The sequence below is a fragment of the Camelus ferus genome, chromosome 9 (assembly GCF_009834535.1).
Source record: "Camelus ferus isolate YT-003-E chromosome 9, BCGSAC_Cfer_1.0, whole genome shotgun sequence".
NCBI classification, from domain to species: Eukaryota; Metazoa; Chordata; class Mammalia; order Artiodactyla; family Camelidae; genus Camelus; species Camelus ferus.
Window position 1 is genome coordinate 27,960,701 of NC_045704.1, and position 72,089 is coordinate 28,032,789.

General features: G+C 41.9%; 1 long non-coding RNA gene and 1 other non-coding gene across 2 annotated transcripts; both read left to right on the plus strand.

The window, feature by feature from the left end:
* Nucleotides 1-21,667: 21,667 nt before the first annotated feature.
* LOC116666070 lies at nucleotides 21,668-29,144 on the plus strand. Its single transcript, XR_004322945.1, has 3 exons — nucleotides 21,668-21,750; nucleotides 25,234-25,236; nucleotides 29,134-29,144. It is a non-coding gene; the product is annotated as an uncharacterized LOC116666070 (long non-coding RNA).
* An 11,132-nt stretch (nucleotides 29,145-40,276) lies between these two features.
* Nucleotides 40,277-40,383, plus strand: LOC116666171. The gene has a single exon (XR_004323015.1). It is a non-coding gene; the product is annotated as a U6 spliceosomal RNA (small nuclear RNA).
* Nucleotides 40,384-72,089: the final 31,706 nt, after the last annotated feature.

The window sequence follows — 72,089 nt, forward strand, 5'->3', positions numbered from 1 at the left end:
GGAAGGAAGGAAGGAAGGAAGGAAGGAAGGAAGGAAGGAAGGAAGGAAGGAAGGAAGGAAAGGGCCACCATTTTAAAATAAAGAGATTTCAGGGATAGACTGGGATTTCAAAATGCAGAATAGATAAACAAGATTATACTGTATAGCACAGGGAAATATATACAAGATCTTATGGTAGCTCACAGAGAAAAAAATGTGACAATGAATATATATATGTTCATGTATAACTGAAAAATTGTGCTCTACACTGGATTTGACACAACATTATAAAATGATTATAAATCAATAAAAAATGTTAAGTAAGTAAATAAATAAATAAATACATACATACATGTTCCATCAAGCAATTAAAAAATAAAATAAAGAGATTTCACATAAATTCCAAATTTCCAACTTCTCTTTAAAAATCAGACTATTTGATCGCACTAAACTCTGAAAACCCTTTCTACTACATCTTCCTGATGGTCCAGCAGGAAGCAATCTGTTCTCTCATTTGGGGAGGCAACAAAATCCAAGACCCAATAGTCCCAAAGGGAAATAAATAAAATCAAAAAGCTTTTTTTCCTCTCTCATTATTTGTCTCTCAATAAGAAAAGTCAGTTCCCTCCCAGAAACAGCCACCACAGGATTACAAACAGAGGCTCAGCTTTAGACCCTGAGGGTCTCCGCATTTAGACAGTCACAGCCAGCAAGTCTGCTGACTGGAATCGCCCTGGCAGCTAATCTGCATGAGGCCTTTGGCCCTGCTCTCTCAGGAAACCTGCTGAGACAAATGATGGTGTCAAAAGCAAGCTCGTTAAATTTTCACATGGCTCGGCTGGGCACTCATACAGCTCAGAGACTCTGGGTTTCTGCCTGGGAGGCTCAGTCTTCCTGCCCCAGGGGCAGCAGAAGAGCCCATCAGACACAGAGGAAAAGGGTGTTGGCTTATCCACCCATCACCAAAGGGCATCTCCTGCCATACTGTTGTCTTAGGCTGGAAGCAAACCCTGAGACAGGGAACTGAGGACAAGGATTGTCTGGAGGTGATCCCAGGGATGTGGAAGTGGGACAGGGAAGAGAAGGCAGTCAGTAGAGAGCATGTCATCAAACTGCGGGCCAATGGAATTCAACGTCTCAGGAAAATTCTGAGAGGCCATGTGGAATGTGCCTCAGTTCCTAGAGGGAGCTGGAGTATTTATTCTCCAAAGCCCATCCATCATGAGCTGAGGGCTGCTTCCAGGGCCACTCGTCCCCAGCACCTCCGACCTGTCCCAAGGATGGAAGCCGTCAGGCACAGTGCCGGAGGTGCCTATAAAAACACATGCTTAGAGACCCTGGAGCAGGGTGCTGACAGAGCTACCACAGCTGCTCGACCCCCTGCCCTTGTCTCAGCTTAACAGGGCGCTCAATCCTGCAATCAAGGCCGTGGTTGTGGGGAGACAAATGTGACAAAGAAATATTACATCGTGGAAATTAAGCATATGCAGAACAATTCATTTGCCTGGTTCAATCATTATCTTTCTTCTGATCAAAATAAAACCAGCTCCTTCTCTGTGTTTTAACAATCACCAGAGAAAAGCCTGAGTCAGTGAGTTTCCTTCCTGCTGCTTCCTCAGGCCCCAGGGAGGTTCAGGCTGGATTGAATCCCCTCAAGGAAATGCATTAAAATCAGAAAAATTGGACCTTTGATTCTAAGCCCGCTGTTCTCATCCTTGCCAGGGTCCACCAGGGACCTGACATGTTGAAATACTGCAATTTCCAAGACGCATGGCTTCTCCCCACCCTACTCAGCCTTTCCAGTTTATCCATCCACACTATTCTTCCTTTGTTGCAGGAAGGCTGAGCCACATGGTAGGGTTAGTTTTGATCATTTATCACTGGAACATTCTTCATTCATGTGCTAATTTTTACATCTCACTGTCACTTCAAAGAAGTTCACCAGATGTTCTGGAAGAGTATTTGATATTTTCTTTATAGAGATGCTCAGTTCTTTCAGTCACTAGAGGGTTTCCCTCTACATCAAAATTCCAGCCCTCACACAGTTCTCCACCTCTTCACAGTCACTGCCATCTCATCGGAGAATCAGTCACTCAGTTCTCATCACAGCAAAAGAACAGTCCTGGGGCTGGTATTAAAAGGAGTCTTGATTACTGGGTCTAGCTCCCCAAACCAGGTTCCAAATCCCTATCATTTGAGTCAATTTAGCAACCGTGTCAACATCCTGCTTGTGCCCAGTGCGAGTGAAATGCCCAAGACAGAAAATCAGGAAGACTCCATCTCTGCCTGCAAGAAACTCACAGCACGGTGAGAAGATGTAAAAGTAAAGGAATGATTGCAGTGCTGTGCAACGTGGGTGAGAATTACTACTCTTTCTGTAACAAAGCAATAGGATTTGGTTACCAGTTAATGTGGAGGGTGAGGGAAACTCCCAGACCTCTGGCTTTGATGAAGAGGATGGTGGAAAAACAACAGAAATTGGGGGAAAAGGGCAAAGAGACAGTTGGGGTGGGACGGTGTGGGATGGGAGGCAGAGGAGAGATCAGCTCCTAGGCCCATTCACTTTTTTCTTTTAATTGATACCGTCCACGTGCGAGGTCCTGTGCTGGGAATACAACAGGAAAGCACACAATGTATTTGTCGTTATGAAGCTGCCAGTAAGTAAACAGGATACTAATACATAAACAAAATATTTTCACAGACAGTATGAAGTACTTTGGTTTGGTTGTCTTTGTGGCCACATGAGAGAGTAATGAGAGTTGGGAAAGCTATGAACGGTCTATGGCAAGACTTCTTAATCCTGGCTTTATATTAGAAAATCACGTGGGAAAGTTTTTAACAACATGCTAACATTTAATGATTTATTAGAAACAATACCAAAAACACAAAGGATAAAGGAAAAACTTGATAAATTGCCCTTCTTAAAAATTTTAAAATTTTGCACTACAAATGATTCCATCAAGAAAGCGAAAAGACAAATCTCAGAAAATATTTGCAAGTCGTATATCTGATAAGAGACTTTGTATCTTTCCAAAATATATGAAGAACTCTTACAATTCTTATAAATTTTAAAAAGGGAAAACGTATTTGAATAGACATTTCTCCAAAAAGATATACAAATGGCCAGTAAGCACGTGAAAAGATGTTCAACATTATTTGTCATTAAAGAAATCATACCAAATAAGACACTACTTCACAAAATCCATTAGAATTCCTATATTCAAAAAGATAGACAAAAACAAGTGTTGGAAAGGAAGCACAGAAAATGAAACCCTCATACACTGCTGGTAGGAATGTGAAATGGTGCAGATGCTTTGGAAAGCACGTTGCCAGTTCCTCAACAGGTGAAACACAGAACAAATGACCCAGAAATTTCATTGCTAGGTATCTACCCAAGAGAAATGGAATCATATAACCACACAAAAACTTGTGCATGAAGTTTCATATAAGCATTATTCATAATAGCCACGCAGTGGAAAAAACTCAAATGTCTATCAACTGATGAACAGAAAAATAAAATGTGGTATATCTGTATGCGGAATATTATGTAGCAATATAAGGGAATAAAGTACCGATACATGCTACAACATGGATGAACCTAGAACACATACTAAGTGAAAGAAGTCAGTCCCATAGAACTTCATGTATATAATTCCATTATAGGAAATGTCAAGAACAGGCAAATCTATAAAGACATAAAGTAGATCAATGTCTGCCTAGGGCTAGAATGGTGGATTCTGGGGAGCTAATATTTAAGAGGTTTATTACTGAGATGGTGAAAATGTTCTAATATTAGATTATGATGATCCTTATACAACTTTGTAAACATACTAAAAAGCTTGGAATCGTATACTTTAATTAGGTGCATTTTCTGGCATGTAAATTCTATCTCAATAAAGCTGTTAAATAATTAAAAGTAGCATGTATATAATTTGAAAGCCATGTAGGCATGTATGTGTGTATCAGTGCCTAGGCCAGTGGTTGCCAAACTTGGCTAAGTCACCTGGGAGTGTCTAAGTCGCATTCCGTGTTGATTAAATCACAACATCTGTTGGGGGTAGGGGTCCCCAGGTACTTCTAAAGTGTAGCCAAGTTTGGGAACCACTGGCCCAGGCCCATGCCCACAGACTCTGATTTAACTGGTTAGAGAGAAGCTTGGGGGTGATCATTTTAAGGCTCCCAGGTGATTCTGGCGGGCAGTGCCTGAGAACTACTGGTGAAGAGAGTTGAAGCTGACACCCTCACATCGGTCCCTCACTTCCCCTCAGAGCAGCAGTGTAGAGAACTAAAGTCAGCCTACGGGATGGGCCTGGTTCTTTTAAAGGTCATCCCAATTCCCTGGGCAGTGATTGGATTGGGAGTGGACATGTGATATACTGGGAGAGTATTGCCAAAGACTGGAGAAAGTTTTTTTTTTTTTCCTTGCTCTTAAGAAAGAACAAGAAGCCGGGTTCTCTCTCATATTAAATGTGATTGAGCATGTAGCACAGCTGACACTGATGGGAGAAATAAATCTTGAGATGAAGCTGACACTGTGGATGCAGAGAACTGGAGAAAGTCTGGGGTCCTGAAGCCACGGTCAAACTGCTGGGTCAACTAATCCTGGCACTTTCACTGCCTCTAGGCTGCCTGGTATGTGAGTCAATAGATTTCCCTTCTTATTTAAGCCGCTTTGAGTTGAGTTTTCTATTAGTGCCCTAAACTGACATAGGCCGTTATGGATGGTACCGCTCAGGGAGTGAAGTATCAGAGCCAACTGAGACCAAAGGATGCAAAAGATTCAGCCTGTGAGAATCTGATAGAAGGGATTTGAGCACAGGGAACAGCACGTACCAATGCCCAGAAACAAGAACAGGTTGGTGTGTTCAAAGAACTGGGAATAGAAGCCAGGGTAAGCAGTTCCGCAAGAGCTGGTCTGTCAAGTAACAGCAGGTGATTTTGAGCAGGGAAATATTTGACACATTGAAGGGCAAAAGTAGCTCAACCGACTTGATTGTAGCACACTCCACTTGGCAGAAAAGAAAGCAAGAGAAATCCCAAGAGTTGTCTTTCCTTCGGGTGCAAATGATCCCACTGGAAGGAAGAACAATGTCTCGCACATCACAAGGCAGCTTTCCAGCCACGGTGCCATTTGACCCTCAGTGTACTCTCAGGGAACTAAGAACAGGCAGGGAGAGGGGTGTGTGTGTGTGTGTGTGTGTGTGTGTGTGTGTATAGGTATAACTGGTGACTGCTAAACCAAAGATGGTAAGGAAGAATTCAGAATTCTCCTAGACCACAAAACGTTAAAATTGGAAGTCTTCATTCTCTACAAGCATTCCTAAGCTGCAAAGTTAAAGCTCGTGTCTGCATTCCTAAGTGTTTTTCCTTCATCTAAAAAGCAACAAGAGAGAGGGTATGGTCATATAAAAAAAAAACTTCTTTTCATCTTAAAAAGGTCATTTCTCAAAATAGCCCTGAATATTTCATAGCTTTAAAGTTGGAGAACAGCCTCACAGGAAAGCTTAGCACCATCTGCTCGTCTTAGCTCTCAGCTCCGGCTTCTCAGGAGGCAGGCTTTGCTAAATCAACAGCAAAGCGGCCAGGCTACTGAGCAGTTTAGAGGCTCTTAATCTTTGAGGAGGTTGCATGTGCTCATGCAGAGCTTCCTGGACGGTCCCGAGCAATGGAGCACGGCGGGCAGTAACTGTCTCCCGCTCCCTCCCAGGGGCTTAAAGGACTTCTTAGCACGGAGGGGCACAGAAACATCTGGGGAGCTGCACTGAAGGCAGGGGCTGCATCGGGAACAGAGCAGAGAGACTGAAAGAAGAGGGACTCATGCTTGGAGGGAATGATTCCAAATACTAACAAGAGACCCAGTAACCTCAGTCTATCCATCTCCTGCATGGAAAACCTCCAGCAAGAACGAGCTATGTCTGTGAGTAATAATTAGGAGGATTACTACGAGGCTCATATTAGTCAAAGCTTAGCACCATTTTCAACAGTTTTAACCCGAGTCAATAGCCTTCATCTCATTGTATAAGATAATGCTTTTGTCCTGGTGACTGGCATCTCACTAAATGCCTTAAGCAAAGCAAGCTGGGCCCCGGGTCATTACCACCACCAGCATATGCAAGTTCCCTTGAATGCTTCCTTGTAACCCCTGCTGAAAATAAAATAGTATTTTAATAACCTATCTAGCTCGCTGTTGTCTCCTGTCTTTGGAATGTTCACTGAAGGTCCCAGCAAGAAATAGAAATTGCCTCTAATGCTCCCTGTTTGGTCGGGCAGGGCTGGGGCTGGCCGTGCTCAGAGTCAATCAGAAAGCCAGTTTCTTTGACTGACGTTATCTCCTCCTGGGCAGAAACCAATTTCAGCGAGAACTTTGTAATTTGAAACTCAAGGATGTAAGATGCGTTCAGGGAATCATTTTCCCTCTACAAATTACAGGTTTGTCATTTAAGAGGTTTGATACCACTGAAAGGGCCTGCTTCTTCCTTTTTTTTTTTTTTTTTTTTTTTTTCATTCTGAAAACTGCCATATTGGTGCTCTCAGAACAGAGACTTAGAAATGAGAATAATGGCCTGTACTTCAGACAAACAAATCCATTGTTCTCCACAAAGAGGCAGAAGAATTATGCCAGACAACAAATATTTATTTATTCAGCAAGCTCTCGAGCATTTAGACAGAGTGGCAGACTAAACATCTGGCCCACAGAAGGTGTTTAATAAATCTGTGGAGGAAGGAGGGAAGGACAGAAGGAAGGAGGGAGAGAAGGAGGGAAGGAAGGAGGGAGGGGAGGAGGGAGGGAAGGAGGGAGGGGAGGAGGGAGGGAAGGAGGGAAGGAAGAATGAACAGGCAGCTCTATGGCAGAAATTCCAAGACTTTGAAGACTATCTTTCCCAAACACCCACACACAGTATTTAAGTCAAAATTTTCTCGTGAGGCACTGGGGGCAAAGGCAACAATCTGGGAGAAGGACACACATAGCAGGTGCCTAGAATGAGAAGAATTGGCTCAGAGGTCAGAGTTTGGAGTCAGAGCCACGTGGGATCCCGCTCCTGCTCTTACCAGTTGTGTGATAACAGGCAAAACACTCCATCTCTCTGAGCCTCAGTTTCATTTTAAAAATAGGGATTATTCCTATTTTGAAAACCATTGTCATGTAGTTCACCCACGACCATTCCTAGTCCCCTGCCCCCTTGTCTTTCTCGACATTAAAGAGTGGAAGACGGGTTACTCCACTCCCTAGCCTCTTGCCCTTCAGAGGCTGAGACCTGGGAGACAGTCCGTGGGTTCATGGCAAAGCCGCTGCCTTCCTGTAAAGGGAAGGTGCTGGTTCGTTCTCTCTAGAAGTGAACCTTCTGAGGGCAGAGAGTGTATCCTCTCGTTTCCCGTGAGACCCCAACTTGCCAAGCCCAGTGTTGGGAGTGGGAGTGTGGCTGATCTTCTTGCAAGACTCATCTCGAAATCTAGCATGGCCTGAGCTGCGCTGGGCTGTGCATTTGTTTCCATCACCTTTAAATGCAAAGGTCAAAAAGTAATTCTATGCAGTGGGCTTTGGGGAGGTTGTCAGGGAGCATTATGAGATAATGATTGTTGATAAAGTGGGAGATGATGAGAATGAAGGGAATTTGATGAGCAAGCTTGCAAAGAGAGGAAATCAAACAATTTGTCCAGCACTCCACCACAGCATAACAAGATATGAAAAAAAAAAAAAAAACCTGGTTGGATCTATTTATTGCGTTTTTGTTTTTCATTTCAAATTCAGCCACTCTCTCTAGGACCTGTGGGCATGTGCTCATGATTAAAAATACATTACAGTATTCTTAGCTGCCATAAAATGGCATAAGAGCAGTGGCGTAATTCCACATGACTTCCTCTGAAATACAGCTGCTTCCTCAGCTCTGAGCTTAGTGAGCTCCTGCAGGATCAATGAAACCACAAGTGTGGCCCATTTCTCCTGTGGATCCTCTGCCAGGATCCAGGTTATACCCCACCCCCAGCTGCTGTCCTCTCCCAGCACTGGTGTTTGTTCCCCCAGAACCTTCACAGACCGCTCTTCAACCTCCAGTGGAAGTGACTCATATCTTGGGCTGAACTGCCAGCTGAGATGTAGAGCCTGAGGAATGAGAGTGAGCACGTCCCTGTTTACAAAGTGTTTTTGACACATATTGTCTCACTTGATTCATAAACTGCAATACAAATGTGAAATTGTTTCTTTTAATTAGCACTGAGTGTTAATTCTGGTCCCCAAGGATTAGCAAATGCTTAAATATTAAGCAACATAGAACACGCTCCTGCAGTAGCTTTTACAGCTGAACATTTGTATTATATTCCCAAAAACTCACCATTAATAGGGGGTAACATGCGAGGAAAGCACAGCACAAAACCCCTTTTGTTAGCGTTCCTGATAAATCCTCATCACTTTCCTAATAAGTGAAGTCCACGCTTTAAACCGAAAGCAGGCTGGTCAACCTTCTGACACCTCTGGCTCCTACCAGGCCTTTGCTTTGCAGTGGCACCACGGCACTGAGATCCACATCGCTGTTCTGCACAATTCAGTTGCATTTCATAAGTCACGTTTCATAATAGCACATTTATCAAATTATCCTTTAGAAGATTGAAGTGATAGAGAAGAAATCAGCTGAGGAGCTTGGAGATATTTTTAAGCCCAAATGTCAGCACTGCCCAAATACAAGCCAGGTTACCAAGCACTTTTCAAGAACACTTCAAGGCCTTGCTTTCATAAACTCTGACAGTCTGCTGATTAAGATTAAAGCGAGCCATTTGTTTGTAGGAATTGCCTAAGGGCCTAGAAGTGACCTCTCCAGCACGCAATCCTGCCAACCCTCCACCTGGGAGTCAGGGTTGGCACAGGACTCCTGCCGGGCTCTGGGAGCCGTGGCACTCTGTCTGCAGCAGGCATGTGTAGAGGCGGCACTGTGGCCCTGTGGCATCCAGCGTTTCCATGCCCACCAGCCCAGCTTCCACCGGCCAGACTGTATTCTTATGCCTGAGGGTTTCCTCTTGCCCCCAGAGCCCATCCTGCGCATGCAAGTGGCAGGCCAGAAATGCCTGAGGAATTAAGCTCCCCAGGAGCAAATCCCAGCCAACGACTGATGGATACATAGCCCGGCTGCCTCGTCCATCTGGCAGGGCAACACTGAGGTGCAAGTTCCACCCTGTCACCCAGAGTCACCAACAAGATTACACTCTCGCTGCCCGCAGTGTAAACTCAATTACTCACCCTTGTTGGCGGTCTTCCCTTCCCTGATTCACTTCCAGCTCCCCTATCAGTGCTTCCTGTGTTCACTTCCCAAATAAACCGCTTGCAGTCAAGTCCTTGCCTTGGGGTGTACTTCTGGGGGAACTCAGACTATGACACCTCCATCCTTACTGAGGCTTGGGAAGCACTGCACATCTCCCAGGCCAGAGAGGGAACACCCCAATGCCATCTGCTTCCCAGAGGCTTTGCTCTGGCTTCGGGGATTATGGATGTGTTTAATCTGATCTTAGACATGAAATCAAAAGTTAAATGATGCCTTCACACCGCACAGTGGTAGTCACCCCATCTAGTTTCCAGGTGTGTGCTGCACAGGGTGGGGTGGTATGAATGTGAGGGGAGGGTGGTGGGTTTTCCAGCTGTCTGTCTATTTCTACCAGCAGCTTCCCTCTGGTTGTTCATCTTTTCATCCTCTGTAGGCTTAGAGGGAAAAGTCAGGAGGCGAGAGAGGATCTTGCAATCACAGAGCTGTGAGCCGTGACAGAATCGTAAAGCTCCTGTGAGCCCAAGCATGAGCATAAAGGAAACTTGCATCTTTGATGGTGGCAGGAACACCAGCGCATTTAGCAGAGCCCCCCCACCCCAGTAAATTCAGTTCCTTAATTCTCTCATTGTGAGAAGATAAATAGCATTCTTATTATGCGAATTTGAATCATTTTGTATTTGAGAATGCTACATCAGTATCAGTCTAACAAACATTGACTCTCCATTATATAGTCAGCCCTGTTTGAGACTGGTGACACCAGGAGAAATACGACATAGTCCCCGACCTTGCTGTAGCATACAGGAGACAGACCATAAATAGATAATATGGCAGGAAATGACTCGCACTACAGTGATAAAGCAATGCACCCAGGAACTATGGGGGGACTGATCCTGCCAGGGAGATCAGTAAGGGGCTTCCAGAAGGAAGAGACAGCAAAATGAGTCTTGGGGGTAGACAGAGTTAGCAGGCAAAGGGGCATGACAAGAAGAAACAGGATGAAACAGCACAGAATCAAGTAAAAGAAGTGTAGGGTTAAAGAACGTCATTTTATACCAAACAATGGAAAGAATGCTTTGTTTAATTAACAATTAAATGCTCAATAGCCTATCCTTGACACTCCAGCCTTGAGCTTCAGGTGAGCCTCCTCCAGGACTGAGAGATGTGAAATGCAGTGTGGGGGAGTGAGGGATGCAACAGGTGAGGTGAGGGTACAGGGGAGTGAGGAATGGGATGAAAATGAAGGAGGGAGGGAGGGGAGGGGGGGAGGGGGGATTTGAGGAGGGGAGTGGTGGGGGGAAGTCGCCACAGAGCACACTATTCACTTTTTCTTAATGAGATGCCTTGGTCTGGGGACCTTCACAATAGGTCCCTGAGTCATAATGACCCTACTGAAAAGAATAGTCCAACTGTCCAGTGCCCTCAGTGAGGGTCGTGAGGGGTCTCTCTCTGTGTCTCTGTTGCCCTCTGTCTCCCCTCCTCATGTAATGTGACAGCAGTCAGACATTTGTCATGTGGACTTGTATTCCTGGATTAGCAACAAAGTGGACTCTCTAGAGCTCATGACTAAATCCCCGCAACTGCCTCACAGTTACCACAGGATTCTAAACCAGTGAGGTAACCTCCCTGATCTGCTTTTCTTGGATTTTGTCATGGGGATGATGATTTAGTGTTGATGGCAAATGAAGTAAAACAGTACTTGGAGACATTTCTGAAGAAAGAAATAAGACAATGAAAACTGAATAAAATTAGTTAGCTCCAAATCAGCATAATTTCCAACCAACAATAATAAGGAGATTTGCTAAAGAAAATAATCACAAGGCGATTGCACCGAACAGTTCTCAGTGCTTCTCCGGGAACTGCTTGACCCTTCGTCTCACCAAAGCTTCAGATCGTCTCCTAAGGCAGTAACCTTATTCTCATTTTGGAGAGACTCAGCCTCCGGAATCACTGCAAGGTGAGAATGACTGTCCCAAAGTCTGGAAGCTCCAGATGCCTATGAAAAATATCTGTTTGCTCTTCATGGCTGGTTTTACAGAAGACAGAGATGTTAGTAAATATCCCATTTTTTTAGATGACAGTAATTTTGGTGTCCTTTAGCAACACATGAAAATGAATGGGTGATGTGAAAGTTGAAAACATAAATATCAATATTTAAATAAGGAGTGTTAATCAACAAGTTGAGTAATGAACAGGGAGGGATTTTTTTTTTAAGTAAACGTGATTGTCCCTAACCTCAAAACTCTTCTAGTATTTGTGGAGGTAGACTATCACAGGAAAAAACACAAAATCGTTCATGTATCTGGAAGTCTGATGGGGTTAGTGGTAAGGGAGTGGGGAGAAGAATGGTGAGTGCTGGTGCGTCCACCGGGATAAGCTAGGCCTTTATAAATAGAGCCCTTCATAGTTTACAAATGACTTCCATTTTCCATGATCACATTTAACCCCCTACGAGGAACAAGCAAGGAGCAGTCTGTTCTTAGCCCTACTTTACAGATAGGACACAAAGCTGAGAGAGGCCCAAGGCTGGTCAGCATAAGTGACAATTCTGGAACTTGAAACCACAGTTTTCTAGGCCCAGTATCCAAGTGCTTTCCCCAGAAAGTGAACTGAGGGTAACACAGTGACCTGCATGTATGTGACACATTGCCTGCTAAATGAGTGGAGAAACGCACACGACAACGACGAGGTGAATCTCAACCCCACCCGGCCTATATATATGGTTGCTCTGGGTCTCTACCCTCTGCTCACTTCCTCATCCCTTAAAACTCACCTCTCCAGGGAAGGGTATAGTACAGTGGTTAGAGTGTGTGCTTAGCATGCACAAGGTCCTGGGTTCAATCCCCAGTACCTCCATTTAAACAAACAAACCAACCTGATTACTTCCCCTCCAAAAAATAAAATATATTAGATAGAAAATTTTTAAAGAACCTCTCTTCTTACTATCCAATCTTCCATGAGAACTGCTGATCACTGCAGAGAAAATTTTTCTTTCCCAGCAGGAAAAAGGGCTTTTCAGGGCCTGAGTCTGAAACCCACTTTGTGAAAATTCAGAATTGAAATGCTTGTTTGCTTGTTTCATTTGCATCTTTTGAAAAGATCTGTGAGCACGCATTTGGCCTAGATTTATGTTGAAAAGGCCTTTAGACTTTAATATTTACAACATAAAATGATTCAGTTTTCCTCTGATGGAAGTTGCATCATTTCAGCTATCTGAACCCAGTTCAGCACTTCCATTTTGTTCCTGTCTACCCACCAGCATACACATGCGTGCACATGAATGCACATGCAAACATGAATACACGTGAGTGCTTGCACACACACACACACACACACACACGCACACACACATGGATGCACTCACACGTCAGAATTTTCATGCACACAGTGACCCAGTCAATCAGAGTAGAAGGAATGAGCATCAGGCTATTCCTCCCGCTGTGTTTGACACTTCACTACTTCATTCTCCCTCTTCATCCATCCCTTCCTTCCTATCCTTCTGACATTGTCCTTTTAGAGACATCACTCTGATGCATCCTGGTACCACAAAATTCTGGGATATAGGAAAGCTTAAGGTCACCCAAAGCCTGAATTCTCTCCCACAGTAGACAGGCCGAAAAGTTCAGACTTGCTTGAAGGCCTCCAGTAACAGGGCACTTGCTCCCCCCTCTAAAGTAGTCTATTCTCTTTCTCACATATCCTGACTTCAGGCTGGTCACTTAGCTAAAGTTCTAGTCCTGGCCCTGTTCCTATCCCCAGGTGACCCAGGACACATCAGTTCCTGTCCTAGGACTCATGTTTCTCATAACGGAATTAGAACAAATGATCTTCCCAATCAAGAAATTTTGATAAATCAGAAACTACTAAAATTTTCTTTCTTATTTTGAGCCAAATATCTCCTTCTCAAGAGTGCCTATCCCTGGTCCAAGGTCTGCCCTCTGGGGCTACACCTTCATCCATATGCTAGAGAGCGGATAGCTTCACCTTGTCCTCCAGGCAAGACTGTCCCTCTTTCCGCGGGCTTTGTCCTGGTAACGACTCGTGCCCACCCCACATCCATGTGGCCCACCTTTCACTCCAGCTATTGCTGCTGCAACCAGCATCGGTGGGTGTAGCCCAACAACACTTTTTTTCTTTTGAGTTATAGTCAGTTTACTGTGTTGTGTCAATTTCAACAACTCTTCATCTCAGCTGCACTGTCCTCCTCCCGCTTTCTGCCCTGGAAGTACTTTACCTTCTGACTCCCCACTCTGGGTTCTGAGGAATCTATGCAGGCCATTTTGGACCAGAGTGACCAACCATCCCAGTTTTTCTAAGATTCGGGTGTCCCCAGGATGCAGGATTCTCAAATTGGAAATCAGGACTGACCCAGGCAAATTGAGACACGTTGGTCACCTTAGTCTGAACTTAGCAGGACATTAACACCCAAAGGCAGCCGTCAGCAATGGAGAAGTCAAGGAGCTGACAGATGGTGCTCTTCTCCTGGACAGATCTTTGGAGGTGACTTCTACCTGCACAGCCCCTCAGAAGGTCCTGGAAGGATTAAGCCTCAATTGCCCACAGTGGAATCAACTCGCAAATCTCTCTATGTGAGAAGGCTCTCTCTCTATCCTGTCTTGCTCTCCTCAGTCCCCACACTCATATTTCTTGGGAATCATGTCCCTTAATAAATGACTAACACACAAAAGCCCTCCCTCATCTCAAGCTCTGCTTTGGGAGAAGACCCCAGGCTCTGGGAATTTGGGTTAATAAAAATGTTACAGGGTTGCCCTCTTTACATACTGGATTTCTGGTTCTGAGGTCCAAATAACATTCTATGAGGGTAAAGACCACCAAAAAGTTTCTCAATTTCTCTACAGCGCCTTAGTATTTTTGTTTGCACTCAAACCCAGCCAGGCAAATCACTTCTGCAGTCGTTGGTTCATTTCCTCAAAATATGGAATTTGGAGGGGCTACATCTGAGAATCACACAAGGGATCTTGTCTCTGATCAAAATCAAATCAAAACACCTCTGGTGGAGGCATAGCAGGCATTTTATTTCCTGACAATATTTCTCCCATCGGAATTCAATTTTAGTAAATGAAATTCGTGTAGATATAGGTGCAAAAACTGAGAATAACTTGACTCATAGTCCCTCAATAAAAAAAAAAAAATTAGGAAAAACATATTATCAATAGAAAAGTGAGAAGAAACCTACTAAACTCTAACACATATTCTGAGTCAAATCGAGCTTTTCTGATGGCAGGATAAGAAGGCAAGGTAATTGAGTATTTTTCAGTTATCAGTCGCCACTACTTCTGCAGAACCTGGCATGTATCATCTTACTTCATTCCTTAGAACATCCCCAGGGGTTACATGTACCCTTGTCACTCGTGTCTTATGGTTGGAGAAATAGAGGCTTGGAAAATTTAAGGCACTCAACCAAGGTCACAAAACTAGCAATTTTCAGAGCTGAGGTCCAGACAGGCTCACATCACCCCTTTATGTTGTCCACTTTTGACCTGTGTGTCGTTGCTCCAGCCCCTCCCTCTACCAGGAATTCCCTTTCTCACCAACACCTCCAGCTCTGCCTTCAGACATTCTGCTGGTTCTTCCTGGCCTAGATCCTCTCACCTCCTACAGCTTCCCAAGCCACTGCTCCCTCCACTGAGTTTCCACAGTTATTTCCTATTTCCATCATGTAAATGCCTATATCAAATATGTAATGAGCACTTACTCTATAGCAGGCCCTGCACTAAGCATTTTACATACATTGTCTCTACATCAACTCTTATCTCAAGTCACAATTATTTCCCCTATTTCATAGCTGAGAAGACAAAGTACAGAGAGGTTAAATAAGATGGGGCCACTCTCTCACTCCCTCCTGATCCCAGGCTAGAGAAAGGAGTTTCCGAAATGACTGAGAAAGTCAGTGCAGTTGGCCAGGGGCGCTGGTGCCCAGTTAACTTTCAGATCAGCCTTGTCATCCAAAGCTCCTCCCCGGGCACTTAACACTGCAGATTTTCCCTCCTCGATCTTCCTCCCACAGCGCAGAGCCTCAGTCTTCAGCCCCAGATGTATACTGAGTGTCCACCATGTTCCAGGCACTGTTTCAGATGCCCAGAAGCTTACCTACTATTTGGAGGTAGACATGATAGATGGGTATAACGGTACATAGAGAGATAACAAGACATATTACTAGCTGATAGTTTCTTTTTGCTTAAGAAAAGTTACTCGGAACTTATTAAGAGGAATCAATTTCCACAAATGATTAGGACCCTGGCATTTTATAATTTCATAAAACTATTAAGGTACAATAAATCATTTTCTGTCCAGTAGAGACAATAACCTCAAAGTTCTGTGTTTTATTGCTCTGCAGAACATAACCAGTTTTAATCTAACTTTGCAATCTCATCTTAGTATTTCTATTTTCTCTGATGAACTGACTGTAAAATCCCACTTTCATATATTCCTCTTTTGAATTTGCCTTGTTATTAAAGAGTTTAATAAAATGATGGCATATGCATGTATCTAGCTAAGTGAGAATTATGTTTTTAATATTTTTAGGATTATGCTTTGACAGTCATGTTCAGAGGGTTAAAACAGTAAAAGTGATGATGAGTGGATGAGTGGCTCCTCCAGAACCGGGCCTCTCAGAGGAGGTGTGTCCGTGAGCTACAGGACTAAAAGGAGCAAAAATGAGGGCAGGGCATTTTAGGTGCAGGAAACAGCTGAGAAAAGGACCAAAGCAGGAAAAGGAGTTGGCTCACTGGGTGAGGGTGGAGGTAGGAGGTGTAGGGGGAGGGACTCCTGATTTCTAGCATTTGCCAAAGTCTGTAGTGTAAATACTCCTACCATTTTGAGCAGAAAAAGTACATGAGGCTAAACAGGCGGTTGGGAAAGAACACACATGAGCCATTTCAGCCAGTTCCAGCATACTACTTGGCTATTCCAGAAGAATAAATAAGGCTAGAAGAGCAGGGGAGACAAAGTAGGTTCAGGAGATGAAGTCAAAGAGACAGGCAGGAGGCAGATCTTGGAAGGAGCTCTTGGAAGTTTTGCTTGTATTCCAATTATGATGGAAAGCTATTTGGAGGATTTTTTTTAATTAAAGTATAGTCAGTTTACAATGTTGTGTCAGTTTCTGATGTACAGCATAATCATTCAGTCATACATGTACAGACATATATTCCTCTTCACCATTTGCAGGATTTTTAAATTCAAGAGTGATACTGCCTGTTGATGCTTCTCTTGAGAGTAAGGGGGAGGAGAATAAGGAGGAACATAAATCTCTCTCCTAGTTTTATGCATTAGCAATGAACATGCCCATGTGTCTCAACTTCTTCTCCTTAGGCGTAGCAATATATATAGTTTTCTCCATTTTCTCTCAGTAGCAAACACTCAATTTTTTGGAAAGAAGGTAAGTAAGTTCATTCTTTTAAGGCTATACATTGGATCCTTGACTTATGGAATAAAAGCTATTCTAGTAGGAAAGACCAAGAAGAATACCCTGAAATTGTCCCCATCCCCCAACTCTTGACTGAGGTAAACAACATATCCTTAAAGAATAAAGTTTTAGAACTACATAAACCATGCTTGAGAATACTTTGACCCATTTACTGAGTAACATGGAAATCCACTAGTTTTGAGTGCTCCAAAGCAAGAAAGTTATGTGTAGAAGGTTTAGATTGTGGCATAATCAGCCCTGCTTGGACCACATTATCAGGCAGAATCCATGGTACTAAAGGTATCTGTGGTGGGAAAAGATGTTAGGCTCTGTAGAAGGGTTGCAGTGTACACCCTGGTAGTTCCAGAGCAACACAATGCCATCCAGAGTAGAGAAATATGGAGCACTTGAAAAGAGCTCCCAGCATGCTACTGATCCCTGGTAGAGTATCTGACCGTGGGACATTAAGTGACCTTACAGCCGGAGCTCCCCATCATCCTTTAGACTGTCAGGCTCACCAAGTCACAAGTCAACGGCGGGCTCAGCATCGATTCATCATAAGATCCTGGTTGCTTAAGGGCTTGGAAGGAGATTGAAAGAGCAGGGGTAAAGATATGTGTATAGACATATAAGAGTGACCACAGAGTGTGAGGATCTCAGTATTGCAAGCTAACACTGGCCAGAAAGCATGCCCTGCAGAAGAGACACCAAAAAACCAAGTGGACAGGGTGATTCAGCCAGCAGATGTCAGCCAGCCTCTGGTCTTGCCCACCCTGGGGCTTGTGCAATGAGTTTGTGAGTGCTATAACAGTGGAAAAGCCAGGGTGGCAGAAATAGAGGCTACCCATGACCCAACAGCAGGAGTTCCTCTCCCCAAGGTTGGTATAGCTACAACCACTGATAGGTGTCTAACTGGCAGCTAGAGAAACTAACACTAACCAGTCACTTGCAGGCCAGTTGATTACACTGAACCTCTTCTACCTGAGAAGGGGCAGCAATTCATCTTGACTAGAAATGACATATATTATGGATATTGGTTTGCCTTTCCTGTCCACCAGGCCTGAGACAGCACTGCAACCCAAGGGCTTCTAGAGCATCTGATCTTCTGACATGGGATTCTACGTAGCATCACCTCAGCCCAAAAGATCCACTGTATATATAGCAAAGATGGGGTAGCAGCGGGCACATGACCATGGCATCCACTGGTCCTGCCACTCGCCACATCACGCAGAAGCTGCTGGGTGAGAGAGCAAAGGAATGGTCTCTTAAAGGTAAAGCTGAGGAACCAGCTTGGAGATGACACTCTGCAAAGACAGCGTCATTCTTTAAAGTGTGATATATACTTTAAACTTATGGCCATTCTATGGTGCTATGCCTCCAAGAAGCAGGATATGAGTCAGGAAAATGGAAGTAGGAGTGGCATTGTTCAACATCACTTGAGTGTTTGTTCTTCCATCCATGCAACTTTAGGCTCTGGAGTTTAGAAGTTTTATTGCCTGTAGGGGAAATATTTCCATCAAGGAGACCTAGTCAGAGTCCCACTACACTTAAAGCTATTGCGACCACTTGGTTACTTTGGGCTCCCCCTGCCGGGAGACCATCCACCGTGGAAGCAGTTACTATGATAGCAGTGGTGACTGACCCTGCTCACCATGAGGCAGGACGCCTGCTACATAATCCTGGCAGGGAGGAATGTCTTTGGAGATCCACTGGTGCATCTCTTGTTATTCTCATACCCAGTTTTAACCAGAAGTGTGCAAGTACAGGAATATGGTCTGCTAAAAGCACAAGAACCATATCTCAGACCTCTAAGGGATGAGGTTCTTAGCTACCCTCCCTCCCAGTCTTCATCACTGCAACAAGCAGATATGCTAGTGTTGCCAAGAGATAGGGGAATTTTGAAAGCATGGAAAAGGTAGATGATGAGGATTAGTCCTGGTCTCAGCAACCCCAAAAGGGGACACTATAATTTGTCCATTTGTTCGGTCTTGTGACTCTCCCCAGAAATGATGGCCAAGCAGGATCCTTGAGAAGCTATGCCCCAAAGAAGAAAACTTAAAAAGACACACATTCTGGTGACCCTGATCTCCAAGGTTTAAGATAAAAATCTCAAAAACTTTTATCAAGTTAAAAATACAGTTTACCTTAAAAGGAGTAAAAATCTGACTACCATTGAACTGCTCATTAGCAATACAGAATGCTGGAAACCATGACACCATGCCCTCAAAATTTTTAGGGGAAATTCTTTTAAGCCTTGAATTCTATGTCCAGTATCAAGTGTAAGGTTAAAATTAAACATATTAAAACTCATAAAATTCATCACCATCTCTGGAAAAAAATTACTTGAGGGTTTGCTATAATAAAGTTAATCAAGAAATATGAACACTGGGGATACAAGAAACAGTGGTGTTCTGGCTAGTTACTTTTGTGTCTTAACAAGGCACCCAAATTTACAGGTGGAAAGTAACAATTTCATTATGCTCAGGGATTTTGTGGGTCAGGAATTTGGACAGGACACAGTAACAATCGCTTGTCTCTGTTCCTCAGTGTCTGGGGACTCAGCAGAAGACACAAAGGATGGAGGTGACTCAAAGGGTTAGGGCAGGAAACATCTGGTGACATGTGCCCTCAGATGTCTGGTGATTGATACCAGCTATGGGCTGGGGCCTCAGTAGAGCCATCAACCAAAACATCGACTTATGGACTGTCTATGTGGTCTCTCCACATGAGCTAGTTCGGTTGCAAGAGAGAACCTCCCAAGATAGTATGACAGAAGGGCAAGGCCTCTTTGCACTCTGAGCTCAGAAGTCACATGGCATCAGTTCCACTGTAGTCTACTGGTCAAGACATTCACAAAGTGCACCTGGGTTCAAGGAGAGGATGCAGGGATGAAAGAAGACAATGGCAGATGGGAGACTCTGTAATGGCCATCTTTGAAAATGCAATCCGCTACAGCAGTGAGCAAGGAAATTAATAACATTGTAGATAGTCTGAGTAGCAGTCAGTGATGAGATTGTGAGGCATGATGTAATTGGAAAGAATGGAAAATTTTGAAGCATGAGCATAATATAAAAAATGAATTAAATACAGACTACAATTCCAGATGAGTTTAAAATAATATGGGTAATAGTGATGAAGGAGGGAGAGAGAGGGTACAGTGTGTTAAAGGTCTTATTCATTTGAGGTGGTCAAAGTTAGAGATTATTTCTGGACGTTAAAATAAGATTACGTTCACATGTATTAGTTAACTATATAAAACTCTTGTATAATACTATGTCATTAAAAACAACAGCAACAAGTTTCAAGTCAATCATTAGATGATTAGAAATAAGATGTAATTTTTTTTTGCTATGGCCATCTAAAAGTTTATATTGACAAGTTGCATACATTTTAAAATTATAATGCAATATTTTTACACTAAGAATAACTATATATACACTTCACTTACATTGCTGATATATAATAATTACCCAAACTGTCTTGAGAAATGAGGCTTAATATAGATTCAAACTAAGTAGAAGATCAGTCTCAATTACAACATTTCTTTCACAACTAATTAGAGATAATCCACACATTTGCTGAGTATTAAAAAAGTCCCACGCTTTGTGGTGTGTTCTGGGAATTCCAGTATATTTTAGATGAGGGATGTTGACCATGAAGGAGTTCACTGCTGTGCTCACTGGTAAAGTTGGAGGAACTCTGGTCCAAAGGAGGGGCTTGACCTCCATCCACTGGCCTCAGTGCAGCTCAGGTGGGGATCTGACTGAGTGAGTGAATGCAGCCTGGCAGTTTGGGAGGCCTGAGTGGAGGGGAGGGAACAGCACAGCTTTAAGAAGAGGGCCCACTCCTGGGAAAGGGACCATCAGGACTTGGTGCTTGGTCCCCTGGCTGGTGTGTAAAAGCCCCTTGTGATGTGCTGATTCTTGTGACCTCTTCCAGGAACTTGAGCACTTTTAGCGTCTCCTCCATCTCTTCCTGTATAGACTGTAAGGATCTCTCGTTCTTCAGTTCTTGGATGAGAAAACTGATTTCCTTCCTCGAGCTTAGGTTGATCGTCATCAACTTTGTGTAAGTGTCAGCGAGGCTGGGTATATTTACTGGCTCCTTCTCTAGCCTTGCACTCTTTACAGTTGTCTCCATCTTGGCATGATCCTTTTTAGCCACACAAAGCTGGTCGATGAGGTGGCATTTCTCCTTAATCTGTGCTGTGAGTGTTTTTGCCAGTTGCTTTTCATGTCTTCTGTTAAGTTGACTTCTAACAGACCAAATAAGTCTGAAAGTGAATGAGACACCCAGCAGTAAGGTGAGGACAGGTAGACTCAACGCTGTCTCCCAGTGGAGGCTCCAGAACATGAACTGAGAACACAGGCCATTGAACAGCAGCAAAACCAGGACTGCACTCAGCTTCCTAAGGATCAGCCCAAAGCCAAGCTCCACAGAAGACAGCAGCCCCTCCATGGCACTGACCCACCCAGGGCTCTGCCCAGTTACCATGGAGCCACCAGCCACAACAAGCCCCAGAGGACACCCCAACATTCCACCTGGAGTCCAACCAGCAACTGACATCCTGGATTGGTCAGTGTTGGTGGGGAGGAGGCGTGGCTGTCAGAAGAGAGGGTTGTAACTAAAATGTCATTTTCTCCATTGTCTAACGGTAATTTTTTCTTACCTCTTTCTTTTTGTGTTTATATCTGTATACCATAAAAAATAAAGTGAAATGTATCAATGTAAAGCTTATTATTTCACAAATCTTTAAAATTCATAACCCTCGACAGTATCAGAAAAATCAGTGTATGAACCACATGTTTGAATCACATCCATTAACACAGAACATATATCCTCTGTCACATTTCAGTAGAAACACACACACTCTCATGGCATGCATCCATCAGTCTGATGGTGGCTGAACTTGATGAAAATGAAAAAAAAATCACAATGAATACTTTGATATCTGTATCTTTTGCTCTAAGTAATGTTTTTAGAGCTACATGTTTTTATTTGAATATGCCATTCAGTTTGTAGGGCTGAATAATTTGACCTTGTAAGATTATACCACAAAATATTAATCCATTCTCTTAATAATGGACATTTGGGTTAGTTCAAGTGTGGGTTATTATGAATAAATATTTTTGATTATATATATACATGCATCTTTTTTCTAAATATCTGTTTTCATTTACTCTGTGAGACGCATACCTGGGAGCAGCTCTGTTGGGTAAATCTGTGCTAAACACTCCTTCATTTTGGAAGAGGTTTCTTTAGGTATAATTTACATGCCATAAATTCACTCATTTAAATACAAAATTCTTTGGTTTGTGTGTGTAAATGTGCAGAGTTGTGTCTCCCTCACAATCCCATTTTAGAGCAATTCTATCCCAGGGGAAAAAGATTTCTCAGTCCACAATTTTCTTTATCAGCTTCATTTGACACAGTCAGTCTCTCTTTCTCTTTGAAATGCTTCCATGATATAGATGCCAGTTCAATGCATTCTACCATTTTTATAATTGTTTTCGTTGTTGGTTTCTGTTTTTTTATGAACTGACTGGCCTTTCCTTCTGTGACTCCGCTGATGGTTTCCACTTTTCTTCCAAACCCTTTAGCATTAGTTTTACTCAGGAATCAGTTTTTTTTTTTTTTCTTTCATAGTTTACATTAGGGTTTACTCTTGATGTTGTACATTCTGTGGGTTTTGACAAGTGCATAATGACATGTAGCCACTATAGTGTCATACAGAATATTTTCATTGCCCTAAAAATCCCTTGTGCTTCATCTATTCATTCCTCCCTCCCTCTCCTCAAACCCCTGGAAACCATGATCTTTTTATTGTTTCTGTAGCTGTGCCTTTTCCAGAATGTCATTTGGTTGGAATCATACAGTTTTTAGCCTTTTCAGACTGGCTTCTTTCATTTAGTAGTGTATCTTTTAAGTTTCTTATATGCCTTTCATGGCTTGATAGATATATATATATTTTTTTACTGAACATATATCTTTTAATTTACATATATTTACTGTTCACTGTTTCTAAGAACGTTTAGAGATTTAGCTTTTTAAACTTACATAGTTATCAAAGGAATAAAGCCAACCACAAAATAAGAATTAACTCAAAAAGATACATACACCCTGCTATTAACAGCAACATTATTTATAATTGCCAAGATACGGAAGCATCCTAAGTGCACATCAATAGTTGAATAGATAATGGAGATGCAGTGTGTGTGTGTGTGTGTGTGTGTGTGTGTGTGTGTGTGTGTGTACAACTCACCCATAAAAAAAGGATATTTTGCCATTTGCAACCCTTCATTCACTTTTTTTCACTTCAAAAACCAGACTTTTATAATTGACAGACATTTCCATTACATCAAAAACAACAAAATACCTAGAAATAAACTTAACCAAGGAGGTTACCTATACTCTGAAACCGAAATGACACAAAGAAAAGGAAAGATTTCTTGTGCTCTTGGATTGGAAAACTCAACGCTATCAAAATGGCCACACTACCCAAAGCAATCCACAGATCCAACACAACCCCCAAAATACTTGTGACATTCCTTACATTATTAGCACAAACAATTCCACAATTTATAAGGAACCACAAAAGGCCCCAAACAGCCAAAGCAATCTTTTGTAGGTCTCTCTCTTTTTTTCTCTTTCTTCTTTTTGTTCTCTTTTCTTGTGGTTTGATGACTAGAGAAAGTCCTTTAACATTTGTTGTAAAGCTGGTTTGGCGGTGTTGAATTCTTTTAGCTTTTGTTTATCTGTGAATCTTTTGATTTCTCCATCAAGTCTGAAGGAGAACCTTGCTGGATAGAGTATTCTTGGTTGTAAGTTTCCCCCTTGCATCACTTTAAATATACCATGCCACGCCCTTCTGGCCTGCAGAGTGTCTGCTGAAAAATCAGCTGATAACCTTATGGGAGTTCCTTTGTATGTTATTTGTTGATTTTGTCTTGCTAATTTTAACATTTTCTCCTTATCCTTAATTGTCAATTTGAAGATTATGTACCTTGGTGTGTTCCTCTTTGGATTGATCCTGTGTGGAACTCTCTGCACTTCCAGGACCTGGGTGACTGTTTCCTTTCCCAAGTTGGGGAAGTTTTCCGTTATTATCTCTCCAAAATTTTTCTCAGGTCCTTTCTCTCTCTCTTCTCTTTCTGGGACCCTTATAATGCAAATATTAGAGCACTTCATGTTGTCCCAGAGTTCTCTTAAATTGTCCTCATGCCTTTTTTTTCTTTTTCTTTTTTCTCTTCTGAAGTAGTGATATCCCCTAATCTGTCTCTAGCTCACTGATCCATTCTTCTGCCTCATTTAGTCTATTCTTGGTTTCTTCTAGTGTATTGTTCATTTCACTGATTTTAATCTTCAGCTCTGTTTGGTATTCTTTATATTTTCCAACTCTTTGCTAAAAACTTCACTCTGTGCATCTAATACTCCTCTTGAGTTCTCTGAACGTCTTGGCCATCATTACTTTAAACTCTTTCTCAGATAAATTGCCCATCTCTTCATCACTTATTTCTTCTTCTGGGATTTTATCTTGTGCCTTGGCTTGGGAGGTATACCTTTGCTGCCTCATATCATCTATTGTTCTATGTGTTTGTGGATTCCTTCCACAGGCTTTGAGATTATTGTTTTCTTATTTTTAGTATCTGCTTCTGGTGGATGAGGCTGGACTAGAGGCTTATGCAGGTTTCCTGGCAGGAGAAGCCAGTGCCTGCCCACTGTTGGGTGAAGGTTGGTCCTGGACCTCTGGTGGGTGGGGCTGTGTCTAGAGGCCTTTGTGACTTAGAAAGTCTGCTGATGGGTGTGGCTGTGTTCCCTCCCTGTATGTTGGTTGGCCTGAGGCTTCCCTACAGGGTGGGGCTAGGTCTTGGTGTTAATGATCCAATCAAGATGTCAGCCTCCTGGAAAGCTCATGTAGATTAACACTCCCAGAATGTCTGCCACCAGCTTTTATGTCCCCTGAGTGAGCCACAGCCATCCCCCATATCCCCAGGAGACCCTCCAAATCCAGCAGGAGGGCCTGGCCCAGGTTCCTATGAAATCACTGCCTCTGCCCTTGGACCTGGTGCATGTGAGTTTCCATGTACACTTCTCAAGTGAATGTAGTCTCCATTTCCCCTAGTCCCATGAGGCTTCCAGAGCCAGGCCCCCTTGGCCTTCAAATCAGATGTCCTGGGGTCTCCTCTTCCCAATGCCAGGACCTGAGCTGGGGAGCCTGACGTGGGGCTTAGAGTGCTCACTCCTGTGGGAGGGCCTCTGTGACTTAACAAATCTTCAGCTTGTGGGTCGCCCACCTGAAGGGTATGGGGCCCAATTATATCACGAGCATAACCCTCCTACCATCCTGCTATGGTTCCCTCTTTATGTTTCCAGTTGAAGAAGGTCTAGGTTCCTCTTTTTTCAATGGTTGTTTAGCATTCAGTTGTGGTTTCGTTGCAGTCACAAGGAGAGGCAAGCTCGTGGTCCTATCACTCTGCTATCTTCAATAAGGTGTAATTTCAAACCACTAAAAGAATTAAAGTAACAAAAACAGTGAAACAAATAACAAGAAGGTATTTTAAGTTGGAAACATAAAATAAGATAGTAGTCATTTATCACAATAATGTGACTTTAATGTCCATTTTAAGGAGAGATTCCTGAATTGGAACATTTTAAATCCAATTCTGTGTTATTTACCAAAAAAAAAAAAAAAGCCTAAATTATAAAGAGAGCATGAGAAAGAGAGAATAAAAACAGTCCAAATAGAATTGAAGGTGAAAAGCATCAAATGGGAAGGAGACAGATATTTTATATTAGAAAAATTACAACCCCCAAAGAAAATATAATAGTCATAACCTTTATGACTGAGCAACATAAACATTGATATTTATAAAGCTAAAACCCTCAGACAAACCACAAAAATTGACAAGCCACAATCTTAGTATGAGATTTAATCTCTCTAAGAGATTAAGATACCAAGTAGACAAAAAAAGATTAGGCCATGGAGGATTTAAATAAAGCAAGTACTTCAATCTACCTCTTATACTTTTGTATGAATTATCTGTATCTAATTCAATTAACTGTATAGTCATATTTCTAATATGAGCTGCACCCAATAAATAGACTGTATGTTTTTTTCACATTTTTTTTGAAATAGACTTTTATTAGGCCAAAGAAAATAAACTGCCAATTTCCAAAAGACAAAAATCATACACAGGCCACACTCACTGAAAGGTGAAAGGATTCAATAAAACCAGATATCACAAAGACCTCATTTGGCAATGAATCTTGGTTTAAAGTGAATACCAAAACTGACATTACAAATAATTAGAAATAAAAAACAGAGAGAGTACTAAGGATAAAAATCTCTAGAATATGGACAAAGGCATACTCAGTGACAGCTTTGGTTATAATTGCATTTATTAGCACACAAGAAAGACAAAAAATAGAGGAAGGATTCAACTCAAGAAGGTACAAGTAAATTAAAAAGAAAGAAGGAAGGAAGGAAAGAAGGAAAGAAAGAAAGAAAGAAAGAAAGAAAGAAAGAAAGAAAGAAAGAAAGAAAGAAAGAAAGAAAGAAAGAAAGAAAGAAAGAAAGAAAGAAAGAAAGAGAAAGAAAGAAAGAAAGAAAAGCAAAGTGGGAGGAGAGTGTAGCTCAAGTGGTAGAGCTCGTGCTTAGCCTGCACAAGGTCCTGGGTTCAATCCCCAGTACCTCCTCTAAAAATAAATAAATAAATAAATAAATAAATAAATAAATAAATAAATAAATAAATAAATAAATAAATAAAATTACCTCCCACCCCTAAGAAAAAAAGAAAAAAGACTTGTATGAGATACCAAGGACAACAAGAAAGAAAGGAAGAAAGGAAGGAAGGAAGAAAGAGAGGAAATATCAGCCTGTAGGATACTGAAAGCTGTAGGATTAGATGAGATGATGTAACACAGTTGTGTAGACAGGGCCCAGGACAAAGCTGCAGCAGTCTGAGTTTCGGCAAAGAGCCAGCGAAGGAGACTGAGAAGGATGACCGAGGGTGGGAAGAGAATCCAATAAGACTGATGTCAAGGGAGCAGACTTTCCCCAAATGAAGAAGTGGCCTCCTGTTGACCGCTGCTGGGAGACCAAATCACGTGACATCCAAAGCGTGTGCACCGCAGGCAGCAACGTGGAAGTAACCAGGGACCTTGATGACCACCGTGTTGCACAGAGAAGCCAGATGAAAGAGCAGGGCTGGGGTGGGGAGTGTGCTCAGCAGGCGTGTCACATTTTTAAAGAAGGAAAATCTCTCTCCTGGATGGAGGTGATGCATTCGGAGGGTCTCACGGTGCCTGGCTCATCACGGGGCTTGCTGACACTTTCCTGTCGCTCACTCCTCACCTTCCATTCACTGACTGGAAATGCCATGGCTGTTTCCTTTTTTCAGAGTGGGTCTGTCTGGGATACCAGCACAGCTTCCTTGATATTATTTCTGTTAGAAAAGCAAGCATGACTTATTCTGTTTGAATGAAACTCCTTTTCTAGAAAGAGGGCAGCCAGCATGATGGCGAAATGCCAGTTTCCAGAGTTAGATGGTCCTAAGTTAAATCCTGGTTCCACCCCCTTGAGCTGTGTGGCCAGTGGGGATTTTGTGTTAACTCTCAAGCCTCAGTTTCTTCATCATTAATCATTCATTAGAACAGTACTTGCCTCGTCGATGCACATAATAAGCATCTGGCACCTATGTTAACTATCACTTCAAGAATTTCACTATGTCTTTTTTTTTTTTAGAGGCAGTTCCTTCTACAATAAAATAAAAGAGCTTCCCACCAGCTTGGCAGAATATGGATGCTTCAGTGTGATGCAGGGGCTGGGAGCTTGCTCGGATAGCCAGGTCAGTCGTGGGAACTGATGACACCAGGACTGCTTTGCCTGCAAAAGCACACTTCCATTGACAGCTCCCCAGCTGCCTGTCGCACAAGCATCTCCCCCTTCCCTGGCTTTTACTCTTCCCCCAGAATCCCAGGACATCCAGGTGTAGGTTCCTTAGCCTAATAAGGAGACATTCTGACTTTTTAGGTTATTTTTTCTCCCCAGCCCCCAGCACATGGTAAAAAACCGTAATGATTGCTTCTTAAATGAATGACCTCACCCGGGACGAGCACCAGCACCTACGTCCTTGTGCTGCCTGCCAGGCCGGTGTCATCATGATTAACACAGCAATCCCCAGCTGACAGCCCGGCCGCTAGCCTACCACACACCCTGACTGGGGGACTTATGGCTTTATATTTTTAAATTGTCCTCTCCAGCACCGTCTGATAAATCAACACACAAGTCATTAAATGGTTCATTATCCCAGTAATATGATTCATCCTTTGTGCCAAGAAACACAAGAGATGTCAGGAAACTTAGAAATATCCCATTTGAAGCCACGAGTGCCCATCCACATAACAGATTAACTGGATGAGAGAGACCACTTGGACCTGAAGGTCAAAGAGAAGGCTCAATAGGTGGTGGTCCTCCTTCCAGCAGTCCTTGAACTCCGTTGGAAAATGTAAGTCAGAGTCTTACTAGGCAGACTCCATGTCTCGCCATCCTCTCTCTCAAATGCTTGGAAGGCAATTTGGCTGATAGCAAGAGTCTGGTATAGAATTAACAATGAAGCACACTCAGCTAGATCACTTCTGCAGAAAGGATATCAGGTCAGGAGCTGTAGAAGGAACAGTCTCAGTTTTGCCATCAGGTGTGAAACTCTGGATGCACCACCTGAAATCACAACACCTTGGTTTCATCATCTGTCATATAAGCAAGTGATTCTCCATGCTTTCCAGCTTCTTTCTAATACTAAGATTCTACGATTCTAGTGTTTTAGGAGACGAGAGAGGAAGGGAGAGTTCAGAGCTTGGTTAGAGTTGAGATTTAACTACAACTGGTGTGTGGAATTAGACAAGAGACCTGTCTCCCCCAAATCTAAATCCACCATTTTGCATGAAGGTCAGGGTCCCCCCTGCCTAGTTTTTGCTGATTGCATCAGTGAAGACTCTTTTTGTGGAAAGAAATCAAAAATCCAAATAAAACTGCCTTAAGCAAAAAGGACTTTTTTTTTTTTGGTTCTGGATATCTGTTTTGGCTCTATTGCAACACCATGAACTAAAACAAAGACTCTACACCCATGGAACTCAATTCTAGCTAAAGAAATAGATAATGAACAAAAAATATGTAAACATATAATACAATGTCAGATAGTGATAAGTGCTATGAAGACAAACAAAACAGGGTAAGTAGACAGAGAGGTGCTCTTTCAGGCAGGATGGGGACAGAAAGTCTTACTAAGAATTGTCTCACTAATGGCTGAGACAATTTAGGTGAAGAAGGGCGTAACAGGGAGACTATTAGAGCATCAGAGAAGAGCACTTCTCAGGAAGCATCACTATGAACTGGATGGTGGTGTGGTCAAGCAGACTGGGGAGAACCTGCATCAGGCTTCTGTGAAGGGTGGAAGGTCCCAGCATGGCCTGCCTGTGGAGGATCTGAAGAGGGAGCTGATAGTTGGCTGCGAAACTTGGGAGGACTGCCATGATAAGGCCAAATGTCCCTGCAGCCAAGAGCCCAGCATCTGCCAAGGAGTCACAAATCCCTACACCAAGGACCCCATCTGCTCAGCTCCCTCTTCTCTTGCACCCTCCCTTGTGCACTCCACTAGTCCAGACTGTGATCTCTGCATCCTCAGCTGAGTAAGATCACTGCTTTTCCTTGGGCTCCATCTTGCTGTATTGCAGCGAAAAAGGCCCTCAGAAAGAAAGCTGGGGCCATCTTTGGGCTTATCTTGTGTGTTTGCCTTCTCTCAATGATCACAGCTCTGTACTCTGTGCGGTTCAGTGCCTGGAAGCAGTTGCTCCATGTGTTTTGTCCAATTTGATAGTAGATTTTGGTGGGAGGGCAAAGTTAGTACCAGTCACTCTGTCATAGTCAGAAACAGAGGTCCCTTAGGTGACTCTTAAACCCTTGACCCTTACTGGCAGCTGCCTATCCTGATTAGGTGTCCAGCAATGTGAAGAGCAGCCCAGCTTCATGTCTTCTACCCAATCTTAGCGAAAGGGTAGGGTTGGATGTTACAAGCAACATTTTGACTACTTAAAGCTCCAATAAAGGCACAACTAATGAAAACTGTAAAAAATAATAATAATAATAATTGTAAAACACCCTGAACTAAAACTAAACTAAAAACACCCTGAAATAAAACATTTAATACACTGAGACTACCAATGTGGTACTGGGTGTATTAGTCAATGTAGAGAAATAGAACCTGTGTGTGTATCACTGAGTCCAAGCTTGTACTGTTTACCTCATGACGGGTCAACAAATCAAGAGAAGAGGTGTTAGGGCAAAGAATAGTGACTTTATTTGAATGTCATCAGACCAAGAAGATGGTGGACTAGTGTAAGAACCATCTTACCTGAGTTCGAATTCAGGTTTCTTTTAAGAAGGGAGATGATGTGGCTGGTTTTGGCAAACTTCTTCGTACCAGAATCCTTTGTTCTTGCACCTGTCCACATAGGTCACGTCACAGTGTTCCTGTTAGCCTCTAACAGGACAAATATTATTCCTTGTTCTGCAATTTTTCAAACTCTTTATGCATGAGAAGTGCTATACCTTTAAAGGTCAAGACTAGGAGGCAGAGCCTTGAGACTGGGCTATCATATATATTTCAGTTCTTTGCTACATATGTGGAAAGAGAGACAGAGATTATCAGGAACTGGCTCACACAATTATGGAAGCTGAGAAGTTCCATGATTTGCCATCTGCAGGCTGGAGACCCGGACCCAAGAAAGCCAGGGGTGTAATTCAGTCTGTGTCCACAGACATGAGAACCAGGGGAGCCAATGATGCAGATTCCAGTTCAAGTCTGAAAGCCTGAGAACCAGGAGTGCTGAGGGCAGGACACTGATGTCCCAGCTCAGCACTCAGACTGGAAGAGCTGAATTCTTCCTTCCTCTGCCTTTTTGTTCAGTTTAGGCCCTCAACAGCTGGATGATGCCTACCCACATTGGAAAGGACAGACTGCTTTACTAAGTCTGCCAATTCAAATGATAATTTCCTCTGGACATACCCTCACAGACACACTTTGAATATGCAATGTTTAGCCAAATATCTGGGCACTCATGTTTAGTTAATTCATTTTTATGTAAAATTTGGAATAAATTTTATCCTCTCATCTATTTTTAATTTAACAGTATCTTTATCTCAGGAATACAAAGGGGCTCAAATCAGAAAATCTATTGATATAACTCACCCCATTAGCAAATGAGAAAATTATATAGTTATCTCAATAGGTGGGGGGAAGAAAAGCATTCAGTAGAATTCAGCCTATACAAATTATAAAACATCTTTTTAACAATGGGCAAACTAAGAATAAAAGCCTTGATTAAAGGTATTTACTTTAAAAGCTACAGGAAACACCATACTTAATGGGAAAGTTTTGAAGCACTTTTACTAAAGTCATGTTTGACACAAGGTGTCAAGGGTCTCTGTTTTTATTCAATATTTATTCATAAATATTTTCCCCTCTTATATCGCCTGTCCTGATCTCAAGGCAACTTGAAATCTCGAAGTAGAAATGGGATGGACAGAAACAGCACCAAGAAAAGCCCTTGGTTCAGGCTCAGAGTGAGGGAAAGGGGTCTCCTCGCAGCCAGGACTCTCCGGAGCTCGAACTCTGAGAGAGAAGAGCCTTCCTATCCAGGTAGAAGAGGAGTAGCCCCAAGAAAGTGGGGCAAATCCCTTTTACTCTTTTGTCCTTCTCACTCTCCAACTGGTTGACCTTAGTCATGGATCTAGTTTCAAAAAGTGAGTGAGAAAGCAAGGTAAATAAAATCCAGACTTCTGGCTGGAGGAATCAACAGGAGTGCCCCAAGGAACTAAAAGGTACCAGAGAGATTGCAGAGTAGGGGGAATTTGAGAAACAATGCCATTAAATTGTTTATAAACTCCTGGGATCATAAGCTGCATATGCATTATTCTGATTCTAAATAGCCTACCAAGACTAACAGATAGACCGCTCCTCACATCCCAGACTGCCACTGGGTGGTGCATTTGTGGGACAAATCCTAATAAGACTGCAAAGGCTTTGGAATTAATACTGAAACCACATCCCATAGAAGGCTACTCAGAATTCACGGTCAAAACCCAATCAGGTTGACTGCCTGCTAAAACATAAATATCGATATTCTCTATAAGGTATAAATGAGTATAATACAGTATTCAAAATGTCCAGGATACAATCCAAAATTACATGGCATATGAAGAACCAGGGAAATCTCAAATCACTTAGGAAAAGACAATAAACAAATGCTAACAGTGAGATGTTGGAACTCATTCAACACTGAAATGTTCCAACACAGAAGTTGAATGTATCTGACAAAGACATTGATAATGATCACAATGGTTAGGGCAAATACTCTTAAAAAGAAACAAAAGATAGAAACCTAGAAACCTTCAGCCAAAAATAAAACAAAATATATAATATATAAGACACACAAAAGAACCAAAGAGAAATTTTTAGAATTAAGATATATATGAAATTTTAAAACTCACTGGATATGTTCAAAAGCATAATGGAGATGACAGAGGAAAAGAATCAGTGAAGTTGAAGATAGATCAATTCAAATAGAATCCAGTTTGAACAAGAGAAACAATATTGATTTAAAAAATTCACAGAGCCTAAGCAACCTGAGGGATAAAAAAATAAAAGGTCTAGGATTTGTTATCTAAGTCTTAGAAGGAGAGGACATAGCATCGAGTACAGAAAAATTATTTAAAGAAATAATGGGTAGAAACTCCCCCAACTGACAAAAAACAAAAACCATAAGCCCTGTAGATTCAGGAGGCTTAGAGAACCCCAAAAAGTGAAAACTCAAAGAAACTGATGTACATACACACAACACAATTAAACTTTGAAAGCTAGAGACAAAGGAAAAAAATATTTAAAGCAGTCAGAGAAAAATGATGCATCACCTAAAGGAGGAAAACAATGCAAATGACAATGAATTTCTCATCTCATTTCATGAAGGCTAGAACTAAAAGAACTGTTAACTACCAGGAAAAATATCCTTCAGAAATGAAGATGGATGTGAAAAGATGCTCAGCATTGTTCATTAAGGAAATGCAAATGAAAACCACAATGAGATAGCACCTCACACCCACAAGGGTGGCTATATAATAAAAAAGACAGATAATAACAAATGTTGGTGAATGTGGAGAATTGGATCACTCAGACATCACTTGTGGGAATGTAAAATGTTGCAGCCACTTTGGAAAACAGTTTGGCAGTTTCTCAAAATGTTAAACATAGAGTTGCCATACGACCCAGTAATTCCACTCTTGGTATATACCCAAGAGAATTGAAACATATGTTCACATCAAAACTTGTACATGAATATTCATAGCAGTATTATTCATAATAGCCAAAGGGTGGAAAAAATCCAACTGTCCATGAATTGATGAATAGATAAACAAAATGTGTTATGTCTATACATTAAAATATTACTCAGCCATAAAAAAGAATTAAACCTACTCATACATGCTCCAATATGGATGAGCATAAAAGGCATTGTGTGACGTGAAAAAAGTCAGACAGAAAAGGCCACATATTCTATGATTTCATTTATATGAGATATTCAGGATAGGCAAGTTGGTAGAGACAGAAAGCAGATTACTGGTTGTCAAGGGCTGGGGGAGGAGGGGAATAAGGAGTGACTACTAATGTGCACAGGGCTTATTTTGGGCAATAAAACTATTCTAGAATCAGATAGTGGTAGTGGTTGCACAACTCTGTAAATCTGCTGAAAAACCACCAACTTATATGCTTTAAAAAGGTGAATTTATGACATGTGAATTATATCTCAAAAAACAAAAGGTGAATTAAAGACATTCTCAGTTCTAGAAAAATGAAGAAAATTCATTGCCAGCAGACCTACTCTAAGAGAATTGCTGAAGTTCATCAGATATAAAAAACAAATGTTACCAGAAAGAAACTTCAAAGAGCATAAATTAAGGAAGAGCAAAAGAAATTAAAAATATCTGAAGAAATAGAGTAGAGTAGTCTCCTTTGAGGTCCCTAAAACATGTTTTGTGGCTGAAAATAAAACTTACAATATTTGACAATGGAGTTTTCAAAGTATGTAGATGTAATGTGTGAGAAACATAAGAAAATTACAATGTAAGGGGGAGGAAGGGACCTATATGGTGGGAAGATTTATACATTCCACAGGAAGTGATAAAATACTGATTCTACGTAGACTGTGAAAAATTAAACATGTATATTGTAATCCCTAGAGCTACCACGTTAAAAAAAATGCAATGAGATATAGTCAAAAGCGTAACAGGTAAAATAAAATAAAAATTGTTTAATAACCCAAAAGAAGGCAGAAAAGGGAAAACACAGGGATGATAAATAGAGGGAACAAAGAATAAAATGATAGACCTCAATTCAAACATCAATTGTTACATTAAAGGTAAATGACCTAAAGACAGTCTCTTCAGCAAGTGGCATTGGGAAAACTGGACAGCTGCATATAAATCAATGAAGTTAGAACCCTCCCTCACACCATACACAAAAATAAACTCAAAACAGCTTAAAGATTTAAGAAAGACAAGACACCATAAGCCTCTTAGAAGAAAATACAGGCAAAACATTATCTGACATAAATCAGCAATGTCCTCCTAGGGCAGTCTACCCAGGCAATAGAAATAAAAGCAAAAATAAACAAATGGGACCTAACTAAACTTATCAGTTTTTGGATGGCAAAGGAAACCATAAGCAAAACAAAACGACAACCTATGGAATGCAAGAAAATATTTGCAAAAAATGAGACTGACAAGGGCTTAATTTCAAGAATATATAAACAGCTCATACAACTTTATAATAATAATAATAAAAACCCAGTCCAAAAATGAGCAGAACACTTAAACAAGAAATTCTCCAATGAAGACATACAAATGGCCAATAGGCACATGAAAAAATGCTCTATATTGCTAATTATCAGAGAAATGCAAATCAAAACTACAATAAGGTATCACTTCACACCAGTTAGAATGGCCATCATTCAGAAAGCCACAAATGATAAATGCTGGAGAGGCTGTGGAGAAAAAGGAACCCTCCTACACTGCTGGTGGGAATGAAGTTTGGTGCAGCCAATATGGAAAACAGTATGGAGATTCCTAAGAAGACTGAAAATAGACTTACCATATGATCTAGAAATCCCCCTGCTGGGCATATATTCAGAGGGAACCTTAATTCAAAAAGATACATGCACCCCAACACTATTTACAATAGCCAAGAAGTAGAAACAACCTAAATGTCCATCGACAGATGACTGGATAAAGAAGCTGTGGTATATTTATACAATAGAATACTACTTAGCCATAAAAAATAATAATATAATGCCATTTGTAGCAACATGAATGGACCTGGAGAATGTCATTCTCAGTGAAGTAAGCCAGAAACAGAAGGAAAAATACCATATCACTCATATGTGGATCTAAATTTAAAATTAAAAAAACCAAACTTATTTGCAAAACAGAAACAGACTCTTAGACATAGAGAACAAACTTTTGGTTACTGGTGGGGAGGGGCTGGGGGGATAAATAGGAAGTTAGAGATTTGCAGATACTAACTGATACATATAGGCTAGATAAACAACAAGTTCATGCTGTATAGCACAGGGAATTATATTCAATATCTTGTAGTAACTATGGTGAAAAAGAATATGAAAACAAATATATGTATGTTCATATATGACTGAAGTATTGTGCTGTACACCAGAAATTGACACAGCATTGTAAACTGACTATAATAAAAATATATACACACACAGACAGACACACAAAAAAGGTAAATGATATAAACACATCAATAAAAGACAGAGACAGTTAGAATGCACTTTTTAAAATAGATAATCCAGTTATATGCTATCTATAAGGATCTTCCTTCAAATGTAATGATATTGGTAAGTTAAAAGTAAAATAGTGGGAAAAGACATACACTTATCAAAAGAAAGCTAGAGTATATTAATTAATATCTTCTTGGTCAATTTACCAAGAAGACATAACAATCCAAATGTGTATGAACCTAACAACAGGGCTGAACTGAAAAAACTTTTTGACTGATTGAACTTCTTCAAAATTAGAAAAAAAAAAAAACTTTAACTCTGAAAGGGACACTATTAAGAGAATGGGGGAAAAGGCTACATACTGGGGGAAATATTTGCAAGTTACATATACCCAGGATACCAGGATATAAACCCAGAAAAAATGAAGACATCTCAAAATTCAACAAAATAAGAAAATAACACAATTTAAAAATTGGTGAAAACGTGAACAGACATTATGCCAAAAAGAATTTAGGGAAGGCAGATACACATGTGAGAAGATGTTCAACATCTTTAGCCACTAGGGAAATGCAAGTCAAAACCATGATGAGATACAACTACAAACCTATTACAGTAATTTAACTACTAAAACGACATAAAAATGACAATACTAAGTGTTGTAAAGATACAGAGCTATCAGTACCTTTAAATATTGCTTGTGAAAATGCAAAATGGTACAGCTACTTTGGAAAATATCTGTCAATTTCTTATAAGGTTAAATATACATTTATTATATGACTCATCAATTGTACTGCTAGGTGTTTAGAAAAATGGAAATTTATGTTCATACAAAAATCTGAGTAAGAATGTTTGTAGAAGCTCTATTCATAATTGTTAACTGGAAACAACCCAAATATTCTTCAATGGATGAATTTTTATATAAATGAGCCAAAGATGACTTCTGTATTGTGTTCCCTAGGTTGTTTATCTCTTTATAGTAGGTTGATACCAATTAGCTCAAAAGCCCACCTGCACCTAACTCAAATTACTCATCCGATTATTTTAAAAATAAACAAGCAAATTCTTAGCCACTTAGAACCTGCTTTACATATCCTGCAAAACTGCACCTAACAGATGTTAACTATTGATCTGACAGTGCCCTTCATAAGGCCTCAAGCTACTACTGCCTTTTGGGGTTCTCTGACCCAGAGACTCCCTGCTGTGCTGTTGAGCAACAACCACTAGACACGTAAGCCCCCTCTCGAGCCCCTTCTGCCCTGGGAGTTCTCATGCCTCCTCCCTTTCTGGATGGTGGCCCCCGCACCATAAGCCTCTGGACAGTCTCACAGCACGAGATTCTTTTAAAGCACCAACCAATAAAGTGTGCTGTGTGTTACTGCCCCTTGTGGTCAGATCTTTCTCCTAGCTCAGCCCTACATACCCAGAACCCTCTACATGAATGGATATGAAAACTGTGGTGCATTCATATAACAGAATACTCCTTAGCAATTAAAGTAACAAATTATTGATGCATGCAACAACTTGAATGCAGAGTGAAAGAAGCCAGTATCAGAAGGTTACATACTATAGATACCATGTACAGGACAGTCTCCAAAAGACAAAACTGTAGTGATGGAGACAGACCAGATGTTGCCAAGGGTTAAGGACAGGGGACAGTGTGACTACAAAGGAACAGCACAAGGAAGGTTTTTGAACTATTTTGAATCCTGACCCTGGTGGTGGTTACACAAATCTGCAGTGGTGTTAACATTCATAGATCTGTACAACAACAACAAAAAGGCTGTCAAATCCAGTGAAGGCAAGGAAATACAATGGAGACAAGACAGTCCCTTCAATAAGTGGTGCTGGGAAACCTGGACAGCTACCTGTAAGAGAACGAAATTAGAACATTCTCTAACACCCTATACAAAAATAAACTCAAAATAGATTAAAGACCTAAACATAAGATCAGAAACCATAAAACTAGAAGAAAACATAGGCAGAACACTCTTTGACACAAATTATAGCAATATTTTTGGGGTCTGTCTCCTAAAGCAAAGGAAATAAAAGCAAAAATAAACAAATGGGACCTAATTAAACTTAAAGGCTTTGCCCAGCAAAGGAAACCATCTACAAAACAAAAAGACAACCTACTGAATGGGAGAAAATATTTGCAATGATATGATCAATAAAGGGTTAATATCCAAAAATAGTATAAACAGCTCATACAACTCAACCTCAAAAAAAAAAAAAAAAAAAAAAAAAACCTGATTTTAAAATGGGCAGAAGACCTGAATAGACATTTTCCCAAAGACATACAGATGACCAATAGGCATTTGAAGATGCTCAACATTTTTAAGCATCAGAGAAATGCAAATTAAAAACACAATAACATATCACCTCACACCTGTCCAAGTGTCAATCAAGTGAAAAGACTTTTCCTCTGCTCCAGAGAGATGCTATCTCTTTTTTATAAGGCTAATTGCTGTTCAAACATCCTGGCAATGCCTCTATTTGCAAAAATGTGCAAATATGGAAGAGAACAATGGAGAACTGTATGAGAAACAGAAATTCTAAAACATTTTAAACCAAATACAAGTGAAAATCAGGCATATGAAATTTTGTGGCATGCAGCTAAAGCAGTTCTTTGAGGAGAATGTATAGATTTTGATGCTTGTATTAGCAAAGAAGATGGACTTTGGAACAGTTGTCTAAGCTTCCACTTTAAAAGGCTAGGGAAAGAAAAGCAAATTAATTCCAAAGGAAGTGGAAATTCTTGTATTTTACATGATGTGAGACACCTGTGATAAGTGAATAAAAGGAGAGAAATAATGACAATAAAGCAAAAATTAATATAATAGAAACACGCAATAAAGAAAATGAAAATAGTCAAAAGTGTAATTTTTTAAAGATTAATGAAATTAATGAACCCCAAGCCAGAAAAAAATTATAGAACAAAATTACCAATATGGTAATTGAAAAAAGAGAGTATTGTTACAGACTCCCCAAATATTAAAAATATATGGTGATGTCACAAGCAACTTTAGGCCAATAAACTTGACAACTTAAATGAAATGGGGAAATTCATTGAAAAACATAACTTTTCAAAATTAAAAAAAAGAAAATCTAAACAACCTTATGTTTATTAAAGTTGAATTTACTGTCAAAAGAAAAAACTCCTATGAGAAGAAAACTGGGACTAAAACACAAATTCCTCAATCTGATTTTAAAAAAAAAATGTCTATGAGGAGGGTGGGGTATAGCTCAATGGTAGAGCATGCTTAGTATGCACGAGGTTCTGGGTTCAATCCCCAGTACCTCCACCAACAACCAAAAAAAGTCTATGAAAAACCTACAATAAAGTCTTTCATAACAGTGAAGAATTAAATGCTGTTCCTTTAAGAATAGAAACAAGACAAAGATAGCCATTCTCACAACTCTCACCATCTTATTTAATGTTGTTCTCAGAGTTCTATCCAGTTCAATAAGGCAAAGAAAAGAAATGAAAGGCATGATTGAAAAAGAGTGAGTAAAATTGTCTTTATTCATAAACAGTATGATTATTTCTTTAGGGAAATCTAAGTAATCTACAAAAAATATTTAGCAGGATCACAAGATACAAGGTATCTTTATTATATAAAAATAATTGGTATTTCTATGTGCTGGAAGCAAATAACTGAAAAATAAGTTTTTAAAAATCCATTTATAATAATATCAGAAAATGTAAATATATTGGTGTAAATTTGACAAAAGACATGCAAAGGCACTGAAAACTAAGAACATTGAGGAAAGAAGTTAATGAAATTTTAAATAAATGGAGAGATATGAAATAGTCATTAATTAGAAGATTCAATGTTGTTAATATGTCAGTTCTCTATAAATTGATCTACACTGTTGATACAATACTAATCAGAATATCCATAGGAACTTTTATAAAAATTAACAAGTTAATCCTAAAATTTATCTAAAAATACAAAGAATCTAGAATAACCAAAATAATCTTGAATGAGAGGAACAAATTTGAAGGACTCTCACCAATTGCTTTCAAAACTTATCATAAAACACACAGCAAAAAAAGACAATGTGATATTGGCATAAGGATAAACAAATAGATCAATAGGAAAGAACAGAAAATCTGGAAAGAGATCTACTTATATTTGATTTGCTTGGTTTTCAATAAAGTACCAAGGCAATTCAATAGGGAAAGGAAAGTCTTCTATAAATAGTGCTGGAAAACTGGATAAGCATATAGAAAAAGATAAACTTTGATCTCTACCTCAAAACAAATTTTTTTTCCAAAAAGCGTGATATAAACAAGATTTTTATTAGCGAAGTAAAAAAAAAGGAGTGAAAGATAGTACACTCCCAAGAACTGGGGGCAGGCCAGTCCAAGAGAGGAAAAATGGCCTCAAAACAAAAATTTTTATACACAAAAGTTAATTCATGATGTGTCATAGCCTAAGCATAAAAGAAACTGGAAACTTTCTGAGGAAACATACGAAAAACATTTCTGAGGAAACATAGGATAATATCTTCAAGACAAAGATTTATTAGAAAGAACATAAAAAGTATGCACTTTAGGGGGAGGGTCAAGTGGTAGAGAGCATGCTTAGCATGCATGAGGTCCTGGGTTCAATCCCCAGTTTCTCCTCTATTAGTAAATAAATAAACAAGCAAACAAAAAACCCAGTCACTACCCCCCCAGAAAAAACCAAAACTGGTAGAAAGCATATACTTTAATAAAAAATACTGATTTAATTGGACTTCATCTAAATTAAATTCTGTTCTTAAAAAGACACCAGTGCTCGCTTCAGCAGCACATATACTAAAATTGAAACAATACAGAGAAGATCAGCACGGTCCCCATGCAAGGATGACACGCAAATTTGAGAAGTACTCCATATTAAAAAAAAAAAAAAGACATCACTAAGAAAATGGAAAGGCAAGCCATCAACTGAGAGAAAATATTCACAATACATATATGAAAGGATTCGTATCCAGTTTAAAGGACTCCCAATAATCAACAGCAAAAAGAAAAATGATCCAATTTTTAAATGAGCAGAGACTTGAACAGATACTTCACAAAAGAAGATTTGTGAATGGCAAATAGATGCTTGAAAAAGGGCCTAGCATCCTTAATCAACAAGGACATTCAAATCAAAATAATGAGATACCACACACTCCACAACACAGCATGGGAACGACTGAATTAAGTGTTGGCTAGAACGGAGTCACTGAAACTTTACATTCCCACATTGCTGATGGGAAATGAAATGAAAAGTTACGTTCATAATAAGACATGTACAAGAGCTTTATTTAAAATAAAAACTGGAAACCCAAATATTCATCTTTAAGAGAATCAATTAATAAACTGTAGGATATTCACACGATGGAATGCTACTTCAGTATTTTACTTTGGTATACTTCAGTAAATTTAAAATCAACTATTGATACACGCGATAATCTGGGTAAGTCTCCAAAATATTATGTTGAGTGAGAGAAGCCAGACACAAGGGAACACATATTATATGATTCCACTATGTGAAAGTCAAAAGCAGACACAAAGAACCTATGGTAACAGAAATCAAGACAATGGTTTCCAGTGAGAGAGCAGATGGATGAAAGGGGACACACGGAACTTTGGGGGATGATGTAAATGTTCCATAGCTGGGTAAGTGTTAGTTCCCTGGCTACACTCATTTGTCAAAACCCATCCAGTTGTATATCAAAGATCTGTCAATTTCATTGTATTAAAAATTCACCTCAATTCTAGAAATAAAATAAACTGAAGAAATGAGAAAAACACATCCCAGTCTTGCAACCTAACCTGCTGATCTTAACTGCTGTCACCTAAGACCCACCATAAGAGATTCGTCTTTCAGTGTCTTTTTTTCCTGGGAAGAAAATGCAAAATCTCTTGAAAGAGATGATGCTTGACACTATTATATAACATTTATTCCTTAGTATGGATTCTGTCTGAGGCCAAGGCTCTCGTTACTGAAAAATCGGCCTCTGCACCGCAAAAAGCAAATTCAAACTCAGAGGCAGAGTTTTGGGAGCAAACAAAAGAGCAATTTTATTGCTTTGTCAGGAAAAGAGTCACTGCAGGCTAATGCCCTAAAGACTGAGCCCATCTTGGGCTTGGGGCTTGGTGATTATACAGGCAAATGCGATGGAGCAGATCAGTGATAATGAACAATAGTCTTTTATCCTGTGTCAGGGGATCTTTTGGTGGCCCATCAAGTAGGTCATTGCTGGTGGCCTTGGTGTTATCTGGTCTGCCTTCAGGATTATTGTTCCATGACCTTCTTTTCGGAAAATAGCTCCTGGGTTTAGGTACAATATATTTACGGTAGGTGTAAGTCATAGGGTTGGGGTTGCCAAGCACACTGTCATTCAGGCAAATTAAACAATAGCAGTAGCAAGGAGACAAACAGGTTAGTCCATTAGAAGTAACTCAAAGAAAGCAAGTTAATTAATCACAATAAATTCTTAAGTTCACTGTCTGCACAAGCCCTATATTTTCCTCTCTCTCTGCCCCCAGTGAGAAGGGGTGGATTTTAGGTAAGTCAAATCCAAGAAAATTCACTGGGCCATAGTATTAAGAAATGAAGTTTTCCATGTGATGATGGAAAGAGACTGAAGTTCTAAGTCCTTGTTTAATTATCTATTACTGCGTAACAAAGCAGTCCAAAACTTCATGGCTTAAAACAGCTACAATTTATTATTTCTTAGGACTCTGCAATCTAAGGTGAGCTCAGCTGGGTGGTTTTCTGTTCCATGTGGTGCTGAGCTGGAATGTCCAGTGTGAATTCTTCATTCACATGTTCAATGCTTAAACTGGGAGGGCTGGAACTGGAGACTGGCCTGGTGTCTCTTTCCATGTGTCGACTCAGTGTAACTAGCCTGTCTTCCTCCAAGCAGGATAGTCCCAGAGCTTCTTACATGACAGCTAGAGACATCCAAGAAAGACAAAGAAAAGCTATCTGTTCTCTGAAAGTGTAGGCCCAGAACTGACACATAGTCTGCTGGGCAGAGCAAGTCACAAGGCCAGTTCAGATCCCAGGAGGGGGAACAGACTCTACTTGAAGGGAGGAGCACCGTGTTTGTCCAGGGAGGGAGGGAGCTGATGGCCATTGTCCTTGGAGATGACCTGCCCAGCCCTCACTGTAAGGGAGTGGAAAGGGCACTCTCTGGTCCTAGAGGCTGATGCACAGGATGCTGGAGCTGCCTCACCTTGGACGAATTGGGAGGACAGGACCAGATTAAACCTTAGGGAGAAAAGCTCTCTCTGCCTTGCCTGCTTCTCACCTTGCCTTCCTCTGGAAACATAACATCTCCACCTTGAGTAGTTAATGAGCCTGGACCCAGAAAGAGAAGGGAAGACAGACAAAGCCTACACTTGCTAGAAGAAGCTCTCCTGGTAGCCCTGCCTAGGTCACAAGGGGATTGGGGCCACTTTGGGATTGGGGCTGTGAATGAAAAATACTGCAAGCCACATCAGTAAACAAAGAATGCTGTGGCCATCAAGACATCAGCCGCTACTGCCACCCGCAACAGTGAGTGGGGTACTCAGGACGCAGGCAAGCAGGCAGCCTGGCCTCTGCAGCCACCCCAGCAGTGCTACCTGAGGGTTGTGAAAGAACCGGAGACTGGCCCCAGATAGCTAAGGTGCGTGTCAAAGGAATGATTTCCATGAGCCCAGACCTTTGCACGTTCCCATACTTAGAAAGGCGCGAAATTCCTTAACTCAAGATACGTGGTTTTCTTTAACAGTCAACTTGCTGATGTAACAGTAAACTTATGACGACTTCCTGGTCTTTGTTGTAAGAACTCCTACATATCCTGGCTCCTTCCTTACCTCTTCCGAGCAGTCCTTCAGAGCAATCTGAGAGGTTGTCATCCCAGGCTCAAAGGGTTCGCGTCCTCAGAAATGTCTGCTGAATAAAACATAACTGTCAACTTTTAGGTTGTGCATTTTATTTCAGTCAACAGGGCAAAAACCCCACCTACAGAGCTCACATTTGGCATGTCCTCTGAGCTCTCAGGGAGCCAGGGAGCAGGGTCTGTGACAGGAGTCTGGTGTTTAGAGAAACTAAGTCTCAGCCAAGTGCTACTGCGACCTCCTCATGGCTGCACTTTCATGAATGGCTGTTTCTGTTGATTAACCTCTGTTCTGGAGGTGGGTGGGTGGGATGCCAGAGCACAGCAACGCTAGGTGGAGGACAGCCATGGGGAGCACTCCTCCTTCTGACGCAGAGTGGATGCTGAGCGACAGACCACGTCAAACACTGTGTTCGGGGCAGTTTCCCTAGCTGCTGCATCTAGTGAGCTGGGGATGCTGCTAAACATCCACAGTGCACAAGACAGCCCCACGGCAGGGAAGCATCTGGTCCTAAGAGCCAGCAGAGATGAGGATGAGAAGCCCTGCCCTGCATGACCTTTACCTTCCCCTTTTGCCCTGACATGGCTGTGAGGGGCAGCCTTAAAAAAGGGCGAAAGGGCTCCAAATTAAATGTACATTTGTGCATTTACTCAAATGAGCAAAAAGGCTCATCTAACAGCTTGGTTACTGCTTCATCTCCAGAGATGGTCTCTTCCATCTCCATTTTACCATCCCTTCCATCTGGAAACTTTGTCTCTGCTATGTTCTGACAAGCAGCAAACGATTGCAACAGCATTTAATCTTTGTTCACCTCCATCTCCCATGCCCACCTCGCACCGTCTCCCTCCCCTGTTAAAAGATCTGGTTCTCTGTGAAAACCACAAGCGAGGCCAGGGTTGCATGAGTGAGTGATTTTCACCTCTCTAAGCAAGTTATGCTGTTTGACTTTGAACAGGAGCCTTATCGACTGGTAAGGCCACACTGTCCTTCCAGCCCCATTTTGAGCTGCAAGGATCTTTGGCAGGTGATTTCCTCTTTCTTTTCTTGTTCTGCTGTTAGCACAGTATAATGATCATAGCATTTCCATCCTTTCAGGCCTCTTATGGGGGATGACACCCGTGAAAGGGACTTGAGCTTCTGCCGATGACGTCTTTGTCATTTTGTTGAGCCCCACGACAGCAGCCGCCCTGCTGCTCATTAACACGCTGCTGGTAATGAGGTTTTGCTGACACTTCTGGGGAGCTTGATTTGTCAGAGGGCAGCAAACCGTGGCCTGGAGGTTGTGAGCCGAGCCCTGGGCCTTTCCCTGATGTGACAATACTGGCATTTTCACGGCTGAGGGGATATATTGCTCTCTCTCCAAGCCTGCACTGAATTCTCATCACTCGTCTGCCTTATTCCAAATCATGCCCAGCACTGGTTAAATCAAGTAGGCAACATTCATTTTTCAGGATACGATAGAGATACTAATAAGATCAAGTGTATCTAAACTAGTAAGGTAGTAAAATGACCAAGATATATGGAATGCCACAAAAGATTGCATCACAACCTGCATAAGTGAGCTTGCTTACAAACATTCCCTAGCATTAATATTGAGGTTGGCACACAGAACATCTGGAGGAATATAGTAAAGCTTCTTGATAGTGATTATCCTAGGACCAGAAAGGAGGTGGGGGAAGTCATAGGGAAGTGTTCCTTTCTATGGCTTATAACAAGCTTGTCTGTTGTGGACGTTTGTCCAGCATCCATCCACCTTCTGCTAAGCGCTTCCAGCTCTCTCCCCTCCCCTTCTCTCTCCCCCGCTGCTGCCATCCTCCCCACCTTCCTTCTGTCCTCTCATTTGAAAGTGCCAAAAACCCTTCTAATACTATCCTTAGTTTCACACACAAATGGTATTATACACTCATCTGAAAAGTTGTTGCTTTGCTGTACACCAGAAATTGACACAATATTGTAAACTGACTATACTTCAATAAAATATATATATATATAAGAAAAAATCCAATGCAAATATGGTATAATATAAAAAAATTTTAAAGCTTTAAAAAGATAAAAATCGTTGCTATGTAACATAACAACAAAAATACAAATAATGAATATTTGGGGAAGCAAAAACAAGGTGAAAACAATAGAATAGCTCAGCTGGAAGAGACCTTGCTTCTAGCACAAGCCCCTGATGTGGAAGATACCACAGGCTTCACTGAAACATCTTCCTTTGTGTGGTTCTGGAGGCACAGAGCAAAGCGGCAAATCAGCAACTATCCATCAGTCTAACACAGGAGGGCTCAGCCTACCTAGAAGAGTCCCTTAGGAAGCCGGCTTTTACTCTACTCTAGAGAGCTCTGGCCTGGGCTCCAGCCTGTGCCCCACAGGTTTCAGCCACAAGACCTTGCACAATCCTTAGACCACATCTGCATAGTAAATGCGAGGTGACTACCCACACCATTCTGACTGCTGCTGCCAAAGGCAGGACCCAGAAAAACCACATCCTATCTTCTCCCATTCCCAGTGCTTCACTGTGAACTGCAAAACTGCATCTTTCCCAGGAGAGTACAGGCATTGGTCATCCAGGAAAAGAAAAGAGGAAACTATTGGTTTTTCCAGAAATTGTCTGTTCCCCTGCAGTCAGTAAGCATTTTCTGTTCCAGCAGCACTTGCACCAGCAGCCACAGCCTCCTCTCCACCATGCATCCTTCTCTCAGTTTCCAGGGCGCCCCAGACTCTCCCTTCTGCCTGTCTGTTGCTCTCTCCCAGCCTTCTCCTTGGCTCCTCCCCTCCCCAGCCCACCCCTAAACCTCGATGTGGTCAGAGACTTGTCAAGTCCTCCTCTCTAACTGTACACACCCTCCTCCAGTGGCTTCCAAGTCATGTCCTCCCAAGACTGCTCTTCTGTACTTGACTTACTGTATCCAATAAGTGGTGTCCCTAAGCAGCTTGGTGTGGTGGGAGGAGCCCCAGGCTGGGAGCCAGAAGACCTAGAAGAGAGCCCAGTTCCCCTAATATCTGGCTGTGTGATGCTGGGAAAGGCTCACTCCCCTCTCTGAGTATCCAAGTTATTATCTGTAAAATCACACTACTTCACAGGACTGTGTGAGGACTACTGTATCAATGTATGGGTGGATTGTTTGTAAATCAAAAAGGCTGGGACCTGTGAGGGCTGATTTTGCCTGGTACCCAATGAGGGGGGTCAGTGGCCCTTTGATGAGAGAGGTCAGTCAGGAACCTCTCCTGGGCAGTGGGCAGTCTGTGAACCAAATGTTAAAAGTGACAGTCACCACTGATGGGCTATCCATCCCCCTCCTCCGAATGACTCCAAAAACATTTCTAAATAAATGACTTGGGGAGAGAAAATATTTATGCAAAGAAAGTATCTTTAAAGCCCTTTCAATCCTCCAAAAATATTTCTGGTGAAAAAAATTCCTTCTGGGAGCGTTTCAGGTGAGTTGGAACTTGATTTAGAATGTCTTTACAGGTACTTCAGAGAACCCTGTGAGCTGGAGAATGGTGATGTGAAAAAGAATTTTACAGAAACCCCCATGATATAAAATGGATAAGCATGGGAATTAAAGGGATGCCAGTTCCCAGGTCCCCTCCTGCCAATTTCCTTTCAGTCCTGGGGATTTCTGGGGAATTCTCTGTTTAGGTAAACACAGTTTACAAACCATTGCTGTAGCCCACTTTCTCCTTTGATGGATAAGGAAATCGAGACAAGAGAAAAAAAGAGTGTCTAGAACAAAATCACACAGTGGGCTCATGATAGAGCAACCTGCATCCTGGAGCTGATCAGCCACACAGTCCTCCTGCCTGTGGGTGACGATAGGACCTCTAGCACCTCTAGCTGCCTGTTGACTTCTGTCTGGCAGGAGAGATGCCCATCTGTGACCCCAAATATTGTTCAGCCCTCATGTGACAGTATTTGTCTCAATGGCCTAGAACACTCAGGAGGCCCCTGATATGGAAGGTAGAACCCAAGTTCTTTGGTCACAAGCAACAGAAAGAGACCCTAGAGATTTGCATGAAGGATATGGGCTAGTTCAAAACACAAGAACCCCCAAGAACCCAAAGGGACCACTGCCTTGTCAGGGTGCCAGGGCTGTAATGAATGACCTCCAATTGCTTCTTCTCTCCTTCAGTCATTCCTCTCAAATCCAAAGTTCTCAGGTTATGAGTTCATCACTACATGGCCAGAAAACCCCGACTGACAGTCAATCAAAGAGGAAACCAGACGCTGGTACCAAAAGCCAGGGGAGCTGAAGCCAGACGGCCAAACAATCTAGAAACAAGACCACAGGTGTCTTCTTCCTGTTCCTGTTCCTGTCCCTCACAGCAGCTTGTGTGCAGTAGGAGCACACATCTGATAAGCTGAAACCTGGGTCTAGGGGTAAGTGGCTTGCCTGATGACAGGCAGGGCTGACATAATAGCCCGGGTCTAAGGACCCCTGTGCAGGTGATGCTGCATCACTTAGATGGCACTGCAGAGGGGCTTTGTCAGTCAAGTCTGTGCTGGCACCAGCAGCCTAAGCTCCCTGAGCCTGCCCTGCCTCCCGCTCCTCTCCAGAGCTAGCCCTGCAGCATCTTGCTGTTCCCTGTGGCTAAGACCCCTCAATAAACCATTCCTCCATTAACAACAGCGAGTTGTGATTAGCAGTTCAAGGCACTGAACACTTCCACGAGTCCACTCTGGGACCAGTCACTCTATCCTCATGGCAAGAACATGGTGGGACACTAGGACTGCAGCCACACTCAGGCTCCCAAGGGAGCAGGAGAAGTGGGTCTTCAAAGATGCACCCCTGCAGTCTTAGACTGAGTGTGGGAGCTTGCTAGGGCAGAAAGGGAAGAGAGACCTTATGAGCAGAGGAAAGAGCTTGTGAAAGTCTGGGAGATGTTAAGGGGGATGGCGTGCTTAGGGCAGGCTCTCTGGGTGGCTGGACCTCAGCATGGCTGTGTCCATGGTGAGAACGAGGGTGGAGAGATGGCAGTGGGCTTGGCCATGAAGGACTTGAAGGGCACACTAAGGACCTCAGTGGCATCTCATTGTTTATTCGCATTTACAGGGCTTTAGGCAGGAGGGTGACATGATTGGATTTGATGTGATAAAGATTATTCCTGGTGTGAGGTGTGCAGGGGAGACACTGAGCTTATAGTCCAGACTGCCTCAGCTCTACCTGGTGCTGCTGGAATAACCCATCAATAAGACCCACACATTTCATTTCTTGTATTGATGAAGCACTTTGTAGTTTTCAAACACATCATGTTCATTACGGAATTTGAGGTGAGTGGGGAGGATATTGCCACCTGCAGTTTATACTTCCTGTCGCTATGTGTATCGTGAATATATGACTCCACTTTGAGGCCGCCTAATGGTGTCCTTTGATAAACAGAGTTCTTATTTTTAATATGGGCCAATGTATCAAATTTGTCTTTGTGGTTAAAATTGTTTGCACCCCGTTTAAATGTTTTTGCTCACTCCAGGGTCATAAAGAGGTGACTTTCTTTTTGTGAGTAGGAAGTCCAGGAAAGGCCTTCTGAGTGTCCTGTGAGCTGAGCCCTCAGGATGCTGAAAGGTGGGCCAGGCATCCAGGCACCCACCACAGGCAATGCTGACCTTCTGTTTGCCCTGACTTCTCCTCCAGTTGGATCCCTGTCTTTGGAACTGCAGATCCCTCTGTCCCTCAGGTTAGACTGGAGTGGAGCGGGCAGAGAGCCAAGGACAGCAGTGCTACAGCCACTGCATCTGCCCCCTGCATCAACAGATCATGCATCTGGCAGGGAACAACAACAACATCAAATGCAGGTGACAAATTGCCTTAAGTTTGTCAGAGGCAAAGGCAGTGAGGTCATGCTTTCAGAACAACTTTTGGCCTCCTGGGCCATTTGGAAGCAAGGGCATACCTTTGAAGCACTGGAGACAAAGGACAGCCCTCCCACCCCACCCCCACCCAATTTCCTAGTGAGTTTTATTTAAGAGGCTTTTGTGTGAAGTGGAAATCAATAAAAACAGAAGTGGCAGCGTCTCCTTAGCAGAGAGGCTGAGTGCCTTTCATCCAGAACCCCACTTCTGGGGTGTTTGGCTCTAGGCCCTCACTTAGGAGAGAGGGCCATGTTGTCAAAGCTGCACTTTTAATTTTTCAACATTAGACTCATCTGGGTTTATTCGTCAGGAGTGGACAAGCGAGCAAGTGTGAAGTGATGTGCTGTGTCCAGGAGCAACAAGTGTCCTCAGGACCGCTCGCTGATGTCTTAGGGTTGGTTCTAAGTCAATGGGCTCAAGACTCGTCACACTCTGGTCACTGTCCACCTTGGCTGACAGGACCTGGTGGGTACTGGGTGGCTCTAGGGCCAAGACTGGCAGTGTTGCTTTCTTGCATTCCGGCTCCATCGCTCACATACTCTGGGACCTCGGGCAAGTGACTACATTCTGTGCCTCAGTTTCGTCATCTGTCAAAATGACGACAGGAAACTGGTGTACTGAATGGATCAATGAGTTAACATAGATGAAACATCTGGAAAGGCATTGGCAAGGGGTCAGCAAATGTTATTCAGTTAGTCTTTGGTTTGTATTGTTTCTTTTCTGAGGGGGGAGTAATTAGGTTTCTTGGAAAGAGCAGTCCCCTTCCCCGCAGGGCTGCCAAACTGGGAGGGTGTGAGCCAAGTGCTGAAAGCAGCCGTCCTTGATGGCACATGGGGAAGCCAGTCTATATGCATGAAGTCAGCACCGGGAAAGCAGAGGCAAGGGTCAAATAGGGAGGCAGAAAAAGCCAGAAGACCCAGGAAAAGCACTTGGCTCCAGCCCATGTGAGGTCCCCCAGTTCTGCGAGGTAATCTCTCTCTTATGCTTAAACTAGTTCAAATTGGGGTTCTAGACAGCTAACTAGGGGGTCTGCCCTAGTCCCTTCCGCTGGGAGAAACCTTATTTCATTAGACTTAAATATATGAATCACTTTCTCTTCCTTACCCCCACCTCTGTCCAGGGTCCAGGGCTGCCCTTAAGACAGTGGGTCGCAATCCTTAAAATTAAAATCACCTTCTAAAAAGGCCTGCTAGGCACCCCGGAGCTTCTCCCTGGAGCCCCTGCTGACGATGTGGAGGCTTCCAGGGCTTCTGCAAAGTGCAGGCAGAAACAAAGCTGGAAGATTTGTTGGTGGTGACAACGTCATTGACAGTGGGTAAGCGAGGGGGCTGAGGGCCTATGGGACCCGCCAGCTTGAGAGCCAGATCCCGCAAGCCAGGCAGGATGGATCAACACCAGCCGGGGACTGGCCACTACCAGGTGCTTCACAACGAAGAGCATAACTCAGAATCATCTGCTCTAGAGCAGCCATCAGCTTCAAGCCCAGCAGCACGGACTGTGCAGGATGCTCCTTCAGCATTAGAGCTTGACACTGACTCTGCTCCTCCACTTTGGAGCAGTATCCCTTGTGCGGTCCACAGACATCAGATCCCTGCTCCAAGGCCCCGCAGGTCCCTGGCTGCTGCCCTTTGAAGGGAACGAAGAACATTCCTTTTCTGATACAGACCTGCCTTAGCTGAGATAATGATCATCTAGATAATGCCCGGAAGCCTGACCACCAGGATCCGTCACAGCTCCTACCAAAAATCACAGCCCCTTACCAAAACCCCTAGCCCTCCCCTTTCAAGACCACCTCCTTTTCCTGTCCCCTCAGCATCAGCCAGAGACCTGTGCACGAGCTGATGACGCACCCTGAGAATCGCTGTGCGCCCGATGTCCTGTAGACAAGAGGAGTTAAAAGTTACCCTCCCTAAATAACAATCTCAGCAACCAATCCCCAGAGCTCACACAGGCACCTCCTGTCTGTGTGGCCTGCTGTGTCTATGGCATCCTACCTAATAAACTCTTTTTCTAAATTCAACCTTTATCTTTGGTAAATTCTTTTGCCGCCTTTGCAGCAGCCCGCTGAATCCCACAGCATGACTGTGGAAGTAGCTTGAACGGCAGATACAGAAGTTTACAGTGAGTTTTCTCCCGTACCACCTTCTTCCAGTGTCGCTACCTCCCTACCTACGTATGATGAAGCCGGGAAGGCCAGCTTCCCAGCTGCAGCCGCAGAAACACCTCAAAGAATCCAGAGCAAGAGTGTTCACCAAAAATGACTTCAGACCAGCTTGGAGTAGTTATGCCTTTGCATTTGAGTGCCAACATTAAAAACATGGGTATTATATCATCTTTTAAACTTAAAAATCATGCAATACAGCTATGTAGAACACATACAATTGAATGCTTGTTTCTTATGAGACACTAACTACTAAAAGATGCATCTAAAACTATTCAGGGTCACTTTTGCATTTCTGAAAAAAATAAAATTTATTATGATTTATTAAAAAAATTTTTAAAGACCTGCTAAGAAATACCAATGCCCACGACCCACCCCAGACCAATTACGTCAGAATCACTGTGGGTAGGACCCAGACACTGGTATTTTTTTAAGTCCCCCAGGAGACTTTACTGGGCAGCCAGAGTTGAGAGCTGCCCAGCCTGGGAGCAGACACTAGACAGAAGGTCGGCCTTATCCCCTTGGTCTTGGTGATGGATAAAAAGAATGTGAAGTCACCACAAATAGTAAAAGAAAGAAGACCGGCGGGGGAATATCATGTGTGAATGGACTTCTTAGAATAACCACAGCAGACAGGCTTGCGTAACACAGCAAGGCAATGCAACCAAATCCTGGCTTTGGCAGCAGACCCACAAAGGTCCAAGTCCAAGTTCTGCCATTTTCTAGAGAAGTGACCTTGAGCAAGTCACTTCTGATCTCTTTGTTTCCCCATCTATCATTTGTGGGTAACAAAGCCAACCTCTCATCGACCAGCATCAGACCAAAGCCATTCCTGTGGTTTGGTGCTGGCGAGAGGAGTCCGAATTCTAATGGGGCAAACTGATGAACCCACCACTTCAAACATGATAATGGCTTTTCCCATTTCTCACATCAGTGGTAATGACTCTAAAATGGCCATGATTTCCTTCATCTCCTCCATTACGGGCTGTCTCCAGGCGTCAGAAAAGCCCTGCCTCCCATCTGCTGTCAGCTCGTCCATCCTCCTGTCTTTTCTGAGGCTCTGAAGACTGCTCAGCACAGCCCCACCCCCGGCCAGAGACAGGCTCGTTGTCTGTCGCAGCACCCTTTGCACTTCAGAGATTCATTTACAGGCACTACTGGGAGGTTTCCCTTTAAACACCCACGCAACTCTCTGCTGCTTTCATAAGCTAAGCAATCACCACAATTTCAGCTTTATGCCACTTCTTGCTAAGAGCTTCCTTGAAAGTAAATGAAAGGAGACAGCTTCAGAGTTAGCTGAATACAGTTTGTGCTAAAGGAGATTATATAAACTGATGCTTAGTTCTGGATGTCTGGGGGAGAGATCTGTTTTGGTAGTTATGAGAGAAAAGAGAGAGAGATACTCAAGGATTTTGAACTTGAGAACAAAGTAGAGATAAATGAGCAACTTTGCTTTAGACAGATCCAAAGCCAACGCACTCAACACACATATATACACACACACGCACACACACACCAAATTACACTTAAGATCATAGCTGGAGATTCTTAAACAAAACAAGCCAGCCTAAAACAAGTTTTTCCTAAAGTGCCCTAGTTGTATCTACCCACTTCAAGACTTCAATAACTTAACAAAACACAAACTGGTATCCATGCTCAGATAAAAGTCCAATGTGCTCCTGGTCACCACTTTCCTGGACGGCTCTCTCCATGTGGTAACTGGCACCCAAGCTCCTTCTATCTTGTGGTTCCTCCCTGCTCTGCCCCTTCCAACCTAGTCCATGAGCTCAACAGAAGCAGAGAGACAGAAAGTGTGGAGGATGCAGGGTCTGAAAAGGCCCACAATCCACTGATCCCACATACCTGCAGAAGGCCAGGCAATGAGACTGTGCACCTGGGGGCATCTGGGTTACCAGCAATATTTCCCTTTTTACTTTATATCTGACTTTCATTATCAGTTTCACAAACTTGTTGCACATCTGCCCTGGGCCAGGCGTATTTGGCCAGGGTATCAGGAGAAGGGTTTAAGCACGTGTGAAGAAGAAGCAGCATAATGGTTAGGGGTCTGGGCTCTGGAGTTAGAATCCATAAGTTCAAATTCTGCTCCATCCCGTCGTACCTGAGTAGCACCTTGGGTGATCAGTTTAAGCTCTGTGTGCCTCCTTTTTCTCATGTGTTAAATGGGGGTGATAGTACTCAAATCATAGACTGTGGTAAGACTCAAAAAAGACAGCATACTCCGCTTCACACTCCCCCCTCCTCCTCTTCCTCTTCTGGGGCTAACAGATCCCCACAGGTTATGAAGGTCTTTGCATGTTTATTTCATTTTTAAGGTGGAGGAAGGGAAGCTTCCTCCAAGATCCCTGTCTAGAGGAAGCCAGGCCAGGTCATCCAGAGGCCAGTATGCCAAGGCCACAATCAGGGGCCTGTGTGGACCCCAGATCCAAAGAGTTACCTGAGACCAAATCCCAAATTCACAGGCATAGGGACGCATCAGGGACACATTGGAAGTCCTGTCACTATGATCTCAAAAGCCAGGCCCTGCCCTCTTCCTCGGCTCCCCTGGGTGCCAGCCGAGCTGCCCTGATCCTGCCTTTTTTACAGTTTCTCTCCCCAAGCCAGGAGCAAGCACCTGAGGGTGTTCAGACACACCCTAGGCTAGTTCTGCCCAGATGGCACAGCCACAGGACAGACTTTCTCCTCAAGGAAGGACTGAGACAGCCTGGAAAGGAGGTCTTGTGCCACTTCTCTGTCTATCCCTTAATTGAAAAGTCCCTTAGGGCCCAACTCCAGCCACATTCTGATCCTTCAACTCAACCAAGCACGGCACTTAGTGCCAGGGACACAGGACACAGAAAGGAAGGAGGCAGGCCAGTCCCCGCCCTCATGGAACTCACAGTCTAACAATTACTTTCTATTCCCTTTAATCCTCTATCATCAAATTTCCCTCAAACATCCAATCACAGGATGATAAGCTATAAGGTCTTAAGTGGAAATTTATTCCTAACAGAGCGTGGAAATTCTAATCTTATCATCCAGTCAGGCAGGAGCACGGAGGCTGCCAAGAGACAAAGGGAAGGCTTGTGAAAGGTAAGTTAAGGAGAGGACTTTACATTTTTCTGATTGTCTAAGGGAAGAGGGGCAGGGGGTGGGGGGGCAGGTACCAGGACCCTTTTACATACAAATGAGAGAAAATCTAATCCAAGATGGAAGTTACCACTTTGTATAGCTGAGGAATAAGCCTCATAGAGTCCTGGCTATGTTTCAGGGCATGTGCTAGCTCTCATTCTCTCTGTCTGTCTGTCTCTCCCCCATGTCTACTTTCCTCCATGATCGCTTTGCTTTCAAGCTGATTCTCCTTGGTGGCAGCAGCAACTTCAAAGCATCCAACATTTGCTATTTAAGGACAATACTTTTGGTGGTTTCTTTTTTTCAGTTTTTAAAAAAAGATGTAAGATCAAAATAGGCCATTGTCACATCACATTTCAGGATTGAAAAACAAACATTTTCACTTTTTTGGAAAAAGTTTCCTTTTTTTTTAATCAATTCCCTTATCTTGAAAGGACTTGTACATTTTAAAAATGTCTGGTCCCCTAAAGCATGATATTTATTTAGTCAGGATGCCAATATCACCACCTTGCTGTAGCAGCTATAAGAGGCAACGTAATAGCACTAGGAAAAACAGCAAATTTTATTGACAAAACCATTAGTCATTGAAGAAAAGGGAGAAAGGATATCTTTCCCAGAATTCCAGGCAAAAGCCTCCCAGCATCTCACAGTTGTGACTGAGCCATGAGCCCATTCCTGAACCAATCGCAGCAGCCAGGGGTACGGGGTGTGATGATTGGCTCAGGTCTACATCCCCATCACCAGCTTCCTGGAACTTGAGGTCACATATTCCAAATGTGAGGAAAGACTGGTCCCCCAAGGACCCCTGGAGGTGTGTGAGCAGAGTCCACATGTCAGATGTGCAGTGTTCACACAAGGGGCACGATCTGGACCATTCAGATCTGTCATCCTCTGTATTCAGGGAAACTCTAAAAGCCTTGGCATGCATCCAAAACTTTCCAGGGATTGTTGTAAGGAATCAATTACACTTGCAGAGCACAAATTCCCAAAAAGGGGTACACGGGAGGTTGGCGGCATCTCTTCCTATTCATTTCCAGAGCCAGAACCTCATTTCATCTTCCGTCAGAAGAGAAGGGTATCAGGCCACCATCTCCCCTCCCACCGCCTTCTCTGTTTATCAAACACATAATAGAGCCATCACTAAAAAGTCCACAAAATCCAGTAACATCCAAGAAAATAATAACTAGATACCTAAGCACTGGACTGAGTCTAAATGAGTTATGTGGGTCTCATTCACATCTCACAAAATGAAGTTGACTGTCGCAAAGAGAAGAAACAGTCTGAGGCGTTTTTGTTCTTCTAACAACAGCCAGACATGGTGAGCAAGTAATGAAATAATTCAATTCAAATTGCACCTGCTCTCAGAATTCCCTCTCCTCCTGTGCAAAACAGATTACACTGACTTGGTTTTTTCTAAATCCATGCATTGGCTGAAACGACATTATGAAATAATTATCAATGCTGGTGATCACTGGGAGCCTGACTTCCAGGCTTGGTGGATTGGGAAATTTCCTTCTAACATGAGAGACAGCTCCTTGCAAGGACCCCAAACTCATTGCAAGGAACCAAGTCAGTTGGTAAGAAAGCAGGGAAAGGGTAGGTCTCCATAACTTCCTTTTCACTGAGGGAAGATTCTGGGGAAAGCTGGTAAAACAGATTAGCTCCAACCAAAAGACCCCCAACTGCCAAACCTTAGTATGCAAGTTTCTTTGAAACTTAGAACAAGCAATCTCTCTCAACAATCCTTTAAGTTACAGCTCTGCAAAGCCCTTCAGCAATATATAAAGTGATTTCTCAATTTGTTTTGAAAACAGTCAGGTCCAGGCAAGATAAAGCAGAATGTTTTCACTCCAGACTCAATGCTGTATGGTAACCTCCACACAAATGCCAGATCAAGTCTAAAATGAATGGTTCCTTGACCTATTTCTTTTTATCACTATTTAAATGAGTATTTGACAGCACCCTGCTGGGTGAGGAAAGATACACATAATAGGTACTTGGCTTCCCCTTGTAGATACACGTTAGCCACATAGGTGCTCAACCACTTTGCTGGAAGTACCAACTGGACAACCTCTTTTGAGGGCTAGTTGGCAAGTATTAAAAATTTTTAATATGTTTACTCCTTGACCTGGTACTTACATTTCAAAAAAAACTATACCCCAAATATTCTTGTACATATTTACCCAAAAAAAGTATGTACAAGGACATTTATTGTAGCATCAGCATCTACTGTATCAAAAGACTGTAAGCATCCTCAATACCCATTATTAGGGGAAATGTTAAATAAATCATGGTGCATCCATTCTTAGACTGTCACTCTCTCTGCTTATATTATCCATCTGCTCTTCCATGTTGTCTGCTTTTCCAAGTAAAGCCTTCAGTATATTAATCATAGATGTTGTTTTGTTTTTCATTCTTGGTCTGATAATTCTAACATTCCTTCCATATCCAATTCTGGTTCTAATGCTTGTTTAGTCTCAACAAACTGTGTTTTCTGCCTTTGTAATTTTTTGTTGAAAGGTAGACACAATGCACTGGGGAAAATGAACTGTGGCAAAAGGCCTCTAATAATGCTATGGCAGGGGGTGGGGAGGAGGGTAGGGAAACATTCTACAGTCCTATGATTAGGTCCCCATCTTTTGGTGACCCTGTGCCCCTGCACTGTGAGCTTCACCACTGTTTCTCAGTGTTTTCTGCCCCCTTACATGGGACAGGATGGTTTAAGGGAGTAGAGTTGGGTATCTCCCTTTCCCCAGGTAGATTAGACTATGATAAAATGGATTCTCCTGAGGGCAAGCCTTATGAAGAAGAAAAGAATCCTACGGTATGTTGTTTTTTTTTTTAACATTTTTTGTTGATTTATAATCATTTTACAATGTTGTGTCAAATTCCAGTGTTCAGCACAATTTTTCAGTCATTCATGGACATATACGCACTCATCGTCACATTTTTTCTCTCTGAGTTATCATAACATTTTGTGTATATTTCCCTGTGCTATACAGTGTAATCTTGTTTATCTATTCTACAATTTTGAAATCCCAGTCTATCTCTTTGCGGTATGTTTTTTAATGGTTCTTTTTACCCTCTTCCTGCCAAAAGCATGGGGGGATTTTTCTCTGATATTCATTCTGAGGATCTGGTCAAACTCCCTAAATGTTATAGTCACAAAAATGTTGGGCCCCACATGACTGAGCCCCTAGTCTCCAGCAGTCCATCAAGTTACAGTTTAGGATTTCCTATCCTGGCCCTGTTTCCCATGGAGGATTCTGTCACAGGTTTCTGTCACAGGTTTCTGTTCCACTAGTTGTGATTCTCTGTATCTGCTTGTCCATCTCTCCAGTTTGGGGGCAGCAGTTTGCACTGTGACCTCAATTCTCTGATCAATGTAAAAAAGAGTTGTTGATTTTTCAGTTTTTGAGCTTTTATCTTGTTGTAAAACTCCTACGGGCCAGCCTGGAAACCAGAAGTGTGAAAAGCATCATTCTGAACTTACATATTTTACCCATTTCTCTTGTACCCAGTGGGATTCTTTTTTTCTTTTCAACAAATTCAAAGACCACCTAAAGATTCCAAGCTGACTTAGTTGAATTTGCCTCACCTACTTCTTATTTCCCCATTTCCCCTTCTTGGTTCCTTGAGTATAATCTATTTAATTTTGGCTCTGAAGACCAACTTTAGAATTGTAGACTTGATTCAGATACTGCGCAAACAGGTTTCACCAAGGAGTTAGAAGTTTAGCTAGCAGCCATTGAAATTCAATATATCTTACCTTTCTTAATTCCCATAAAACACTTTAATGTTCCATCGATTGCCAACTCAACTGTTTTAACTGGTACCTAGGTCCTACTTGGCAGGTAGCAAGTGTTGCAAGATATTATGCCATTAATTGCATGATAACATTATGTCCATGATGGTAATATAAATGAGGTAGTAAAAAGCAGTTGTGAATGATTAAATGTCAAGGACTAAGAAAATACATGGAAGTGATACTGAAGCATGGTGTAACTTTGAAAAGACACTCTTCCATTTTGGAGATAGATAGGCAGTGTACTTAATAAGCACCTGTATTCTTGTTAAGTTCCACTGCTGGAACTGAACCTATTTTTTCATAAATGTTCCTCTTACTTTCCTACAAAAATGTCCTTGTATGAGACTTTTCTTTTTGGGAACCATGAAGTAGGGAGAATCAGACTTGGATCCAAATAAACACAATACAGAGAAAATTATAAGATTCACAAGCAACAGTCAGATAAAGAGACAGGCTGTGAACTATATATAATAGTCAAGACATGGAAGCAATTTAAATGTCCATCAAGAGATGACTGGATTAAAAAACTGTGAGGTATATATATATATATATACGTATATATATATATATATGTATATTAATCAGCCATTAAAAATGAATAAAATAATGCCATTTGCAGCAACATGGGTGAACCTGGAGATTGTCATTCTAAGTGAAGTAAGCCAGAAAGAGAAAGAAAAATGCCATATGATATCACTCATATGAAGAGAAAGAAAGAAAGACAGAAAGAAAGACAGAAAGAGAGAAAGAAAGAGAGAAAGAAAGAGAGAAAGAAAGAGAGAAAGAGAGAAAGAAAGAAAGAAAGAAAAAGAAAGAAAGAAAGGAAGAAAGAAAGAAAAAGAAAGACACCAAGGAACTCATCTACAAAAGAGACAGACTCGCAAACATAGTAAACAATCTTATGGTTACTGGAGAAAGGGAGTGGGAAGGGATAAATTTGGGAGTTTGAGATTTGCAAATGTTAACCACTATATATAAAAATAGGTTTTAAAAAATAGGTTTCTTCTGTATACCACAGGGAACTATATTCAATATCTTCTAATAACCTTTAATGAAAAAGAATATGAAAATGAAATGTCTATGCATGACTGAGACATGATGCTGTACACCAGAAATTGAGGCACTGTAACTGACTATACTTCAATTTAAGAAAAAAAAAAAAGAAAGAGAGAGAGAGAGACAGGCTGTTAGAATTTAGGGAGCAATGTAGTCACTTCCAAACGGAAGGGCAGAATTCGTGAAGAAGGTGGTGTTGAGGGAAAAGATTTTGAGGTTGGGTGGGAAGGGAGGTGCAAGCACTCACGGAATGGAGTACAGGTGAGGAGGGGGTGTCAAAAAAGGCAGTGAGGTGGGGAAACACAGGGCCTGTGCCAGAACCAGCTGTAGGCTCAGGCAGGGTCCAGCTCACTTAGCCCCGTCCCACAAAATAGAATGGTTTACTTGCTCTGCATGGCTAGCACAGATTCTCCTGTTATTCAGAGATATCAGCTGGAAGGAATGTCATTAGGAGACAGAAAGGCACAGGGTAACTTTAATCTCTCTGAAGAGCTGCCCTTCCCTCCCTGGAGCCAACAACTCATTTGTAGTCCTCATCTGCTCAGAACTGACTACAAGTGCTGGCTGTTTGGTAAAGGCCTGTCATGCATACCCTCCCAGCACTGGCCAGCTTCCATTTGTTTGTGAAGACTGAACTAACCCCTGTTGACCTCTTCTCCCATTTCACTGGGACATTTTCTTCAGTCTCTGCCATGCAAACCACTGCTTTCAGAGCCTGAGACAGGGCTGCCTCTTGAGATGAACAAAAGTAGGGGGTTCTCTCTAAACCACCACATTGTGATCACCTTCAGAAATTGTTAGAGAGAAGGTGTGAGGGCTTCACTGATGGCTCCACACTCCTGTAGTAGCTGGAGCATCAGCACTGATACTGACATGGATACTGGACATGGTGTTAGCTCTTTATCAAATGAGACTCTTACCAAATTGATTGACTGGACCCACGCCAAGGTCCTAGCCAAGGCTGAGACCCCCTGTCTCAGCCAGAGAGGTTCTTTTTTCAATCAGATTTGCACAGCCAGTAAGGAAACAAATGCTGAGACTGAACAGCGCAAGCTTTATTCAATGACCAAAGAATGGAGAAGTGGGAAACTAGCTTGCCAATCAGTTTCACAACCCAATTCAGGCAGAGACACCAACTTACAGGAAAGTTGAGGTAAAAGGGAGAGAACTGGAAAGAGTGGGAGGAATATTCACAAGTTATCTGAGGCAAGGGTGTGGTTTGTATGTGGAACCTGATGCGACTCTCCTTTTCCATCTTTGTATGGGCTTTTCTGCTTGTTGTCATGGCAATTGTCAACTGTCATGGAGCTGGTGGGTGTGTCATTTAACATGCTAATGTATTACAATATAGTGTATCATGAGGTTCAAGGTCTACTGGAAGTCAAATCCTCCACCATCTTGGGTCTACTTGGTTCTAACCAGTTCTTATTTTTTTCTCTTTGCAGCTTCCTCCCAAAACCTAGATGAGAGTAATGGTTTCTATTTGAGGGAGGGGCAGGGGTATAATCCTGGGGCAACAGTCTTAGTAACAAAACTAGACAGAGACTTCCCTGACCTTTGACCTTACATCTCTCCCACTTCCTGCAGCCCACTCTCCTCTTTCCTGTCACCTGAGCTATGCCTCCCTCTGTAGTGTCACTCACTTTATTTCTATCGATAGCCCAAAAAAGCAACACACTTGCAAATAAAGAACAGACCTAAAGGAACTAAGATTAAGTCCCTGCTCTGTCTCTTGCTATGTGACCTTGGGTGGAGCAACCAACTTTCCTGAGCCTCCATTTGTTCATCTGTAAAATGCAGAGACTATGAAGTTATTTCCTCAAAATCACCTCACAACAGGGTTTCTCAATCATGACACTATTGATATTCGGGGCCAGGTAATTTTTCGCTACGGGGGTCTGTCCTGTGTGCTGGTTGCTTAGCAGCATTGTTGGTTCCTACCCTCTGGATGCCAGTAGCAACCCACCACCAATTTGTAACAACCCAAAATGCCTCCAGGCACTGCCAAGTACCCCCCAGAGACAAATCACCCCTAAATGAGAACCACCATCTTAGAAACACCTTGTGTGTTGGATGGGCTAGAGGGGGAAATAATGTTTAGGTTTGGTAGAACAGACATTTGGGGATCAGAGAGGAATGATCTGGGAGTGGTGACTTCCTGCTCCAAAGGGCCAAGCAGAGGGTTCCTTTCTAATAAAAGCAGACCCAGGAAAAAGGATGCTGTGGGAGATAACAAGTGTTTTGAATCCAGACAAGATTTTCCTTAGCAGATAAGACAAAGGTTAGCTTATTTCTGGAATATCTAAAGGAAGACCTTCACTCTCATGACTACCTTCCTTCTTCCAAAGACTGTAGTCAAATCTCACAAAAGGAAGACATTCCTATTAACCAGACTTCAGCCCTGCTTCTTGCAAAATAACTGTAACACAAAACAGAAAAAGAAGATCTTGCCTCAAAATGATCTCCCCATTATGTATAAACTACTGAGGAATCAGTGTTTCTATGTGATACCATGTTATTGTGTTGAAGTATAACTTTTAAAAAGATAAAATCTTGACTCATGCAAATGTAAAATAAGCCACGTGTCAAAGATTTTGTTCAACTCAGTAATCAAGAGAATACCAGTAAGATCTTAAAACTATATCAAATGAGAATTTGAGGACAGTATATTTTAGGCAACTTAAAAAAACAGCACTAGGATATCAAGAGTTTTGCACCCAATTACAGTGTGCGGGGCTTTTTCCCCACATCCAAGCAATCCTCAAACACCAGTTGGATGTCTTAAAATTCAACTCAATTCTGACACCACCTACCTGGAGTATAGTGTGAGTCCATAGGTTAAGGGCTTGTTAGGGCTCAAGGCAGACCGCCCCAAAATATGCCAAAATAGCACGTTGATTAGCTTAAATTAAAGTTACATAAGATACAGCCAGTACAAGAAGGACACTCTGACCCTCCTCTGTCCTCCTGAAAGCGGGAAATAAATCTCCTATGTGAAAGGTGCCCTCCTGTACCAGGAGGTAGAGTAAAATGCTTGTCACCAGAGAGAGAATTCAGGGCTGAGAAGGCTGTGTAAACAAAGCTTGTTATTTTTTTTACTAATTTATCACCCCTAGCCCAGTCTTCTTTGTCTTGGTTTGTTCTTCATAAATTTATTGTTTCTTTGTTTAAAAAATATAAAAACTACCTGCTTTGGTCATTTCTTTAGGTCCCATGTCTTTGAGATCTCCATGCATACAAAATTCTATTTGATTTTTCTCCTGTTAATAGGTCTTGTGCCAATTTAATCAGACCAGCCAGAAGGGTAAGGGGACATTTCCCCTCTCTGACAGGCTCAATCCCACAATACCCCCCCACCCCCACCCCCACACTTCAGCCAATTACAAGTCCAGGTTCAGACAAGACCTGTTCTTCCGACTGACTGGCTATAGATTAGAGGTTCCAATGACCCCCTCCCTGGGTTTAATGAATTTGCTAGAATGGCTCACCGAACTCAGAGAAACATTTTACTTACTACATCACTGGTTTATTATAAAAGGATACAACTCAGGAATAGCCAGATGGAAGAGATGCTTAGAGCAAGATATAGGGAGCTTTCACGCACTCACTGAGTGCACGCCACTCTTCCTAAATCTGCATGTGGTCACCAACCCAGAAGCTCTCAGAACCCCATCCTTTTAGGTTTTTATGGAGGCTTCATCACAGAATCACACTTGATTAAATCATTAGCCATTAGTGATTGAGCTCAACCTCCAGCCCCTCTCCCTTCACTGAAAGTTGGTGGGGGGGTGGTTGGAGAGGACTTAAAGTTCCAACTCTCTAATCACATGATTGGCTGTACTGGGAACCAGCCCCCATCCTTAGGTGCTTTCCTTGTCACTCTACTAACATAACAAAGACATCTTTATGGGTCTGATCACTTAGGAAATTCCAAGGTTTGAGGAGCTCTGTTCTGGAAAAGGTCACTATAACCAAATATACATTTATTATGAGTCACAGCATCACAGATATGATTGGAGGTTAGAAACAAAACTAGTTACTGCCCTCAGGGCCCAAAACCATAACCTTTAAAATTATCCTTTCCACCAGTTAGGAATTATTTGCATGTCAGCCAAACCAAAATCTGTTAAATTCACCTCTGCCCTCTCAGAATTACAAAATAGCCCCTTCAGTAGAAAGTCAATCAAAGGTGCCAGCCCAGCACTGCACTGAGAGATCACTTAGTGACTTCTTTGAAATTTTTTCTTATTTTGAGCTCATTTTTCTAAGAGCTGAATGAATGAATGCTGCCCTCCTAGCCTGCAGCAATCAACTAACTCTGCTCCTTGCCAGCTACAAACTGGCACTTGCCATCTACCTTTACAAGGATTAAATCATGAGCCACTGCAGCCACTGACCTTCAATGCCAGAAAAGCGTTCAGGGTGGAGATCAGAAATGAGGCGCTCTGTGCTCTGGGAAAACTGGCTGAACAGGCCTTCAGATAGTTAGATATTTTCAGGAGAAGATTTTACAAGCCCAAATTCTTGCATCTCCTCATTTCTAGAAAAGCACTAACATCATTAACAGTGACCAGCAGCAGCCTCTGCCTAAGTGTGTGCTTGGCTGCACGTATCCGCTTCCCTAAAATCATGTATAGTACTGACCGTCCCCCCTGCCTCTTCGGAGCAGCTCCTCAGGGCTATCTGAGATGCTGTCTCCAGGGCTTTTGTCCTCATTTTGCCCTAAATAAAACTTAACTCACAACTCTCACATGGTGCTTTTTTTTTTTTTTTCAGTTCAGTCAACATCCTGCCTTCAAGGATAAAAGTCTAGGAGGACAGCAGACACACCAAAGTTAATCACAATCATCTTACAGGAGAAATAAATGTAAACTATCCCATCTGGAATTTACACACATTGCTGTTGGGAGCCTACACTGACACAACTCTTTTAGAGAACAAGGTGTAATACTGAATGATGGGCAGGGCCCAGATCCTCATCTTACAGTGTGGAGTCAGACACAAGTCTGTCAGAATTGATGCATCAAGAAATGAAGTTTTTTGTGGTAGCTCAAAGTGAAAAAGAACGTGAAAATGAATATATGTATATTCATGTATGACTGAAAAATTGTGCTCTACACCAGACGTTGACACAACATTGTAAACTGACTATAACTCAATAAAATTTTTTAAAAAAGAAAAAGAAGTGAAAAGTTTTAATTAAGTAAAGGTAATGAACTATAAGAACTGAACATGATAATGTAAATATCAAACATTTAAAGCAAGAGAAAAGTAGTTAAAATAAATAAAATAAAATAAAATAAAAGTAGTTTTTTTTTCACATTGGGGTATCAATAGATGTCTAAAATGAAACCATGATCATGAAATCGAGTATGTTATCTTATATTTTGGAGGTAACCAACAGTAATCAAAATAACAATGGCTAAATGAGGCTGTTTCCAGGGTCCCCTTTGGGAAGAGGGGAAGGCGCCCTGGGACACCATGATGGTAGGCCACATCGGAAGCAGGCTCACAGCTGACTGCAGGAGTGCAGGGAGCCGGGAAGGCTCCAGGGAGCAGGCTGCATTTGAGATAAGGCTCAGTGACCAAGGCGAGATTGCTAGTTTGCAACTGGACACTTGGGGAAAAGCATTCAAGGCAGAAGGAACAGCATGACAGCAGCTCAGAAGTAAGAAAGAGCAGGGTGCATTTATTGCAGCAGGATGTTCCAGGCTGGGAGACAAGGCCAGGCAGCCCTTGTGAGCTGCACAACGATGTTTAAATTTAACCTGTAGACGCTGGAGACATAATACAAAGGCAGTTTTGAATGGACATGAAGTCAAAAAATGAACTACCAGATGCCAAGTGTCATGGAGGAGACAGCATAAATATCTCAAGTATTTACTTCTATTTTTCAGGATTTACCATGCCCTATGCTAGATGGGGACCAAAAGCTGAATAAAATACAGTCCTTGCTTTTCAGAGACTCAGATTCTAGTTAAAAAAATAATAATTTTTAGTGATAGATTTAATAGCAGCTCTGGACAATGATATAAAACCTCCATGGGGCAGCTCACAATGAAGAGCAGAGACAGGTGGCAGGTGCCTAAGCCATTGGACCGGAGACTCAGGGTAGGAGAGACACAGGGCACCTGGATGCAGGGAGGGCTTCCTGGAAGCAGGAAGCACAGGGTCTCCCAGGCAAAAGCCATGGCAGGAGTGAGGCACAGGTACACAAGACAAGAATTCTACCCTCCCTCCCCATTTCTCCTTCCTGCCTTTCAGATGTGGCTTTTATAAGCAGGCACGATGGGGCCACGTGCTGAGATTTAAACAATGCTTCTTCCTCCCCAGCCCCCAACTTCCTTGAATGTTCTCTCTGAATCATTTCTGCCCAAAGGGCAGTACCAAGAGTCAGTTCCTAGTTTCTGAGCTTCCAGGATACCTTATGTGTCTCTATGACAGAGGGAAAATCTTTGAGAGAAAGGGTTTCTTGAGACCCAAGAAGTAAGGTATCAGAATAACAATGGATTTGGAAGAATCATTGCCCTGCCAAAATCTTTTCCTTCCTGAGATCAAAACTCTGGGTGAAAAGGGGCAAACAGAGATCTCAGAGAAGTTTAGGAGACCTGAAAACATAACAGCATAACTTCTGGGGGAACAGGTGCCAGTAGGGGAAAGCAGGGTCCCCACCCTAGAGGCTTTTCTGTGAAGTTGGCTGGGTGGGCCAGAGGATGTCTAGGCAAGTATACCTTAAGGCCCCCCAGCTGAAGCCTGCTCCCCGCAACAGGCCCCAGGTGGAACACAGTAGGGTGGCAGGTCAGGCGACCTAGAGAGAGGATACAGAAGTGGTGGACCCAACAAACTGAGGCCACCACAGGAGATGCTGCCCAAGAGTACCAGAAGCCCCAGCCACACCTCAGAGGTGCAAAGTGCCACCCGGTCCCCCTGCACCTCACCTCCCAGGCCACCCCCAATCTGTACCAAGGTGATTCCCTCAGGAGAGGCATAGAATTCCAAAAGGAAGAGAGTTTAAACTTCAAGATTCCCTGAGTTTACCCTGAATGGGTACAATTAAATTTTAAGTGGAAACATGAGGATGGAAAACTAATTTTAATAACAGAGAAAAAAAATTTAACTTTTTTTTACACATCCAACTTCTAAGCCCATAAAGTCCTCACCTGTTAGACAGGAAGGCCTTTTAAATTGTGCCTTCACAACTCAGCCTTGAGCCCAGGGGCAGCAATCAGCTATTGGGATCTCCCGGGTGCTTTTAAAAAGATAGACCAGTGCCAGGGCCCACTCCAGACCAATTAAGTCAGAATGTCTGGGAACGTGGCTCAGGGAATCTGTACTTTTTTAAAAAGCCCCCAAGTTGATTGTAATGCACAACTAAAATTGAGACCCAATCTCCCACCCCAAGTCCAAAACCAGTACTCAGTGAAGTTCATAAACCAAGAAGGCCACTCTGGAAGCCAATGGCCTGGTGCCCACCATTTGCAGAATTTATGGCTCCATCCTCAAGGAATCTTTGGGGCACAGAATGGCTCTGGAGTTGCTGCTTTTCCACTTTTATTTCCTTCATTTCTCAGCTCCCTTCCCAGGTGTGCTGGTAATTACAGCAGAGCCCTCCCGGCTGGCATCTTCCTCCACACCGATGTCTCTCTTGTGGAACCTTTCAAATTCATGTACCTTCCGGACCCCCGAATTTATTGTCTATTGATTGCATGGGATTCATTACTTTCTATTGACTGTTCGTACGGCTGGTATTACATAGAAATGCTAATTCCTCAGTAATTTATACCATATGCCGATCAGCCAAGGCAAGAAAAAGCTCTTTTTCCTCCCTTTTATAGATTTTGTTCATTTCCTTTTGGGGAACATCATGATCCACATGAAATCCTGAAAATGAATGTGTCAAATTATTTTGATTTGCAGCCAGGCTGACAGCGCGGCCTTGGCTCCTTTCAGATGGTAACTGTAGAGAGGAAACAAGGCCTTTGGGAGCTGAGCCAAGCCATGGGGGTACTGCCACAAAGGGCAGGGTGTCAGGCAGGTTTATACAGCCCTACACAGCTCCTCAAGGTCTGGCCTGGTCTCCTGCTGATACCCGGGCCCTCTGGGCAGCCTTGCCTTCCAGCCCCACTAGCCCAGTTTTCTCTCTGCCAGAAATTAAAAGGCAGGTGAATCCAGAGAAGGGTCTTCTGCCCTAAAAAAAAAACTCCCTGCTTGTGCCCTCCTGCCTGGAATTCCATTCCACCGACTATAAGACTCAAGAATACCTTTCTTTTTAAATACGGAATTGTAGTTCAGATCACAGGATCTAAAAATAGTCTAAAAATCAGCCAGCCTGGGTTCAAATCCCAGCTCCTATGTGAGTTGGGACAAGTGACTTGCTCTTTCTGTTTCAGTGCCCTCAACTACAAATCAGGGATAATATACAAACAGAAAATGTCCTGCTTAGCACAGCTTGTTAAGGAGAGAGCCAGCCTGAACTCCATTCCTTAGCTTCAGCTGTGGAAGAATGAAGGAGTTCAGACGCACCACCCCAATCTATGCCACGTTGGTATATTGATTATTTTGAAATAAAGGCACTTGAGAAGCAGCAAACACAGGGAGAGGTTTCTGTGAACTCCCCTTGTCTGCCAAAGACACACCCTCTAAAAGGAATTCAGTTGTCTTCAATCTCCTTTCTCCGAATTTCATCAACCAGGGACGCTGACTCATCACAGCAGGGAGACTGGAAGTCACACTACACCCAGGCAGACTTGGTTACAGACCATTATATCTCCCGTCCATTCTTCTAAGGGTCCATTTATCTTTCTTAAAAATCATTTCCTCTCCCCTAAGTCACCTTTTTTTTTATTTCCCTCCTCTTCCCCTGTTAAGATAGTATATAAGCTCACTGATTTTTTAGGTACTTCCTTTTTTTCTCCTGATGCTTGGGGCACATAAGACTAATAATTAATTTTCTCCTGTTAATTCACTTATTGTCTATTTCATAGACCCAGTTATCAAACCTAAGAAGGTAGAAGGGAAGTCTTTGTTCCTCTACAAGGACCATGAATTTTGAGGGTCCAGTGGTGCCAGACCCCATACTGGGCCTACTTGAAGTTTCTTTCTTACACAATAAATATAGGGTTTTTAAAAATCTATTTTTATATGTAGTGGATAACATTTATAAATCTCAAACTCCCAAATTTATCCCTTCCCACCCTGTTTCCCAGGTAACCATAAGATTGTTTACTAAGTCTGCAAGTCTGTTCCTGTTTTGTATATGAGTTCATAGTGTGCTTTTTTTTTTTTTAGATTCCACATATGCATGGTATCATATGGTATTTTTCATTTCTTTCTGGCTTGCTTCACTGAGAATCATGATCTCTAGGTCCACCATGATGTTGAAGTGGCATTATTTTATTCTTTTTTATGGCTGAGTAGTATTCCACTGTATAAATACACCACAACTTCTTTTTTTTAACATCTATTGATTTATAATCATTTTACAATGTTGTGTCAAATTCCAGTGTAAAGCACAACTTTTCAGTTATACATGAACATCTATATATTCATTGTCACATTTTTTTCTCTGTGAGCTATCATAAGATCTTGTGTATATTTCCCTGTGCTATACAGTATAATCTTGTTTATCTATTCTAAAATTTTGAAATCCCATCTATCCCTTCCCACCCTCCCACCCTCCGCCCCCTTGGCAACCACAAGTTTGTATTCTATGTCTATGAGTCTATTTCTGTTTTGTATTTATGCTTTTTTTTTTTTTTAAGATTCCACATATGAGCGATCTCATATGGTATTTTTCTTTCTCTTTCTGGCTTACTTCACTTAGAATGACATTCTCCAGGAGCATCCATGTTGCTGCAAATGGCATTATGTTGTCAGTTTTTATGGCTGAGTAGTATTCCATTGTATAAATATACCACTTCTTTATCCAGTCATCTGTTGATGGACATTTAGGCTGTTTCCATGTCTTGGCTATTGTAAATAGTGCTGCTATGAACATTGGGGTGCAGGTGCCTTTTCAAATTAGAGTTCCCTCTGGAGATATTCCCAGAAGTGGGATTTCTGGATCATATGATAGGTCTATTTTTAGTTTTTTGAGGAATCTCCATACTGTTTTCTATAATGGCTACACCAAACTACATTCCTACCAACAGTGTACGAGGGTTCCCTTTTCTCCAAACCCTCTCCAGTGTTTATCATTTGTGGAGTTTTGAATGATGGCCATTCTGACTGGTGTGAGGTGATAACTCACTGTAGTTTTGATTTGCATTTCTCTGATAACTAGCAATATTGAACGTTTTTTCATGTGCCTGTTGGCCATTTGTATGTCTTTTAGAGAATTTCTTGTTTGGGTCTTCTGCCCATTTATGAATTGGGTTGTTTGTTTTTTTCTTATTAAGTTGTATGAGCTGTTTATATATTCTGGAAATTAATCTGTTGTCAGTCACATCATTTGCAAATATTTTCTCCCATCCCATAGGTTGTCTTTTAGTATTGCTTATGGTTTTCTATGCTGTGCAAAAGCTTATGAGTTTAATTAGATCCCATTTGTTTATTTTCACTCTTATATGTATTGCCTGTGTAGACTGCCCTAGGAGAACTGCTAAGATTTATGTCAGAGAATGTTTTTCCTATATTTTCTTCTAGGAGATTTATCATGTCTTGTATTATATTTAAGTCTTTAAGCCATTTTGAGTTTATTTTTGTGTATGAAGTGAGGGAGTGTTCTAACTTTATTGATTTACATGCTGTTATCCAGTTTTCCCAACACCACCAACAGTTTTCTCCATTGTATATTCTTGCCTCTTTTGTCAAATATTAATTGACCACAGGTCTATGGATTTATTTCTGGGCTCTCTGTTCTGTTCCATTGATCCATATGTCTGTTTTTATGACAATGCCGTGCTGTTTAGATTACTGTAGCCCTGTAGTATTGTAAGTCTGGGAGCGTTATTCCTCCAGCTTCATTCTTTTTCTTCAACGTTGCTTTGGCAATTCTGGATCTTTTGTGATTCCATATAAATTTTAGGATTGCTCATTCTAGTTCTGTAAAAAATGTGCTAGGTAATTTGAGAGGGATCACATTAAATCTGTAGATTGCCTTGAGGAGTATGGACATTTTAATGATATTGATTCTTCCAATCTAAGAGCATGGGATATCTTTCCATTTTTTAAAGTCTTCTTTAATTTCCTTAATCAATGTTTTATAGTTTTCCATGTAGAAGTCTTTCACCTCTTTGGTCTGACTTATTCTTATGTATTTTATGTTTTGTATGCAATTTTAAAAGGGATTGTTTCTTTACTTTCTTTTTTTTCCTGCAAATTCATTGTTCATGTAAAGAAATGCAAGTGATTGTTTTGTATGTTAATTTTGTATCCTGCTACCTTGCTAAATTCTTTTGTCAGCTCTAGCAGTTTTTTGTGGAGCTTTTAGGGTTTTCTACATATATAGTATCATGTCATTTGCATATAATGACAATTTTAACCTCGTCTCTTCCAATTTGCATCCCTTTTATTTCTTTTTCTTCTTTTTCTTGCCTGATTGCTGTGGCTTGGACTTCCAAGACTATGTTGAATAGAAGTGGTGAGAGTGGGCATCCTTGTCTTGTTCCAGATTTTAGTGGGAAGGCTTTCAGTTTTTCACAATTGAGTGCTATGCTGGCCACAGGTTTGTCATAAATAGCTTTTATTATGTTGAGATATGTTTCCTTTATAACCACTTTGGTAAAACTTTTTATCATAAATGGGTATTGAATTTTATCAAATGCTTTTTCTGCATCTATTGAGATGATCATGTGGTTTTTGTCCATTCTTTTATGGATGTGGTATATCACATTGATTGATTTGTTGTTGAGCTATCCTTGTGCCCCTGGGATGAATCCAACTTGATCATGGTGTATGATCTTTTTTATGTGCTGCTGGATTCTGTTTGCTAATATTTTGTTGAGGATTTTTGCATCTATGTTCATCAGTGATATTGGCCTATAATTTTCTTTTTTGGTAGTGTCTTTGCCAGGTTTTGGTATCAGGGTGATGGTGGCTTCATAGAATGAGTTTGGGAGTACTCTTTCTTTTCAATCTTTTGGAAGAGTTTGATGAGGATCAGTATGAGTTCTTCTTTGTATGTTTGGTAGAATTCCCCAGCGAAGCCATCCAGTCCTGGACTTTTGCTTGTAGGGAGGTTTTTTATTTCATTTCTAGTGATTGGTCTGTTCAAGTGGTCTGTTTCTTCTTGATTCAGTCTTAGTGGACTGTATGTTTCCAGAAAAGTGTCCGTTTTTTCTAGATTGCCCAATTTGTTTCCATATTGTTGTTCATAATATTATCTTATTTTTTTGTATTTCTGTGGTATTGGTTGTAATTTCTCCATTTTCCTTTCTTACTTTGCTTTTGTGTGTATGCGTATGTGTTCTCTCTCTTTTCTTCTTGTGAGCCTGGCCAGAGGTTTGTCAATTTTTTTCCCCTTTCAAAAAATCAGCTCTTGGTTTTATTGATATTTTTCTATTAATTTTTTAATCTCTATTTCATTTATTTCCTCCCTGATCTTTATTATTTCCTTCCTTCTGCAGACTTTTGGTTTTGTTTGCTCTTCTTTTTCTAATTATTTTAGGTGATAAGTTAGGTTGTTTATTTGAGTTTGTTCTTTTTTGAGGAAGTCCTGTATTGCTATGAACTTCCCTCTTAGGACTGCTTTTGCTGTATCCCATAGATTTTGTGTGGTTGTATT